Consider the following 72,089-nt stretch of genomic DNA (forward strand, 5'->3'; position numbering starts at 1 on the left):
TAGTCCCAGGTATATCCGTAGATCCGCCCACACCCAAACTAATCGGTAAGTCCTCGTCGCTTCCCAGCTTCCCAAATTACTCTTAACAAATTACAAAAGATCTGGTGCTCAGATCTGTGATATGATAGCCCAAGCTCCCCAAGTTATTACCCAGACCTACATTTCCTCTGGGTGTCGGCTACCTCCGTGCGATACCTAATGCAAAAACAAGTGGCGATGCACACAACATAGTTTCGAACGAGGGCTTTCACTCAGGCTGGGCTAACCTAACTGAGCGTCTCGAAAACAAGCGGTTGTTAGTAAATGGCCAATTAAAAATTCTTTTCAATATGCAGTCCGTTAATCAGGAAGCTGGGTCAGCTATCCGTAAACTTCAAAGCACAATCAAGGGTTACCTCACGGCGTTAAAAATTTCCGGAATTCAAACCGAAAATTGCGATTGAGTCTTGGTGTACATGTGCTCTTCTAAACTCCCTTAGCTCACGCTATCCTTATGGGGACAGTCTCTGCACAACAAGGCCGAGATTCCGACGTGGCAGGAGCTGAACTAATTGCTTATAGAGCGTCACTGGACCTTGGAAGCCGTAGATGACGTACGACCGTCAGGTTCGAGTCAGTCTCAACCGAAGGCATTCGCCTCCAGTGCAGCGTCTGAAAAAATAAATCCTTACGAGACAAGGGTAGCACCCAAGCCCAAAGGATGTGACCTTTGTAAGAAGGAAAACCATTCTGGCCGCATATGTCGGCTTATATAAAGATTGCTAAACCACTTATAGTTGCTTTACTTGCCACGGCTGCCATCACACCCTACTACCCAGAGGAAATTCCTTCCCATCGGCTTCAAATCCTTCTCCGAGACCCAGATAAAGACCAAATACACCCGTTGCCACCGCTATCACGGGCTCCACAGTCCAAAACTACTTTCCTGCGGGGTATAGATCCATCTTGCTGGGCACCGCCATAATTGACACCTGTCACCTGGGGCTTGAATATTAAAACTTGTGCCCTGATAAATTTAAGGATCGGAGGCTACTTTTATTTTTGAGCGGCTGTTCAAATTAAGTAAGTTGCCTTACCAAGTAATCCGGGCCCAAGTATCATGCTGAAGGCACACAGAATCTGCTGAACCCAAAAAGCTCTGTCAGTTTACCATCCGTTCTCCAAACAGGCCTAGCTTGCAAATAAACACGGCCGCATATGTAACGCAATTAGCTGGAAACCTCCCATCTTGTCCGATTCCGCATCGGTTACTACGGGATCTTCCCGAACTGCCAATAGCGGATACAATATTTTTCGAGGAGCACAGATAGATATTCTGGTTGGGGCCAATGTACTGCCATCCATTCTCCTAAGCGGCACCCGGCTGAACATTTGTAGCTCCTCGGTCAGGAAACCATTTTCGGACACGACTCGTGCCTGCTCCAAGGCCAACTCATGAGAGAGGTCCCTTCTACCCATGATTCGCCAGTTACTACCTTCGGCATCATACCTCATGCTCAAGCTGGAAAGTACGACCACCAAGCGGTAATCAGTGCCTGCAGCCCTTCAGAGAATGAGGTCAGCTAAAATGATGTCCTCCATGCTGGCCCAGTCTTACAGTTCGATCTGACCACCCAGATCCTGAAGTGGCAATATTTCCGATACGTCTACAGTGCCGATATCAAGAGAATGTATCTATGGGTAGATCCGAAGCATATCCCGTTCCAATGCATCTTATTCCGCAACAGCGAGGGGCTCATTCGTGATTTTGAATTTAAGACGGTAACTTTTGGAGTCAATGCGCTCCATCCCTGGCAATTCGAGTCCTGCAACAGCTGGCAACTGACGTGCAGCTCAGCAATCCAAAAGCGAGCAAAGTCATTCGCAATCTTATGTATGTACACGATGTCCTTTCGGGAGCTGACACCGCAGAGAACGGCAAGCTCATTGTTCGCGAGCTACAAAGTGCTTTTTATTCCGCGGGCTTTTCATTGAGAAAATAAAATCCTTGCTCATATCCAAAGCGATTATCTACCAACCACAGACTTCCTCGATATCGACACAATGGATTTTCTTCCGTCCAGAGTTCCGCGTAGAGCATCACGGATTCTGTTACGCCTCGCAAGAAGCATACGGAGCTGCGCTCTATGTGCGCGTAGAGAAGGGCCATACAACCATGATACACTTGCTCACGGCCAAGACGCGTGTGGCGCCAGTCAAAAGGGTGTCACTTCCTAGGCTGGAGCTGTGTGGAGCTCTACCGTTGTCTGAGATGACCTAAGCCGTCATTCCTAATATGCCGAGGCTCGATTGTGCTAGGCATGGCTAGCCAAGCCAGTGACAACGTTCGTTGCCAACAGGGTGACGAAGATCACCGAATCCACAGAGGCAGCCAATTGGTCGCACGTTCAATCCGAACACAATTCAGCTGATTTGGCTAGTCGAGGAGTTCCCCACTCTCGCAGCTTGTGGTAAAATTTACGCATTTCATTAAATTAGATGGTGTTAACCAGTAAGTGGAACGTTTAACTCGGTCCAGATACTGTGTTCCGAGAAGAAAGAACTTGGTGAAGCCAGTGGTTTACTCCTACAGGGTCTGCGTTATCCACAAAAAGAGATTGCAAGTCCAGATTATGGGAAGTTCTTCGAAAGAGCTAATGCCTATCACAAAGGGGTAAGTGTTTGTATTCGTCTGCTTTTTTACAAAGGCCACCCATCCAGAGTCTACATCCGACTTAAAGATTGAGAAATTTCCTGCCGCTTTCGCTCGTTTCGTATCCAGAAGAGGGTGTCCTCGCCAAGTTCAGTCCGACAATGGAAAGAACATCGTCGGCGCTTTATCCTTGCTTTCCCGAGACTTTCTGCAAGCCGTTCAGGAGTCTGTAACTGATGCGTATAATTATCAGCAACTGGCAGTTTATCTCGATCGTTGCACCCCGAATGGGAGGCCTCTGGGAAGGTGGTGTTAAGAGCTTCAAGACTTTGTTCTTCAAGTCCACAGCTACGAGAATGTATCCTTTTCAAGAGTTTTCGGCCTTCCTAGCAAAAATCGAGGCTTGTCTAAACTCCAGACCGCTACCTCCCATGTCATAGGATCCTGCTAGCGTCGACACCAGGTCACTTTCTTGTCGGTGGACCTCTTCTGTTCATAGTGGAACCCGAAGTAAAGGGAGAATCCAAATCTATTATAAACCGGTAGCAACATTCAAAGGCCCTCCTCACCAATTTTGTGCTCGATGGAAGGACGAGTACCTTAAAGAGCTCCACAAGCGCAACAAAAGGCAAGTTCCCACAGAAAACCGGCGACTTAGTCGGCATTAAGGACGACAATAGAATAGCCTTCTTTTTTCGGGGATCCGATGACAATGTCGGCGTAGTCGACATTCGTATGGCACGCTCGGAAGTGTCAGAGGTTCCTAAAGCTCAGCAACAAGTACTGCGCAAACTGCTTGCACATGAGGCGGCCGGAACCATCATACAAGTCAGGCTCCCAGCAACTGGCCGCTTCTCCGCAGTGTTCGAGACGGCAAGACCAGCCAACTCGCGAAAAGCTTGGCCTTCCACCGAGCTCAGCATCCACAGCGTCAACGTCCTCTCTCCGGCGCTTGTACGCAAACGTAAGGCGTAGACGACTGGCCGGGTCTCCGTCCCTTTTTGTAACGCTAGGGATTGCAAGGGGGCGGAATGTTCAATCCCATTGTAAAGCGAATCTGGACCACGGGATCGCTATCCCATTGCACCGCTCTCCCAGTGCACCGCTTTGCCGCTCTGTTCCGATCTCCCCGTCGTGAAGTCTCCACTGCGACGTCAGCAGAGAAGTCGGCGAAGTGTAGAAGACTGCCGAAGAATTCGGTCGTACAACAAAGAGAGACATATATCCGTAGGTTCCCCCTCTCTCTTTGTCTTATAATGTGACTGCACTCTGCCAAACTTCGCCAGGTCCATTATGGTCTGTCCGCCAGTTTGGCCACCGACGAAAATTTTAGCGAGGAATATTTTATGAGTATTATTGTATTTCGAAAAAAAAAAATATTGTTTTGTAAAATTTAATTATTTGATCACCGTAAAATTAAGTAAATTAAGTAAACTGAATTAACTTATAATGTTATGTTTATGTATTATACATTACTCTTACAATGTAAATTTATAGTTTGGTTATGAAAAGTTGTCTGTTAATATTTATTTAAATATTTAAAATATTTTAATATTAACATTTTTAACAAACTAATGATGTGCCTTGACTTAAGGATTAAAAATGTTATAGTCGGAAATGTTTCGCTTTAGAAGGGTGTGAGGAGTTGAATAACTTCCCACAAATCTAAGCAGCAGCAGCAGCAGCAGATGGCCGGCCGCTTACCAGATATGCGGCGAATTCGCGTAGTAACGGCGCGGCGAGGAGAGGATGGAGAACAAGAGAGTTTGAAGACCAAGGATGGAGAATTAGAGAGTTTGGAAACCAAGGATGGAGAACAAGAGAGTTTGGAGACCAAGGAGCGGATAATGAGAGAGGTGAGACTTGACGGGCAGAGCAAGACCGGCACACAGGCGTGCCACAAGCATCACGGGAACCAGCGGGACGGCAGCAGTGGGCAGAACATCGGTTGGAAGCTGTGCGGAAAGGACTTGTGGGTCGAACAGGAGTCCCGGAGCTTGGACCCGGAGTGGAGAAATTCAGCTGGCCATGCGCAAAATGGAAATAGCGGTTCCCGGAGGCCCTATATAAGACCGCAGAGCGCTGGCGCTGGCGTCGTCCTCGATCACGAGGAGTCTAACCATCAAGATCAGTTAAAATACCAAAGTGAACAGTCAGTCAACCAAGTAATCTACGAGGAAGCCACAACAAGGCGAGTCGTCGGCAGCAGCGCCGTGGGAAGCATACAAGGAACAAGATCGCCACGTCGAGACGTTCGGGACTGAGACATCAGGAATCTCCGAATAGAGACACAAGTGGCTTAGGTCCGGAAGGCATCACACGGCTAAGTCAAGGCGTTTGTTTTCCAACTTTCTTACGACCACACCCTGGCGAATCGCCGGCGGGTCTGTCAGAGTCAAGCGAAATAGGCCTACGACGAAGAACCGTTAGCTCGGGGAGGAAAGTTGTCTAAGACCCAGCTTACCTTGCCCGACCAAGCAGGATTCAAGAGGCGTTGTCCTGGAGAGCAAGGCTTGTTCACCCTAGTCTGATAACGGTGAGCCTTCCCTAAGCCCACAAGGCCGAACTCTCTGCGAGCCCAAGGCGCGACAAGCGACCCGGAGGCAGCGCGTCGGCAAGCGAGCATAAACGGCCTCTCCGAGCGTCCCGAGGCACAGGAGCCAGCGGTCGTCGAGTCAACGTGTCGACAAGCCAGGACGAGGAGCACCAGCAGCCGGCGGATCCAAAGCAAGGAGATACCGAGACCAGCCCAGCCACACACCCGCTGTACTAATACCACGAGAATAAATCGCACTGTTACCATTCGAATCCTGTGTTTTCTTACTTATCTACGGGGCAGTCACGTCATATAAATTTGGTGGGACGAACACACAATTTTCTGAGCTAGCCGCACGAATCTCGTATGGAGCAAGCAACAAAATCAGTTCGTTACAAGGGGTATAGGGGCAGGGGCACGCGCCAACAGCGAAAATAAAACAAATTAAATCAAGTTTAGTTTTGAGCTATTGAAGGGGAAGCTGACAATTTAAATTGTGCGCACCGAAACCTACTAGTTTTGTGATAAGAACTGATATTTATTGATGAAAACGTAGTCAGGTAAGTGATACCTTAAGTTTACCATGTTTTGCATTGATCTAACTTTGAGGAACGTAAATTTTAAAAGTGTTTTTTGATTTTCAAAAGATAACCCACACCTAATCAGAATTCTTTAATCAGAAGTTTAAGTAAAGGCAAAATAATACTATTAATCCATGGGGGTCTATAACATTTATAATACATACTTGGTATTTTTTCCCCCTCAAATTATTTCAAAAGCAAAAATAATACCAGCTTTCAAAAATACCAAACTCGGTCCCAATTATACCGCACTACAATATTCGTACACCAAAAAGGATAAGTACCATAGTTTTTTCGACGGGTGATGTACAAGCTCCTTTATCACCGTTCCTTATCTGTATTAAAATTAAATAAAAGTAACCAGATTGGTCGGTGCTCTAACTTTTATTTATTCCAATACACGACTTTTTTTCTTGCCGACATCACATTCCACCGTTCCAGAAGTGGGTCAGGATTCCTATTTTCGACATAAACAAAAGCGCGCATATTCTGACCCTAAAAAGGTCCACTTTATTGCACGTCCTTTGGAAGTGATAACAAAAAGCTGTCTATTCCACCTGCAGTAGTCCCAGGCATATCTGTAGATCCGCCCACACCCGAACTAATAGCTAAGTCTTCGTTGCCCCGAAAAAGGGTCCAATCAAATTACAAAAGATCTGGAGCTCATATCGCGGATATGATAGCCCAAGCTCCCGAAGTTACTACCCAGACCTACATTTCCTCTGGCTGTCGGCTTCTTCCGTGCGAATACCGAATGTAAAAACAAGTGGCGATGCACACAACATAGTTTCGAACTCCCCCAGAGCTTTCGCTCAGCCTGGGCTAACCTAACTGAGCGTTTCGAAAACAAGCGGTTGTTAATAAATGGCCAATTAAAAATTCTTTTCAATATGCAGTCCGGGTCAGCTATCCGTGAACTTCAAAGCACCATCCAGGGTTACCTTAAATATCCGGAATTCAAACTGAAAATTGCGATTGCCTCTTGGTGTACCTGTGCTCTTCCAAACTCCCTAAGCTCACGCTATCCTTGTGGGAACAGGGCCGAGATTCCGACGCGGCAGGAGGTGAACGCATTCCTTACAGAGCGTCACCGGACCATAGAAGCCATAGAAGACGTACGACCGTCAGGTTCGAGTCAGTCTCAACCGAAAGCATTCGCCTCTAGTGCAGCGTCTCAAAGAATAAATTCCTACAAGGGTAGCACCCAAGCCCAAAGGATGCGAATTTTGTAAAAAGGAAAAACAACCTGTCCGCACATGTGCACGATTTCTCCACATGACGGTCGACGAGCGATCGGCATATATAAAGAGAAGAGAGAGCACTCTTATTTGCTTTACGTGCCACGGCCGCCATCACACCTTACTACACAGAGGAAACTCCTCCCATCGCCTTCAAATCCTTCTCCAAGACCCAGATCAAAACCAAATACACCCGTTCCCACCGCTACCGGGTCCACGGACTCCACAGTCCAAAATTAATTTTCGACGGGGCATAGATCCGTCTTGGTGGGCACCGCCATAATTGACATCTGTCACCTAGGGTCGAATTTTAAAGCTCGTGCCCTGAAAGTTTCAGGATCGGAGGCAACTTTTATTTCTGAGCGGCAGTTCAAATTCATTAAGTTGCCTCACCATGTAATCCGTGCCCAAGTATCATGCTGAAACCACACAGTATCCGCTGAATCCATAAAGCTCTGTCAGTTTACCACCCGTTCTCCGAACAGGCCTAGCTTGCAAATAAACACGACCGCCTATGTAACGCAATTAGCTGGAAACCTCCCATCTTGTCCTATTTCGCAACAGTTACTACGGAATCTTCCCGAACTTCCACTAGCGGATACAAAGTTTTTCGTCAGCGCACAGATAGATATTCTCGTTGGGGCCAATGTACTGCCATCCATTCTCCTAAGCGGAACATTTGTGGCTCCTCGGTCATGAAACCATTTTCGGGTGTATCCTAACAGGTCCCGTGCCTGCTCCAAGGCCAAATCATGAGAGAGGTCCCTTCTTCCCATGATTCGCCAGTTACTACCTTCCGCATCATGCCGTGCTCAAGCCGGAAAGTACGACCACCAAGCTGAGGTATTCAAGGCCTCTAGCTCTTCAGAGGATGGGGTCAGTTTAAATGATAACTTTCATGCTGGGCCAGTCTTACAGTCCGATCTTACCATCCAGATCCTGAAGTGACGATATTTCCGATACGTCTAAAGTGCCGATATCGAAAGAATGTATCGACAGATATCGGTAGATCCGAGGCATACCCCATTCCAACGCATCTTATTCCGCAACAGCGATGGGCACATTAATGATTTTGAATTAAGGACGGTAACTTTTGGATTCAATTGCGCACCATCCCTGGCAATGCCTGTTGCAGGCAGCTGGCAACTGACGAGCAACGTCATTCGCCATCTCATGTATGTAGACAAAGTCCTTTCGGAAGCTGACTCCGCAGAGGACGGCAAAGTGCTCTTTATTCCGCGGGCTTTTCATTGAGAAAATGAAATCTTAGCTCATATCCAAAGCGATCATCTTCTCAGCACAGACTTCCTCAAGATCGACACGATGGATTTTCTTCCGTACGGAGTTCCGCGTAGAGCATCACGGACTCTGTGACGCCTCGCAAGAAGTATACGGTGCTGCGATGTATGTGCGCATAGAGAAGATACATACGACTATGGTGCACTTGCCCACGGCCAGTACGCGTGTGGCGCTAATCGAAACGGTGTCACTTCCTAGGAGCAGTGTGGAGCTCTAACGTTGTTTGAGATGGCCGTAGCCGTCCTTCCTAATATGCCGAGGCTGACCTCAAAACTCCATTGTTGGACCGATTCCTCAATTGTGCTAGCATGGTGACGAAGATCACCGAGTCCACAGATGCAGCCAATTGGTCGCACGTTCAATCCGAACACAATCCAGCTAATTTGGCTAGTCGAGGAGTTCCCCTTCAGGAGCTGGTGAATAGCCCGCTTTGATGGCATGGACCCACTTGGCTGCAATTGACTTGCCGGTGACCGAGGTAGTAAAAGATTTCCTGGATCGCTATTCCAAGTTAGATAGAGCACCGCGGATCCCGTGTATTTTTATCGATTTGTCCAGCGATGTCGAAAACAATCACCGCTTTCAGGGGTCCGTCTAGAGACCCAGGACGTTGCCGCCGCTGAACGGCTCATGACCATTTTTACTCAGCGCAGGTATTTTTCTGAGTAATACCGCTGCTTGAGTCAGAAGCGTCCTGTGCCCGCGGCAAGTTGGATTCTCTCCCTGAACGCCTTTCGAGACCAGAAAGGGCTAGTCAAGGCATGATGCCGCTTAGCTGCCTCCGAAAGTTTGCATTATTATAACCGACAACCTATAATCCTGCCGTACGTACGTTCACTCTCGCAGCTTCTGGTAAAATTTACGCATTTCATTAAATTAGATGGTGGTAACCAGTAGGTGGTACGTTTCACTCGGTCCAGATACTGGGTTCCGAGAATAAAGAACTTGGTGAAGCCAGTGATTAACTCCTGCAGGGTCTGCGTTATCCACAAAAAGATATTACAATTCCAGATGATGGCAAGTTTTTCGCAAGAACTAGTGCCTTTTTCCCGTCCGTTCACGTACACAGGGAAGGACTACGCCGGTCCTTTTGATATAATAAATTACACCGAGAGAGCTTGTCCTATCACAAAGGGGTATGTGTTGGTATTCGTCTGTTTTTCTACTAAGGCCATCCATCTAGAGTCTACATCCGACTTAACGACTGAGAAATTTATTTCCGCCTTCGCTGGTGGCAAATGGTGCCTGAACATCGGACGCCTCTCCCAAGTCCTTGTCAGGCTAGGTCCTCGAAGGCTAGGATATGCAAGGAAACGCCGGAGACTAGGAACGAGCTTTTAATATTTCCGGAAGTAAGGGGGGAATGTGAGGAGTTGAATAACTCCCCACAAATCTCAGCAGTAGCAGTATCAGATGGCCGGCCGCTTACCAGATACGCGGCGAATTCGCGTAGTAACGGCGTGGCGAGGAGCGGTTGCAGAGGAAGACACCAAGGTGGGAGAAGAAGAGAGTTTGGAGACCAAGGATGGAGAATGAGAGAGTGGAGACTTTGCGGGCAAAGCAAGAGTGCCATGTGCAAAAGGGGACTGCGGAACTCCACCGGAAGAAGTGCCACATCTCAACAGTGGAGCGTCACACAGGCGTTCCACAAGCATCACGGGAACCAGCGGGACGGCAGCAGTGGACTAAAGGACTAGTGGGTCGAACAGGAGTCACGGACCTTAGACCCGGAGTGGAGAGATTCAGCGGGCCGTGCGAAAAAGGGAAATAACGGTTCCCGGAGGCCCTATATAAGACCGCAGTCAATCACGAGGAGTCAAACCATCAAGATCAGTTAAAATACCAAAGTGAACAGTCAGTCAACCAAGTAATCTACGAGGGAGCCACAACTAGGCGAGTCGTCGGAAGCACCGTGGGAAGGATACAAGGAGCAAGATCGCCACGACGAGACGTTCGGGATTGGGACATCAGGAATCTCCGAGTTTAGACACAAGTGGCTCAGGTCCGGAAGGCATCTCACGGCTAAGTCAAGGCGTTTGTTTTCCAACTTTGTCACGACCACACCCTGGCGAATCGCCCGGCGGGTCTGTCAGATTCAAAAGAAAGAGGCCTACGACGAAGGACCGTTAGCTCGGGGAGGAATGTTGTCTAAGCAGGACCTGGCGTTAAGGACGAGCGGTGGATCGATTTGCGGTTTCAAGAGGCGTTGGCCTGGAGAGCAAGGCTTGTTCACCCTAGTCTGAGAACGGTGACGCTTCCCAAAGCCCACAAGGCCGAATTCTCTGCGAGTCCAAGGCGCGACAAGCGACCCCGAGGCAGCGCGTCGGCAAGCGAGCAGAGGCGGCCTCTACGAGCGTCCCGAGACACAGGAGCCAGCGGACGTCGAATCAACGCGTCGACAAGCCACGACGAGGAACCCCAGCAGCCTTCGGAACCAGAGCAAGGAGATACCGAGACCAGCACAGCCACACACCCGCTGTACTAATACCATGAGAATAAATCCCTCTGTTACCATTCAAACCCTGTGTTTTTTCACCGATCTACGGGACAGTCACGTCATATAAATTTGGTGGGACGAACACACAATTTGAGCTAGCCGCTTGAATCTCGTAGCGAGCAGACAACAAAATCAGTTCGTTACAAGGGGTATAGGGGCAGGGGCACGCGCCAACAGCGAAAATAAAACAAATTAAATCAAGTTTAGTTTTGAGCTATTGAAGGGGAAGCAGACAATTTAAATTGTGCGCACCGAAACCTATTAGTTTTGTAATAAGAACTGATATTTATGGATGAAAACATAGTCAGGTAAGTGATACCTTAAGTTTACCATGTTTTGCATTGATCTAACTTTAAGGAACGTAAATTTTAAAAGTGTTTTTTGATTTTCAAAAAATAGCCCACACCTAATCAGATTTCTTTAATCAGAAGTTTAAGTAAAGGCAAAATAATACTATTAATCAATTGGGGTCTATAACATTTATAATACATGCTTGGTATTTTTTCCCCCTCAAATTATTTCAAAAGCAAAAATAATACCAGCTTTCAAAAATACCAAACTAGGCCCAATGATACCACACTACAATATTCGTAGACCAAAAAGGATAAGTACCATAGTTTTTTCGACGGGTGATGTACGAGCTCCTTTATCACCGTTCCTTATCTGTATTAAAATTAAATAAAAGTAACCAGATTGGTCGGTGCTCTAACTTCTATTTATTCCAATCCACGACTTTTTTTCTTGCCGACATCACATTCCACCGTTCCAGAAGTGGGTCAGGATTCCTATTTTCGACATAAACAAAAGCGCGCATATTCTGACCCAAAAAAGGTCCACTTTATTGCATGTCCGTTGGAAGTGATAACAAAAAGTTGTCTATTCCACCTGCAGTAGTCCCAGGCATATCTGTAGATCCGCCCACACCCGAACTAATCGCTAAGTCTTCGTTGCCCCGAAAAAGGGTCCAATCAAATTACAAAAGATCTGGTGCTCAGATCGCGGATATGATAGCCCAAGCTCCCCAAGTTACTACCCAGACCTACATTTCCTCTGGCTGTCGGCTACTTCAGTGCGATACCGAATGCAAAAACAAGTGGCGATGCACACAACATAGTTTCGAACTCCCCCAGAGCTTTCGCTCAGCCTGGGCTAATCTAACTGAGCGTTTCGAAAACAAGCGGTTGTTAATAAATGGCCAAATAAACATTCTTTTCAATATGCAGTCCGTTAATCAGGAATCGGGTCAGCTATCCGTGAACTTCAAAGCACCATCCAGGGTTACCTTAAATATCCGGAATTCAAACTGAAAATTGCGATTGCCTCTTGGTGTACCTGTGCTCTTCCAAACTCCCTAAGCTCACGCTATCCTTGTGGGAACAGTTTTTGCACAACAAGGCCGAGATTCCGACGCGGCAGGAGGTGAACGCATTCCTTACAGAGCGTCACCGGACCATAGAAGCCATAGAAGACGTACGACCGTCAGGTTCGAGTCAGTCTCAACCGAAAGCATTCGCCTCTAGTGCAGCGTCTCGAAGAATAAATTCCTACAAGGGTAGCACCCAAGCCCAAAGGATGTGAATTTTGTAAAAAGGAAAAACAACCTGTCCGCACATGTGCACGATTTCTCCACATGACGGTCGACGAGCGATCGGCATATATAAAGAGAAGAGAGAGCACTCTTATTTGCTTTACGTGCCACGGCCGCCATCACACCTTACTACACAGAGGAAACTCCTCCCATCGCCTTCAAATCCTTCTCCAAGACCCAGATCAAAACCAAATACACCCGTTCCCACCGCTACCGGGTCCACGGACTCCACAGTCCAAAACTAATTTTCGACGGGGCATAGATCCGTCTTGGTGGGCACCGCCATAATTGACATCTGTCACCTAGGGTCGAATTTTAAAGCTCGTGCCCTGAAAGTTTCAGGATCGGAGGCAACTTTTATTTCTGAGCGGCAGTTCAAATTCATTAAGTTGCCTCACCATGTAATCCGTGCCCAAGTATCATGCTGAAACCACACAGTATCCGCTGAATCCAAAAAGCTCTGTCAGTTTACCACCCGTTATCCGAACAGGCCTATCTTGCAAATAAAAACGACCGCCTATGTAACGCAATTAACTGGAAACCTCCCATCTTGTCCTATTTCGCAACAGTTACTACGGAATCTTCCCGAACTTCCACTAGCGGATACAAAGTTTTTCGTGAGCGCACAGATAGATATTCTCGTTGGGGCCAATATACTGCCATCCATTCTCCTAAGCGGAACATTTGTGGCTCCTCGGTCATGAAACCATTTTCGGGTGTATCCTAACAGGTCCCGTGCCTGCTCCAAGGCCAAATCATGAGAGAGGTCCCTTCTTCCCATGATTCGCCAGTTACTACCTTCCGCATCATGCCGTGCTCAAGCCGGAAAGTACGACCACCAAGCTGAGGTATTCAAGGCCTCTAGCTCTTCAGAGGATGGGGTCAGTTTAAATGATAACTTTCATGCTGGGCCAGTCTTACAGTCCGATCTTACCATCCAGATCCTGAAGTGACGATATTTCCGATACGTCTAAAGTGCCGATATCGAAAGAATGTATCGACAGATATCGGTAGATCCGAGGCATACCCCATTCCAACGCATCTTATTCCGCAACAGCGATGGGCACATTAATGATTTTGAATTAAGGACGGTAACTTTTGGATTCAATTGCGCACCATCCCTGGCAATGCCTGTTGCAGGCAGCTGGCAACTGACGAGCAACGTCATTCGCCATCTCATGTATGTAGACAAAGTCCTTTCAATTGAGCACCATCCCTGGCAATGCCTGTTGCAGGCAGCTGGCAACTGACGAGCAACGTCATTCGCCATCTCATGTATGTAGACAAAGTCCTTTCGGAAGCTGACTCCGCAGAGGACGGCAAAGTGCTCTTTATTCCGCGGGCTTTTCATTGAGAAAATGAAATCTTAGCTCATATCCAAAGCGATCATCTTCTCAGCACAGACTTCCTCAAGATCGACACGATGGATTTTCTTCCGTACGGAGTTCCGCGTAGAGCATCACGGACTCTGTGACGCCTCGCAAGAAGTATACGGTGCTGCGATGTATGTGCGCATAGAGAAGATACATACGACCATGGTGCACTTGCCCACGGCCAGTACGCGTGTGGTGCTAATCGAAACGGTGTAACTTCCTAGGCTGGAGCAGTGTGGAGCTCTAACGTTGTTTGAGATGGCCGTAGCCGTCCTTCCTAATATGCCGAGGCTGACCTCAAAACTCCATTGTTGGACCGATTCCTCAATTGTGCTAGCATGGTGACGAAGATCACCGAGTCCACAGATGCAGCCAATTGGTCGCACGTTCAATCCGAACACAATCCAGCTAATTTGGCTAGTCGAGGAGTTCCCTTTCAGGAGCTGGTGAATAGCCCGCTTTGATGGCATGGACCCACTTGGCTGCAACTGACTTGCCGGTGACCGAGGTAGAAAAAGATTTCCTGGATCGTTATTCCAAGTTAGATAGAGCACCGCGGGTCCCGCGTATTTTTATCGATTTGTCCAGCGATGTCGAAAACAATCAGCGCTTTCAGGGGTCCGTCTAGAGGCCCAGGACGTTGCCGCCGCTGAACGGCTCATGACCATTTTTACTCAGCGCAGGTATTTTTCTGAGTAGTACCGCTGCTTGAGTCAGAAGCGTCCTGTGCCCGCGGCAAGTTGGATTCTCTCCCTGAACGCCTTTCGAGACCAGAAAGGGCTAGTCAAGGCATGATGCCGCTTAGCTGCCTCCGAAAGTTTGCATTATTATAACCGACAACCTATAATCCTACCGTACGTACGTTCACTCTCGCAGCTTCTGGTAAAATTTACGCATTTCATTTAATTAGATGGTGGTAACCAGTAAGTGGTACGTTTCACTCGGTCCAGATACTAGAGTCTACATCCGACTTAACGACTGAGAAATTTATTTCCGCCTTCGCTGGTTATATTACTATTATCTTATATTATAGTTATCAGCAGCTCAACTGGCCTTTTATTCCGTTTGGGGCACCCCATATGGGAGGCCTGTGGGAAGTTGGTGTCAAGAGCTTCAAGGGAAAGCTACGAGAATGTTTACTCTTCAAAAGCTTTCAACCCTCCTAGCAAAAATCGAGGCTTGTCTAAACTCCAGACCGCTATCTCCCATGTCAGAGGATCCTGCTAGCGTTGACACCAGGTCACATTCTTGTCGGCGGACCTCTTGTGTCCATAGTGGAACCCGAAGTAAAGGGAGAATCCAAATCTATTATAAGCCGGTAACAATACTTAAAGGCCCTCCATTACAAATTCCGTGCTCAATGGAAGGACGAGTACCTTAAAGAGCTCCACAAGCGCAACAAGACGCAAGTTCCCATAGCAAATCTGCGCGTCGGCGACATGGTCGTCATTAAGGACGACAATTGAATAGACTCCTTTTTTCGGAAAGTGTCAGAGGTTCCTTAAGCTGAGGACAGAGGAGCGGCTGTGGGCAGTCCCTTTCAACAAGTACTGTGCAAACTGCCTCGCACACGAGCAATCCACTGAGAGCTGCTGTAGCGGTGACCGGTGCAAAACGAGCGAACGGAACCATCATACGCTGCTTCACATGCACGAACACGCTTCCCGGTAAAAGTCAGGCTCCCACAGCTTCAACGTCCTCCCAACTGCCATGGTAATCGTCGAGACCGGGGAGAAGACTTTCGTCACCGCCGCACTCATAGACCCGTGCTCCCAGACAAGCTCCATCATCATCATTCATCCTTGGCCTCCGCGTTTCGTTTGCCGACAACCAACGTGGGAGATGGGAGCTTATGCACGGCGACAATTCGGTCGAAGGTAGACGAGGCGATCAAGCTGGAAGTGGTCCTCAAAATAGAGCCAAACGGACGGATCCGCACTCCTATCCGTGCGCTCAGTGGGAGCATGGTCAAGAAGTTTCGGGAGCTACCGCTCGCAGCGGTTCCATCAACCAGAAACCATCTCCCTGATCCTTGGCGCGGACGTCTACCCTAAGGTTATCCAGCCGGGCTTCCACATGGTCGACGAGCTACTGCCAGCGGCCCAGAAGACGGTGTTCCGGTGTTCTTCGGCGCCTGTACGCAAGCTTAAGGCGAAGACGACTGACCGGGTCTCCGTCCGCTAGCGATTGCAAGGGGGCGGAATGTTCAATCCCATTGTCCAGCGAATCTGGACCACGGCACCGCTATTCCATTGCACTGCTCTCTCACTGCTCTCTCACTGCTCGCTCTGTTCCCATCTCCCTGTCTCCACTGCGACGTCAGCAGAGAAGTCGGCGCAGTGTATAAGTCTACCGACGAAAACGGTCGTGTAATGTGCCTGCACTCTGCGCTCTCAGAGACAAACATCGGCAGGTTTTTTTTGCGTCTCTCCGCTATGTTTGGCTAGCGGCCAAAATTTTAGCGAAAAACGTTTTGTGGCGCAGCCACATGTAAATGCCCTAATATTTTATGAGCATTATTGTATTTCGACAAAAAAAAACAATTATTGTTTTATATAATGTAATTATTTGATCACAGTAAAATTAAGTAAATTGAATTTACTTATTATTTTATGTTTATGTATTATACATTACTCTTACAATGAACATTTGTAGTTTGGCTATATAAATGAGGCCCGGTAATACTTACTTAATTATTTAAAACATTTTCATATTAACATTTTTAAAAAATTAATGTAGTGTTTTTACTTAAGGATTAAAAATGTTATAGTCGGATTTGTTTCGCTTTAGAAAGGGTATAGGGGCAGGGGCACGCACCAACAGCGAAATTAAAACAAATTAAATCAGTTTAGTTTTGAGTTATTGAAGGGGAAGCAGACAACTTAAATTGTGCGCACCAAAACCTATTAGTTTTGTGATATGAACTGAAATTTATTGATGAAAACCAAGCCAGGTAAGGACTACCTTAAGTTTAACATCTTTTGCATTGATCTAACTTTAAAGTACGTCAATTTTAAAAGGGTTTTTTTGCGTTTCACAAAATAACCTATACCTAACCTAACCTTGGTATGTTTTGGTATTTTGTCCTTAATCAGAAGTTTAAGCTATGGCAAAATAATACTATTAATCCATCGGTGTCTATAACATTAATAATATATTCTTCGTATTTTTCCCCATCAAATTATTTCAAAAGCAAAAATAATACCAGCATTCACAAATACCAAAATCGGTCCCAATTATGCCACACTACAATATACATATACCAAAAAGGATAAGTACCAAAGTTTTTGCCACGGGTGATATACAAACTCCTTTATCGCCTTTTCTAGTCCGTATTAAAATTAAATAAAAGTAACCAGATCGGTCCGTGCTCTAACTTCTATTTGTTCCAATCCACGAATTTTTTTCTTGCCGGCACCTCATTCCACCGTTCTAGAAGTGGGCCAGGATTCCTATTTTCGACATAAAAAAGCGAGCATATTGTGACCCAAAAAAGGTCAAAAAAGGAAGTGATAACATAAAGTTGTCTATTCCACCTGCAGTAGTCCCAGGCATATCCGCAGATCCTCCCACACCCGAACTAAACGCTAAGTCTTTGTCGCCCCGAAAAAAGGCTAACAGCTTCCCAAATTGCTCTAAAGAATACCCCAAGCTCGCCAAATTTCTACCCAGACCTACATTTTCTCCGGCTGTCGGCTGCCTCCGTGCGATACCGAGGTTTTCACCGGAGATTATATGCGTTGGTCAACCTTTAAGGATCTGTTTACGGCCTATAATATAAATAATCCAGGGCTGACGCCCGTCGAAAAATTGTTTCACCTGAATGCAACATAGTTTCGAACTCCCCCCTTACCAACGATGGCTTTCGCTCAGCCTGGGCTAACCTAACTAAGAAACTAAAACAAGCGATTGTTAGTAACTGGCCAATTAAAAATTCTTTTCAATATGCAGCTATTCGTGAACTTCAAAGCACCATCCAGGGTTACCTGACGGCGTTAAAAATGTCCGGAATTCAACCGAAAGTTTCGATTGCCTCTTGGTGTATATGTGCTCTTTCCAACTCCCTAAGCTCACGCTATCCTTGTGGGAACAGTTTTTGCACAACAAGGCCGAGATTCCGACGTGGCAGGAGGTGAACGCATTCCTTACAGAGCGTCACCGGACCATAGAAGCCATAGAAGACGTACCACCGTCACTCACCCAAAAGCATTCGCCTCCAGTGCAGCGTCTGGAAGAATAAATTCTTACAAGACAAGGGTAGCACCCAAGCCCATAGGATGTGAACTTTGTAAGAAGGAAAACCATCCTGTCCGCACATGTGCACGATTTCTCCAGATGGCGGTCGACGAGCGGTCGGCAAATATAAAGAGAAAGCAGTTGTGTCTGATCTGGTTCGCACCAGGGCATCAGCTGCGTGACTTCCAAATTAATTCATAGTTGCTTTACGTGCCACGGCCGCCATCACACCGTACTACACAGAGGCAACTCCTCCCCATCGCCTTCAAATCCTTCTCCGAGACCCAGATCAAGACCAAATACACCCGTTCCCACCGCTACCGGGTCCGCCGATTCCACAGTCCAAAACTAATTTGCGACGGGGTATTGATCCGTCTTGCTGGGCACCGCCATAATTGACATGTGTCACATAGGGTCGAATTTTAAAGCTCGTGCACTGACAGTTTTAGGATCGGGGGTGTTCATACCCAAAGGTGCTCAACATGACCACACCCAACAAATCAAGTTGGGAACAGTACCAGGCGCTCAGTACCACCCACTGCAAATGAGAATTACTGACCAGCATATTCTATGTCTCCCTAACTCACCGTCTCACCGACTCAACGGCACACTGACCCGCCAGAGCAGTCAGCACATTTTGCAGTGTCATTATCATAATTCCCTGACCTACTGTAGAATATAGCTTATTTCACTAATCATTACACTAAACTTCCGTGTTCCAAGTAGTATATAAGCATGTATCAAATGAAGAATAAATCAGTTATCAACGCATCTCAAAACTCCGCGGTTCTACTTCCTTCCTCTGAGAACAGCTAGCAGCTAACCTTCTTTAGCTCAAACTCAGCGCAGTTCCGCATCGCCTGTGGTCCGGCATCGCAGTAACCATCGTTACCATTGCCGCGACGCGATCATCCTGCCATCAAAGCGTACCCGTGCCAGCGACAAGTGCTCATTACCCCCTTGTCCCGCGGTGTGACCCAGAAGTGTCTACTTCGGTTAGGCACAAACAGAAGGGAACTTTATTTCTGAGCAGCTGCTCAAATTTATTAAGTTGTGCTACACAGAGGCAACTCCTCCGCAACGGCTTCAAATCCTTCTCCGAGACCCACATCAAATACACCCGTTGCCACCGCTACCGGGTCCACGGACTCCACAGTCGAAAATTCCTTTGCGACGGGGTATAGATTAATCTTGCTGGGCACTGCCATAGTTGACACCTGTCACCTGGGTTTAATTAAGTTAAATAAGTTGCCTTATCAAGTAATCCGAGCCCAAGTATCATGCTGAAACCACACAGTATCCGCTGAATCTAAAAAACTCTGTCATTCTACCATCCGCTCTCCGAACAGGCCTAACTTGCAAATATGCACGCCCGCCTATGTAACGCAATTAGCTGGAAACCTCCCATCTTGTCCGAATCCGCAACGGTTACTACGGGATCTTCCCAAACTGCCACCAGCGGATACAAAGTTTTTCTAGAGCACACAGATAGATATTCTGGTTGGGGCCAATGTACTGCCATCCATTCTCCTAAGCGGCACCCGGCCGAACATTTCTGGGTCTTCGGTCAATAACCCATTTTCGGGTGCATCCCAACAGGACCCGTGCCTGCTCCAAGGCCAAATCCCTTCTACCCATGACTCGCCAGTTACTACCTTCCGCATCATGCCGTGCTCAAGCCGGAAAGAACGACCACCAAGCTACGGTATTCAATGCCTCTAGCCCTTCATGCTGGCCCAGTCTTACAGTCCGATCTTACCATCCAGATCCTGAAGTGGCGATATTTCCGATACGTTTACAGGGCCGATATCGAGGGAATGTGTCGACAGATATCGTAGATTCAAAGCATACCCCGTTCCAACGCATCTTATTCCGCAACAGCGAGGGGCACATTCGTGATTTTGAATCAAAGACGGTAACTTTTGCAGTCAATTGCGCACCATTCCTGGCATTTCGAGTCCTGCAACAGCTGGCAACTGACGTGCAGCTCAGCAATACAAGAGCGAGCAACGTCATTCGCAATCTCATGTATGTATACGATGTCCTTTCGGGAGCTGACTCCGCAGAGGACGGCAAGCTCATTGTTCGCGAGCTACAAAGTGATCTTTATTCCGCGGGCTTTTCATTGAGAAAATGAAATCATAGCTCATATCCAAAGCGATAATCTTCTGACCACAGACTTCCTCGAGATCGACACAATGGATTTTTTTCCGTCCAGAGTTCCACGTAGAGCATTACGGATTCTGTGACACCTCGGAAGAAGCTGCGATCTATGTGCGCGTAGAGATGGGCCGTACGACCATGGTGCACTTGCTCACGGTTAAGACGCGTGTGGTGCCAGTCAAAACGGTGTCACTTCCTAGGCTGAATCTGTGTGGAGTTCTATAATTGTCTAAGACGGCCGAAGCCGTCCTTTCTAATATTCCGAGGCTGACCTCAAAACTCCATTGTTGGACCGATTCCCCGCTAGCATGGCTAGCCAAACCAGCGACAACGTTCGTTGCCAACAGGGTGACGTAGATCACCGAGTCCACAGAGGCAGCCAATTGGTCGCACGTTCAATCCGAACACAATCCAGCTGATTTTGCTAGTCGAGGAGTTCCCCTTCAGGAGCTGGTGAATAACACGCTTTGATGACGTGGACCCACTTGGCTGGAACGGCCACGCAATCAATGGCTTAGCCAAGGAACCGACTTGCCGGTGACCGAAGTAGATAAGCGTGCCTTCAAACAACATGTGGCGTCTATGCCGACAGAAGATTTCCTGGATTTCCAAGTTAGATAGAGCATTGCGGGTCTTCGCGTATGTCCATCGATTTGTCGAGCGATGTCGAAACAATCACCGCATTCACGGGTCCGTCTAGAGGCCCAGGACGTTGCCGCCGCTGGACCGCTCCTGAGCATTTGTACTCATCGCAGGTATTTTTCTGAAGAATTGAGTCAGAAGCGTCCTGTCCCCACAGCAAGTTCGATTCTCTCCCTGAACCCCTTTATAGACCAGAAAGGGCTAATCAGGGCATGCTGCCGCGTAACGGTCTCCGAAAGTTTGCGTTATGATGAACGACAACTTATAATCCTACGGTACGAACGTTCACTCTCGCAGCTTCTGGTAAAATGTACGCATTTCATTAAATAACATGGTGGTAACCAGTAAGTGGTAAGTTTCACTCGGTCCAGATACTGGGTTCCAAGAATAAAGAACTTGGTGAAGCCAGTGATTAACTCCTACAGGGTCTGCGTTATCCACAAAAAGAGATGGCAAGTCCAGATGATGGGAAGTTTTTCGAAAGAGCTAGTGCCTATCACAAAGGGGTATGTGTTGGTATTCATCTGTTTTTCTACAAAGGCCATCCATCCGACTTAACGACTGAGAAATTTCTTGCTGTATTCGCTCATTTCCTATCCAGAAGAGGGTGTCCTCGCCAAGTTCAGTCCGACAATGGAAAAACCTTCGTCGGCGCTTTAGCCTTGCTTACCCGAGACTTTCTGCAAGCTGTTAAGTAATCTGTAACTGATGCGTATAATTATCAGCAGCTCATCTGGCAGTTTTTGCCGCTTGGGGCACCACACATGGTAGGCCTGTGGGAAGTTGGTGTCAAGAGCTTCAAGACTTTGTTCTACAAGTCCCCAGCTACGAGAATGTATACTCTTCAAGAGCTTTCGACCCTCCTAGCAAAAATCGAGGCTTCTCTAAGCTCCAGACCACTATCTCCCATGTCAGGGGATCCTGCTAGCGTTGACACCATATCACATTCTTGTCGGCGGACCTCTTGTGTCCATAGTGGAACCCGAAATAAAGGGAGAATCGAGACCAGGGAGAAGACGTTCGTCACAGCCGCACTCGTCGACCCGAGCTCACCGACAAGCTCCATCATCATCATTCATCCTTGGCCTCCGCGTTTCGTTTGCCGACAACCAACGTGGAAGATGGGAGCTTCTGCACGCCGAAAATTTGGTCGAAGGTCGACGAGGCGATCAACCTGGAGGTGGTCCTCAAGATCGAGCCAAACGGACGCGTTCGGTCTCCTATCCGTGCGCTCAGTAAGAGCGTGGTCAAGAAGTTTCGGGAGCAACCGCTCGCAGATGAGCGGTTCCATCGGCCAGCAACCATCTCCCTGATCCTTGGCGCGGACATCTACCTAAGGTCATCCATCCGGGCTTCCACATGGTCGACGAGCTACTGCCAGTGGCCCAGAAGACGGTGTTCGGGTGGATCCTCTCCAGCGCCTGTACGCAAGCTTAAGGCGTAGACGACTGGCCGGGTATCCGTCCCTTTTTGAAACGCTGGCAATTGCAATGTTCAATCCCATTGTCCAGCGATCTGGACCACGGCACCGCTATTCCATTGCACCGCCCTCTCAGTGCACCGCTCTCCCGCTCTGTTCCCATCTCCTCGTCTCCACTGCGACGTCAGCAGAGAAGTCGGCGCAGTGTAGAAAACTGCCGACTAAAACGGTCGTACAACAAGGAGAGACATATATCCGTAGGTTCCCTCTCTCTCTTTGTCTTATAATGTGCCTGCACTCTGCGCTCTCAGAGAAAAACATCGGCAGGTTTTTTTTGCGTCTCTCCGCTATGTTTGGCTGGCGACCAAAATTTTAGCGGAAAACGTTTTATGGCGCAGCCACATGTAAATTCCCTAATATTTTTTGAGCATTATTGTATTTCGACAAAAAAAAACAAATATTGTTTTATAAAATGTAATTATTTGATCACAGTAAAATTAAGTAAATTGAATTTACTTATAATGTTATGTTTGTGTATTATACATTACTCTTACAATAAATTGAATTTACTTATAATGTTATGTTTGTGTATTATACATTACTCTTACAATTAGGGTATTCAATTGCGTTGCAAAAATGTAAACTTTGTAAGTTTGCCAGACGAGAATTGTGAACGCCCTCTATTTTAAAATATCGTTGCAGGAAATTGACGTACAAAATAACGCCAACTTTTAAATTTTTGTGAAAAGAAGGCTATGATATTTTCTGTCATTAAAACCCAACTTTTCAGTATATTTTTAGTATTTTAGATAAAATTCCTACCCATTATTAACCCCCTATTTCTACACAAGTACAACAGATTTGTATACATAGGCTGGGGTGTTGTAGACCTTGAAAACTATTTTGTATGGAAATTGTTGTTGAAACTGCTTACAATTTTACACTTTTCAAACGATTGCAACGCAATTGAATACCCTAAATGTAAATTTTTAGTTTGGTTATAGAAATGTGGTCCATTAATATTTATTTAAATATTTAAAAATTTTAATATTAACATTTTTAAAAAATTAATGTTGTGTTTTGACTTAAGGATTGAAAATGTTATAGTCGGATATGTTTCGCTTTACAAAGAGTATAGGGGCAGGGGAACGCGCCAACAGCGGAAATAGAACAAATTAAATTAAGTTTAGTTTTGAGCTATTGAAGGGGAAGCAGAAAATTTAAATTGTGCGCACCGAGTCCCATTAGTTTTGTGATAAGAACAGATATTTAATGACGATAACAAAGTCAGGTAAGGGCTACCTTAAGTTTAACATGTTATTCTTTGATCTAACTTCCAAAAATCCCACCTGCAGTAGTCCCAGGAATATCCGTAGATCCTCCCACACCCAAACTTAACGCTATGTTTTCGCCGCCCCAAACAAATGGCACTAACAGCTTCCCAAATTGCTCTAAAGAATACCCCAAGCTCCCCAAGTTTCTACCCAGACCTACATTTTCTCCGGCTGTCGGCTGCCTCCGTGCGATACCGAGGTTTTCACCGGAGATTATATGCGTTGGTCAACCTTTAGGGACTGTTTACGGCCTATAATATAAATAATCCAGGGCTGACGCCGGTCGAAAAATTGTTTCACCTGAATGCAAAAACAAGTGGCGATGCACACAACATAGTTTCGAACTCCCCCCTTACCAACGATGGCTTTCGCTCAGCCTGGGCTAACCTAACTAACAAACTTAAACAACCGATTGTTAGTAAATGGCCAATTAAAAATTCTTTTCAATATGCAGTCCGTTAATCAGGAATCTGGGTCAGCTATTCGTGAACTTCAAAGCACCATCCAGGGTTACCTGACGGCGTTAAAAATGTCCGGAATTCAACCGAAAGTTTCGATTGCCTCTTGGTGTATATGTGCTCTTTCCAACTCCCTAAGCTCACGCTATCCTTGTGGGAACAGTTTTTGCACAACAAGGCCGTGATTCCGACGTGGCAGGAGGTGAACGCATTCCTTACAGAGCGTCACCGGACCATAGAAGCCATAGAAGACGTACCACCGTCAGGCTCGAGTCAGTCTCACCCAAAAGCATTCGCCTCCAGTGCAGCGTCTGGAAGAATAAATTCTTACAAGACAAGGGTAGCACCCAAGCCCATAGGATGTGAACTTTGTAAGAAGGAAAACCATTCTGTCCGCACATATGCAGGATTTCTCCAGATGACGGTCGACGAGCGGTCGGCATATATAAAGAGAAAGCAACTGTGACTGATCTGGTTCGGACGAGGGCATCAGCTGCGTAATTGCTAAATCACTCATAGTTGCTTTACGTGCCACGGCCGCCACCCACCGTACAACACAGAGGCAACTCCAAGCCACACAGTATCCGCTGAATCCAAAAAGCTCTGTCAGTTTACCATCCGTTGTCCGAATAGGCCTAGCTTGCAAATAAACATGCCCGCCTATGTAACGCATTTAGCTGGAAACCTCCCATCTTTTCCAATTCCGCAACAGTCACTACGGGATCTTTCCGAACTGCCACTAGCGGATACAAAGTTTTTCGAGAGCGCTCAGATAGATATTCTGGTTGGTGCCAATGTACTTTGGTTGCTCCCTCCTCGGTCCAGAAACCATTTTCGGGTGGATCCTAACAGGACCCGTGCCTGCTCCAAGGCCAAATCAGATTTTCGCTTTTTCCGCGCGAATTTCCAACACGTTTGACACATCCCTGGATACACTGCTCACCAAATTTTGGGAGGTGGAGGAACTTCCAGTAAGTGACAAAATCATCCGATGTGACTTGTGAGGAAAAGTTTCTCCGGACTATCACGAGAGACCACAGCGGCATGTATATAGTATGCCTTCCATTTCGTGATCCTGAAAACTAAAAATCAGCCCTAGGTCACTCCAGATCCTCCGCGTTGTCGCAGTTCCTAAGAACCGAGCAACGTCTAAAAAAGGACAGTCGTCTGAAAACCAAATATGACTCCGTGATTCAAGAGTATCTCGATCTCAACCACATGAGAGAGGTCCCTTCTACCCATGATTCGCCCACTACTACCTTCCGCATCATGCCGTGCTCGAGCCAGAAAGTACGACCATTAAGCTGCGGTATTCAATGCCTCTAGCCCTTCAGAGAATGGGGTCAGTTTAAATGATATCCTCGACACTGAAAGCACAGCCAAAACTCTCGGCGTACGCTGGAAAGCGACGTCCGATAAGTGGCTGAGGCAGCCAATTGGTCGCACGTTCAATCCGAACACAATCCAGCTGATTTGGCTAGACGAAGAGTTCCCCTTTAGGAGCTGGTGGATAAACCGCTTCGATGGCATGGACCAAGTTAGATAGAGCACTGCGGGTCCCCGCGTATGTCCATCGATTTGTCCAGCGATGTCGAAAACAATCATCGCTTTCAGGGGTCCGTACAGAGGCCAAGGACGTTGCCGAAGCTGAACGACTCCTGACCATTTGTACTCAGCGCAAGTATTTTTCTGAAGAATACCGCTGCTTGAGTCAAAAGCGTCCTGTGCCCGCGGCAAGTTGGATTCTCTCCCTGATCCCCTTTCTAGACCAGAAAGGGCTAGTCAGGACATACTGCCGCGTAACTGCCTCCGAAAGTTTGCGTTATTATGAACGACAACTTATAATCCTACCGTACGGACGTTCACTCTCGCAGCTTCTGGTAAAATGTACGCATTTCATTAAATTACATGGTGGAAACCAGTAAGTGGTACGTTTCACTCGGTCCAGATACTGGGTTCCGAGAATAAAGAACTTGGTGAAGCCAGTGATTAACTCCTGCAGGGTCCACAAAAAGAGATTGCAAGTCCAGATGATGGGAAGTTTTTCGCAAGAGCTAGTGCGTTTTTCCCGTCTGTTCACGTACACAGGGATGGATTACGCCGTTCCTTTTGATATAATAAATTACACCGAGAGAGCTTGTCCTATCAAAAAAGGGTATGTGTTGGTATTCGTATGTTTTTCTACAAAGGCTATCCATCTGGAGCCTACATCCGACTTAACGACTTAGAAATTTCTTTCCGCCTTCACTCGTTTCGTATCCAGAAGAGGGTGTCCTCGCCAAGTCCAGTCCGACAATGGAAAGATTTTCATTGGCGCTTTAGCATTGCTTTCCCAAGACTTTCTGAAAGCCGTTTAAGGGAGTCTGTAACTGATGCGTATATTTATCAGCAGCTCAACTGGCAGTTTATTCCGCTTGGGGCACCCCACATGGGAGGCCTGTGGGAAGTTGGTGTCAAGAGCTTCAAGACTTTATTGTACAAGTCCCCAGCTACGAGAATGTATACTCTTCAAGAGCTTTCGACCCTCCTAGCAAAAATCGAGGCTTGTCTGAACTCCAGACCGCTACCTCCCATGTCAGAGGATCCTGCTAGCGTTGAACCCAGGTCACTTTCTTGTCGGTGGACCTCTTCTGTTCATGTTGGAACCCGAAGCAAAGGGAGAATCCAAATCTATTATAAACCGGTAACAACACTTAAAGGCTCTCCATCACCAATTCTGTGCTCGATAGAAGGACGAGTACCTTAAAGACTCCTTTTTTTGGAAAGTGTCAGAGGTTCCTAAAGCTGAGCGCAGAGGAGCGGCTGCGGGCAGTCCTTATCAACAAGTACTGTGCAAAGTGTCTCGCACACGAGCACTCCACTGAGAGTTGCCGTAGCGGTGACCGTTGCAAAACGAGCGACCGGAACCTTCATACTCTGTTTCACATGCACGAACACGCTTCCCGGAAATCGTCAGGCTCACAGCAACAGGCAGCGTTCGCGCCGCCAAGATCCGCCAACTCGCCAAACGCTTGGCCTTCACTTCGCTCAGCATCCTCGACACCAGCTCCGTCGCTCGCGGAACTTCTTCAGCACCACAGCTTCAACGTCCTCCCAACTGCCATGGTGATCGTCGAGACCGGGGAGAAGTCTTTCCTCACCGCCGCACTCATCGACCCGTGCACCCCGACAAGCTTCATCTTCATCATTCATCCTTGGCCTCCGCGTTTCGTTTGCCGACAGCCAACGTGGAAGGTGAGAGCTTCTGCACGGCGACAATTCGGTCGAAGGTCGACGAGGCGATCAAGTTGAAGGTGGTCCTCAAAATAAAGCCAAACGGACGGATCCGCTCTCATTTCCGTGCGCTCAGTGAGAGCATGGTCAAAAAGTTTCGGGAGCTACCGCTCGCAGATGAGCGGTTTCATCGGCCAGCAACCATCTCCCTGATCCTCGGCGCGGACGGCTACCTTAAGGTTATCCAGCCGGGCATGGTCGTCGAGGTACTGCCAGTGGCCCAGAAGACGGTGTTCGGGTTGATCTTCTTCGGCGCCTGTACGCAAGCTTAAGGCGTAGACGACTGGCCGGGTCTCCGTCCCTTTTTGAAAAGCTAGCGATTGCAAGGGGGCGGAATGTTCAATCCCATTGTCCAGCGAATCTGCACCACGGCACCGCTATTTCATTACACCGCTCTCTTAGTGCACCTCTCTCCCGCTCTGTTTCCATCTCCCAGTCTCCACTGCGACGTCAACAGAGAAGTCGGCGCAGTGTAGAAGACTACCGACGAAAACGGTCGTACAACAAAGAGAGAAATATATTCGGAGGTTCCCTCTCTCTCTTTGTCTTATAATAAGCCTGCACTCTGCTTTCAGAGACAAACTTCGGCAGGTCCATTATTTTTTTTTTGCGTCTCTCCGTTATGTTTGGCTAGCGACCAAAATTTTAGCGAAAAACGTTTTGTGGCGCAGCCACATGTAAATTCCCTAATATTTTATGAGTATTATTGTATTTAGAAAAAAAACAAATATTGTTTTATAAAATTTAATTATTGGATCACAGTAAAATTAAGTAAATTGAATTTACTTATAATGTTATGTTTGTGTATTATACGTTACTCTTACACTGTACATTTTTAGTTTGTTTATAGAAATGTGGTCCGTTAATATTTATTTAAATATTTAAAACATTTTAATATTAACATTTTTAAAAAATTAATGTTGTGCTTTGTCTTGAGGACTAAAAATTTTGTAGTCGGATATGTTTCGCTTTAGAAAGGGTACAGGGGCAGGGGCACGCGCCAACAGCGAAAATAAAACAAATTAAATCAAGTTTAGTTTTGAGTTATTGAAGGGGAAGCAGACAATTTAAATTGTGCGCACCGAAACCTATTAGTTTTGTGATAAGAACTGATATTTAATGACGAAAACAAAGTCAGGTAAGGACTACCTTAAGTTTAACATGTTTTGCATTGATCTAACTTTAAAGTACGTCAATTTTAAAATGTTTTTTAGGTTTCACAAAATAACCTAGACCCAACCTTATTTTGGTATATTTTGGTATTTCTTATTTAATCAGAAACTTAAGTAAAGGCCAAATAATACTATTAATCCATCGGGGTCTATTACATTAATAGTACAGACCTGGTATTTTTGAACCATCAAAGTATTTTAAAGCAAAAATAATACCAGCGTTCAAAAATACCAAACTCAGTCCCAATTGTACCACACTACAATATACATATACCAAAAAAGATAAGTACCATAGTTTTTTCCACGGGTTATATACAAACTCCTTTATCGCCGTTCCTAAGCCGAATTAAAATTAAATAAAAGTAACCAGAACGTTCCGTGCTCTAACTTCTATTTGTTCCAATCCAAGAATTTTTTTGTTGCCGACACCTCGTTCCACCATTCCAGAACTGGGCCATGATCCCTATTTTCAACATAAAAAAGCGAGCATATTGTGACCCAAAAAAGGTCAAAAAAGGAAGTGATAACAAAAAGTTGTCTATTCCACCTGCAGTAGTCCCAGGCATATCCGCAGATCCTCCAGCACCCGAACTAAACGCTAAGTCCTTGTCGCCCCGAAAAAAGGCTAACAGCTTCCCAAATAGCTCTAAAGAATACCCCAAGCTCCCCAAGTTTCTACCCAGACTTACATTTCCTCCGGATGTAAGCTGCCTCCGTGCGATACCGAGGTTTTCACAGGAGATTATATGCGTTGGTCAACCTTTAGGGATCTGTTTACGGCCATTTATATAAATAATCCAAGGCTGACGCCGGTCGAAAAATTGTTTCACCTGAATGCAAAAACAAGTGGCGATGCACACAACATAGTTTCGAGCTCCCCCCTAACCAACGATGGCTTTCGCTTAGCCTGGGCTTACCTAACTAACAAACTTATACAAGCGATTGTTAGTAAATGGCCAATTAAAAATACTTTTAAATATGCAGTTCGTTAATCAGGAATCTGGGTCAGCTATAAAGCTCACGCTATCCTTATCCATAGATGACGTACGACCGTCAGGTTCGAGTCAGTCTCAACCGAAAGCATTCGCCTTCAGGTCAGTGTCTGGAAGAATAAATTCTTACGAGACAAGGGAAGCACCCAATCCCAAAGGATGTGACCATTGTAAGAAGAAAACCCATCCACATATGCACGATTTCTCCAGATGACGGTCGACGAGCGGTCGGCATATATAAAAAGAAAGCAGTTGTGTCTGATCTGGTTCGCACGAGGGTATCAGCTGCGTGATTGCTAAATCACTCATAGTTGCTTTACGTGCCACGGCCGCCATCACACCCTACTACACAGAGAAAGCTCCTCCCCAACGCCTCAAAATCCTTCTCCGAGACCCAGATCAAGACTAAATACACCCATTCCCACCGCTACCGGGTCCACGGACTCCACAGTCCAAACTACTTGGCGACGGGGTATATTTCCGTCTTGCTGGGCACCGCCATAATTAACATCTGTCACCTGGGGTCGAATTTCGAAGCTCGTGACCTGATAAATACAAGATCGGAGGCAACTTTAATTTCTGAGATGCTGTTCAAATTAATTAGGTTGCCTCACCAAGTAATCCGAGTCCAGGTATCAGGCTGAAACCACATAGTATCCGCTGAATCCAAAAAGCTCTGTTAGTTTACCATCCGTTCTCCGAACAGGCCTAGCTTGCAGATAAACACGCCCGCCTATGTAACGCAGTTACCTGGAAACCTCCCATCTTGTCCGATTCCGCAACAGTCACTGCAGGATCTTCCCGAACTGCCACTAGCGGATACAATGTTTTTCGAGAGCGCACAGATAGATATTCTAGTTAGGGCCAATGTACTTCCATCCATTCTCCTAAGCGGCACCCGGCTGAGCATTGGTTGTTCCCTACTCGGTCCAGAAACCATTTTCGGGTGGATCCAAACAGACCCCGTGCCTGCTCCAAGGCCAAATCAGATTTCCGCCTTTTCCACGCGAATTTGCCATAGCAAAAACCGCTCTGTTCCCATCTTCCCGTCTCCACTGCGACGTAACCAGAGAAGTCGGCGCAGTGTAGAAGACTGCCGACGAAAACGGTCGTACAACAAAGAGAGACAAAAATTCGGATGTTCCCTCTCTATTTGTCTTATAATGTGCCTGCACTCTGCGCTCTCAGAGACAAACATCGGCAGGTTTTTTTTGCGTCTCTCCGCTATGTTTGGCTAGCGACCAAAATTTTAGCGAAAAACGTTTTGTGGCGCAGCCACATGTAAATGCCCTAATATTTTATGAGCATTATTGTATTTCGAAAAAAAACAAATATTGTTTAAGAAAATTGTATTATTTGATCACAGTAAAATTAAGTAAATAGAATTTACTTATAATGTTATGTTTGTGTATTATACATTACTCTTACAATGTACATTTTTAGTTTGGTTATAGAAATGTGTGAAATATTTAAAACATTTTAATATTAACATTTTTAAACAATTAATGTTGTGTTTTGACTTAAGGATTAAAAATGTTATAATCGGATATGTTTCGCTTTAGAAAGGGTATAGGGGCAGGGGCACGCGCCAACAGCGAAAATAAAACAAATTAAATCAAGTTTAGTTTTGATCTATTGAAGGGGAAGCAGACAATTTAAATTGGGCGCACCGAAACCTATCAGTTTTGTGATAAGAACTGATATTCAATGACGAAAACAAAGTCAGGTAAGGGCTACCTTAAGTTTAACATGTTTTGCATTGATCTAACTTTAAAGTACGTCAATTTTAAAAGTGTTTTTTGGATTTCATAAAATAACATAGACCTAAATTAACCTTTGTATATTTTGGTATTTTGTCTTTAATCAGAAGTTTAGGTAAAGGCAAAATAATACTATTAATCCATCGGGGTCTATAACATTAATAATACAGACTTGGTATTTTGAACCACATAAGTAGTTCCGTGCGATACCGAGGTTTTCACCGGAGATTATATGCGTTGGTCAACCTTTAGGGATCTGTTTACGGCCATTTATATAAATAATCCAAGTCTGACGCCGGTCGAAAAATTGTTTCACCTGAATGCAAAAACAAGTGGCGATGCACACAACATAGTTTCGAGCTCCCCCCTAACCAACGATGGCTTTCGCTTAGCCTGGGCTTACCTAACTAACAAACTTATACAAGCGATTCTTAGTAAATGGCCAATTAAAAATACTTTTTAAAATGCAGTTCGTTAATCAGGAATCTGGTTCAGCTATCCGTGAACTTCAAAGCACCATCCAGGGTTACCTCACGGCATTAAAAATGTACGCATTTCAAACCGAAAATTGCGATTGCCTCTTGGTGTACATGGACTCTTCCAAACTCCCTAAGCTCACGCTATCCTTGTGGGAACAGTCTCTGCAGAACAAGGCCGCGATTCCGACGTGACAGGAGGTGAAAGCATTCCTTACAGAGCGTCACCGGACCTTAGAAGCTGTTGAAATATACCGCTCAACTGTTCATTCCTTTATCAGTTTAAATAAGAACACCAATATTAGATGGATATGTTTTATGATCGTTGTTTTAATTATTAATTTATGTTTCTTGTTTTCTGCACACAACCAGCCACTTGTACACGAGGATCAGAAAGAGAAGGATAAACAGAAAGTGTGCCCGAATATTCAAAGTAGGGATTTCTATAATGTTGATTTTTGTAATGTACATAACAGTAGGGATGGCGTATACACTGTTATGTTCAAAACGCCCCCTCAAAAATTACATTATTTTAAAATATACGTTCAAAATATATTCGTTTTTCATTAAAAATGGCTGAATTGTATTCTGGGGAGGTATTACAATATGACCCAGCATTTGCTGCGAGGATTGGGAAAACCCAGATAAAACCCAATCAGATCATTATATATAGATATATGTAGGTACTTAACAATATTTTCAAATATCAATAAAAAAATGTAGAAGGAACTTCAGTTACATAACTTCAAACTTGACTTTAGTCTTATCAATTCATTTGGTACGTTAAATATAGTTTTTAAAGTATTAAAATTATAAATAAAACAAATTAGAATTGTAAAATAGTTTTCATTGTCTCTCCATTGTTGTGGTTAAGTTTAGTCACCTTTATGTAGTCCCATTTTTCTTCTTAATTCCATAAATCTTCCGGAAGGTAATGGTTTCGTGAAAAAGTCCGCCAGCTGATTTTCTGTAGAAATATACTCGATGGAAATAACATTATTCTCTATTTGTTCTCTGGAAAAATTATACTTAATATCTATATGACAAGAAGGATTACTGGCTATGCTTATACAATCCTGATTATCTTCGAATATTTTTATTGGACCATCAAATTCAATATAAATGCTTTCCAAAAGGGACTTAGGATATAATGCTTCCTTCACAGCTTCAAACAAGCCCATATACTCTGCTTCTGTGGATGAAGCTGCTACTGAATTCTGTCTCTTTGTATTCCAACAAATTAAATTAGAGTTTTAAAAAGAAAACCAGTTGTACTCTTTCTGTCATTCTGATTTCCACCCCAATCTGAGTCTACATAACCAACAAATATATTTTCATAATTTAAATTTTTTTAAAAATGGGCTTCATATTGCAAGGATGCTTTCTCGGCCAGGGGTTCAGATCTCAGTCGGATCCAAGAGTCCTTTACAAGAAAATTTGTAAATCACCGAAACACCGAACTAGAGGGTTCCACTCCACAGGGGAACGGGTAGCTTTGAGGGGAGTCTTAACCGGAGGTCCTTATTTACGTCGAGGAAAAGGCAGATGACGTTGGTTATGCAGAGTCCAATTCCAGGGCTACGACCTAACGGGCTAGCCGGAGTCTTGTACTTCGTGTCAGAGGCGAAAAATGGACCTTCGGGCGAGGCCAAGCCGGGAGGGTACTTTGTGGGTATAAGTGTTGTGTTTCGCGTCGGAGGCGAAAAATCCATCGGGCTGGACCTTCGGGCGATGCCAAGCCGGGAGTTAGGTAGCACGAGGGCGGGGCCGCGCTCGAGCCCCAGAACGACGAATGAGCTAGAATTGCGGATAAGGCGGAAAGGTTGTCCACGCGCAAAGGGAACGGTGTCCACGCGCAAATCCCAAAACTACGGAAGAGGCAGAAAAACTAGGATTCTGGATAAGGCGGAAAGGGTGTCCACGCGCAGATCCCAAGACTACAGAGGTAGGAAACTACCGGACTGAACGGGAAGAGGGTCCACATTCAGGTCCGAAGTAGCAATGTGAACGGAGTAAGGTTAGGTTAGACTTGGTGCGAGAAGGAAACACACGATCGAGAGGTGCAATTATATATTCTTTTCCGTTTATTCAATTTATCCTCACTCGGGTCCGCTTTCGGGTCCGTTTTGAGCACATGAGAATCTGGTCGTACTAACCTCAGCTGACTTGTTTAGATATAAATGTGTGTCTTGAAATCGTCCGCGTAACTACCGCATAAAACTTGGTCGCCTTCGGTTGTCAGTGCACGCGCAATCAGAAGGCGGGGAGTGGTCGCGTCAGGCGTCCAGGCTGGCCTGTGATACGATTCCCCACCAGCGGAAAAGTTCGAGGGGCACACGTGACTTTCGAAGCCTCGCTAGGCCGTGTCCAGATCACACGTCTTACCCGTTCCGCGATCCCGAGAGGAGAGACGCCACGATCGCTCCGTTACCGTTTTCCATTTTCCGCCCTTTTCCTGCATTCGGAATTTCTAGTATTTTCCTACTACTGGTATTTTAGCTCCTTTGCTTTTCTAGTATTTAGCATGTCTTGATGAACTATCGGTTGGCGTTGCCCCCCCGGGTTCTGAACTTAGCTATAATATAATATATATAATTAGGATATTGATGGCAGTAGTTGTATCCGGTCGTGTACAAAGCATTATATACATTAAACTACCAATTAAATTTCGACAAGGAGCATCATAAATTTCGTCTAAATTTAACATTTCATAATCTAGCTTACTTGAAAGTGGAGTATGTACAGATTTGCAATCTTCCACATTAAACTTACTTAAAACTTTTTTTATGTAAGCAGACTGACTTAAAGATATCTGATCTTGGCCCACTTCTATTGTATTTTCATTCCAATAAAGTATCTTGATATCGCCTTTGTCTTTAAGGGGTTATATACCTTCTTTGTCGAAGAAAAAGAGGAAAGTTTGGATTTTTTTTAGGTATGTAGCAATTATTTCATTACGCGAATGTTTTAATTTTTTGATAGTACACTTTATTAACAATGTTTGTGCAAAATTTCGTGGAAAAATAATAAATAGTTTTTAAGGGGTGGCTGTTTCCCTTAGAGGCCTTTTTTTTGAAGAGCCTTGCGGTGATACTTTCCCAGGTCGAACAGGTCACGTTTTATGCTCAAAATGAACTTTTTGGTCGCTAGAAATTTCTCTAAAAGATTCATTTCGGCGAAAAAAAAGTTTGTGCGTGAAAAGTCAATCGTTCAAGCACAGAAAAATTTCATTACGAACATTTAAAAAAAAAATTTGATGTATCCATATCACCGCGAAGTCATTTTTCAAGAAGCACCATTTCGAGATATTCGCGTTTAAAGTTGCAAGTTTCAAAGTCGGGCCGCAACGAGGCGCGCGGTTAGGAGCGCTGTACCTTTTTTTCTACTGCTTGAATCTCTATGAAAATTTGGGAAAATGTTCTTAAGGAGTTGTTCCTTAAGATAAAGCAATAAAAAAATTTTAGATATTTTGAAAATAAAAAAGATAAAGTTATATACAACGATCAACAGATGAATTTTTAAGTCTACATTCCTTTAATGCATGCTCAAATACTTCAAACCAGCATCTAGCTGCTTGTTTGAGCCCATAAATTGATTTGTTTAATTTACATACATTTTCAAAACTGCAAACAATTCCTTGAGGAACTTTCATGTATATTTCCTCCTTCAACGTACTATGAAGAAAAGCAGTTTTAACATCCATGTGATGTATTTTAAAATTATAATGGTTTGCGATGGATAAAATAAAACGGAAACTGGAAATTCTAGCAACCGGAGCGAACGTTTCATCGTAATCTATTTGATATTTTTGTGTAAACCCGCGTGCAACTAATCTGGCTAATACCTAACTGAATACTTTAAAGTAAATACCCACTTTCAATCTACAATATTCTTATTTTTAGGCATTTTAACAATAGTCCAGGTGTTATTTAGTTTATGAGCAGAATCGACCTTAATAGCTTCTTCCCATAGAGCCCTATCTTCTCTACTTTGTACCTCATCAAATGAACAAGGGCCTTCATTAAAAACAGTGTGAGCATTCATTATAAAATTATTTAAATTTATTTCATCTTCATTATAGGATATGCTTGGTTTATTTTTTAATCTATCGCTTCTGCTAGTTACTTCATTAGTTACTTTAGCGATTTCATGTGATGACATTTTTTTAGGTCGCTTAGCTCCCTTACTCTCATTCAGGAAACTATCTTTATCACCATCCTTACTTTCGTTCAGGATTTCTTGTTCAAAACATTCCATACTCTCATTCTGGCTTTTTTCATTTTCAGAATCCTTACTTTCATTCAGGATCTCTTGTTCATAACATTCCGTACTCTCATTCTGGAAATTCTCATTTTTAGAATCCTTACTCTCATTCAGGATCTCTTGTTCACAACATTCCATACTCTCATTCTGGACATTATATTCAACACATTCATTCATTTCGTTCAGGGGTTTACTTTCCTTACTCTCTTTCGGGAGATATTATTTTTGTCGTCCTTACTATCATTCAGGGTTTTGTTTTTAGCAACTCTAAAGTTAACCATATTTGTCGCATCTACTACAACGTCTCAGGCAATTATGAATTTCTCTTTTTCAGTATCCCATAATTTAAAGCCATTTGGTTCTTACCCAACAAATATGGTTTTAAACAATATTTCATCAAATTTACGTTTTCTTATTTTATTGTGTACAAACACAGTCTAACCAAATATTTTTAAATATTTTAAAATCGGCTTTCTATTATGCCACATCTGGAGTTGTTGGATGTTATACACATCCGACTTATGTTTTATTAGGTAAGTGACACAATAATGGGTAAATTGATCCACAAAAATTACATAGTAATTTTTATCATCAATAGTTGTTGGTGTTATCGGACCACAGACATCAGAATAAATAACAAAAAGATGTCAATTTATGTGCTCTTTATTTTTAAATTTTTCAAAGCGTAATCTGGCTTGTTTTCCATTCAAACAAGCTTCGCAAATATTGTCAGTAGGACTAACACTTCTTTTTATTTCTAACATTTTTCCTTTACTTATATATAAATTATAAACAGCTTACGTTCTTAGTTTTTTAGAAGCCACTAGGATGTTCTTCGTTTTATTTTATTAAGTTTTTTGCTCTCCAAAAACTAGTTCTTCTCACCAAAAGCCGGTCTAAAGTGACCGTCCCCTCGTTCTCTTAAATCCTATCTTAAATTTATGTGTCCGTCTATCGGTTCACACCACTTATCGATTATTATATATGTACAATTCACACCTAAAGCTACTAGTTCGTCATGATATTGACTAGATGTTTACATTCGGGCAACCTGACATTTGATCGGCCTCGTTCATCACACGCACAATCCTACAGTCTTATTACACACTTGCATCCACGGCTTTAACCTTGCAGCTTCCAGTATTTCTCTATAAGGCAGTTGTGTGAGCTGACAATCTTTTATATCGGTTACCTCGTAGCGATCGTTGGGAAGTACTCGACTAATTTTGTATGGCCCACGGTATTTAGGTGCGAATTTCTTACAATGTCCAGGCCTAACATCAACATTGCGAATAGCAACAAAGTCATTATTATTATACTTCATGAGTGCTTTGTGTCTTAGGGCATATATGGATTCATTACGAGCTTGTGACCGTTTAATATTCTCATTAGCTTTTATCCTTTCGGATGTAATATCACACGGGTTAGAAAGGCTAAACTTCTCCTCAAGATATTCGGATAATTCGTCTAGAACGGGTCTTCGCTGGTTGCTACCAAAAAGCAAAATACTAGGAGTTTTTCCAGTATTCTTCTGAACGGAATTATTAATTGCAAATTCAACTCGGTTGACCAACTTGTACCAATCGGATTGGTTCAACGGCTCGGATAGTTTACCTAACATCGGGGTTAACACTATGTTTTTGCGTTCCACCTGACCGTTCGCCTGAGGGGCTGCGGTAGCAACTTTAACGAGCCCTATATTTCTCTCACTTAATAAACTAGAAAACTCAAATGATGTAAAACAGGTACCACGATCCGAAATAATTCGTCGCGGTCGGCTATAATACTCAAAGTACTTTGAAAGACTGGCATTAACTTCTTTGGTACTGGTAGAATGAACTGGGTACAATTTCACGAATTTGGTAAAAGCGTCGATAGTAACTAACAGGTGTTTTCTTTTTGAATTGATACAAGGCAACGGACCCAAATGGTCAATGTAAATGGTATCAAACGGAATTGAGACCTTCGGAATACTATGGAGGGTACGGTCATGGACACTTTTAGGTACTTAATGAAGGATGCATGGCAAACAATTGCGAATAAAGGATTCAACTTTGCTTCTCAACAACGGAAACCAATACTTATTTTTCAGGTCATCAACACATTTATCAACTCCAAGGTGACCGAACTTTTCATGACTTAATCTGATCAACTGTTCTTGCATTTGAGTTGGGGCATACAAACATAACCTTCCGTTATCATTCTTTCTATAAATTATTCCATCAATTAAAACAAACCGTTCTATCTCTCCTTTCTCCAATTTCTGTCGCAAGGTACGCACTTCGTCATCCCTCATCTGCTCCGTTTGCAAAAGCAAGTCAATGTCGCATGGGTCTGCTCCAACACTTCCAACAAGTTTACTAACTTCGGGGAATACTTTCACGGATTCAATCGAATTTTCAGGTTTACAAGGTTATTTAGGTTCAACCGGGTTTTCAGGTTCACAAGGTATTTTAGGTTCCACCGGGTTTTCAGGTTTACAAGGTATTTTAGGTTCAACCGGGTTTTCAGGTTCACAAGCTATTTTAGGTACACACGGATTTTTAATCATAGACGGTGTCACACACGGATCGTAAACTCCTTCAACAACGTCATCAGCTAACAACTCCGTTTGCCTACTTAGTGCATCGACATGAGCCATACATGAACCCGGCCTATGTGCTATCGAATAATTAAAACTTTCTAACTCAAGGGGCCAACGGGCAATACGAGGATTGATGGATTTTTTACTCAAGGCTTGAACCAAGGAACTGCAATCTGTTACAATTAGGAAAGGCTTGTGTTCCAAGTATACACAGAAACGACGTAAAGCGTATATAATTACCAAGGTTTCAATTTCGAAACTGTGGTAACGAGACTCGCTTGCGGTAGCTTTTCTTGAGTAAAAGAAAACGGGATGAAGCTTCTTATCTAACTGTTTTTGCAATAGTACTGCACCAAAGCCATGAGAGCTCGCACCAGTATGCAATTCCGTTTCGTAATGGGGGTTGAAAATTGACAGGTCTGGCGGGTTCGACAATGCTGTTCTTAACTCCACAAAGGCATTTCTTTTGGAATCTGACATTGGAAAGGGCCCTCCTTTTTTTAATATGTCGGCTAAGGGCTTTGCCACGCGTCGCGTTGCCACGGGACAAACTTTCGGAAATATGAGAATAAACCGAGACAAGAATGCAACGCTTTACTGCTGAGTGGCTCCGGATATCGTTTGATCGCTCCCAAGTGAGTATCGTTAGGCAAAATTCCCTGAGCACTAACATCGTAACCTAAGTAATCAATACGTTTTTGTATGAAGCTACTTTTTTTGAAATTTATTTCGAGACTAAACTTAACAAGAATATTCAGCAACGTAACTAATACCTTTTGAAGCTCATCTACAGTATTAGATGCCAGAATTATATCATCCATATACACAACAATTTGACGATTTCTAACAAGCTCGCTTAATACGTGAGATATAAGCCTTTGGAATACAGCCGGTCCATTTTTAAGCCCGAAAGGCATCCTTGAATACTCAAACTGCCCGTACGGAGTCACAACGGAAGTACATTTCACGGATTCTTCTTCAATGTGATGTGATGGAAACCACTCTTAAGATCTATAACAGAAAAAACGGATTTAACTTCAAGGTATTCTAAGCAATCTTCTATAAGCGGTAAAGGAAAATTGTCACGAACTGTCTTCTTATTCAACCCACGGTAATCAACACACATTCTTATATTTCCATATTTCTTTTTAACTAGTACCACAGCCGAAGCATATGGGGAGTTACTTGGGCGAATGATTTTATCGGCCAATAGATTATTAACTGTATCAGAAACAGTCTCCCTTTTATAATACGAGGTGTGTTCAAAAAGTAAAGTGACTTTTCAAATTTCGCGGGCAACATATTTTCGATTATCGATTTTTTTGTTTTGTTATGTTGGTACACTCTTTCCTAACATCTGTACCAAGTTTCAATTGAATCCCCTTTTTTGTTCAGTTGTGAGAGGCGTAAAGATAACAAGTTGTTTTGCGTGCTCAGCGATTTTTTGCTATCGAAAAATATGGATCAAAGGATTTGCATCAAATTTTGTGTAAAAAAAGTGCTCCGAAACACTTGAAATGTTGACAGTGGCATACGGTGAAACTGTTCTGAGTAAAAAAAATGTTTACAAGTGGTACAAACTCTTCCAAGATGACCGGGAAGATGCCAATGACGAGCCTCGCTCTGGACGCCCAAGCACGTCAACAACTGATGAAAACGTTCAAGCAGTGAAGAAAATTGTTTTGGAAAATCGTCGAATCACTATCAGAGAAGTTGCTGAAGATGTCGGTATATCGCTAGGCTCGTGCCATGAAATTTTTTCAAACGTTTTGGGCATGAGTCGTGTGTCAGCGAAGTTTGTTCCAAAATTGCTGAATTTTGACCAAAAGAACCGTCGCATGAGCATCGCTTTTTTGGCCAAAAACAACACCACAATAATGCCTCAGCCACCATATTCACCGGATTTGGCCCCATGTGACTTTTTCTTGTTCCCAAAACTAAAGAGACCTATGAAAGGACGGAGATTTGCAACGATTGAAGAGATAAAGACTGCATCGCTGGAAGAGCTCAAGGCTATACCGAAAAGTGCTTATGGGAAGTGCTTTGAGGATTGGAAAAACCGTTGGCATAAGTGCATTGTATCTGAGGGGGATTACTTTGAAGGGGACAACATTAATATTGATAAATAAATTAATAGTTTTTCTTGAAAATAAAAAGTCACCTTACTTTTTGAACACACCTCGTATGACAATCTTCTAGGGGCGCAGTGAAATAGGGTTGTTTCAGTAAGACGAATGCACATTTTGAATCTTGGCGAGCTACAACCTTTTGAAAACTTATTAGTGTAATAGCTTGCAATAATATCCCGGCACTCCTGCATTCGAACACAACCAAACTCCTCGCCTACGATCGCAACGCTATCAGTCGACACCACCAAGTTCGCAAACTCATTCATCCATTCATGAAACATCTCAAGCTTCACCGGGGATGCAATTGTGTTTACAAATAAACATAGATCTTTTTGCTTATTTAAGCTATGGCAAGGTATGTTTTTTAAGTTTGACATCTTAGTAAATAGGGATGCACAGTATAAATTGGAAGCCACCGCAATAGAATTGTTTAGTGAGTAATTATTTTCATAATTTGGTACAGTTTTACGTATTACTAACTTAAGTGACAATAGTTTCAATACATCTCAGCCTAATAATAATGCCGTGTCCTCGAACGTTCCTTGTCTAACAATATTACGCATAGCTAAAAAATATTGTAGCAGCGATTTGCCTTTAAGGAGTGAGCGACTCTGCAACTGCCTTGCAACCTCATGGTTCGATTATACCTTTATCCAACCATTGCACGATCTGTTCGTCGATAACGTTCGTTTCAACAAAAGCGTATCTGCGCGGACGCGAGAAAATCGGCGATTCGTCGTTTAGAAGGATATTCATTTCAATTTTTTTCGACTTCGACTTAAGCGGCTTGTAATTCATTATTATTTCACTCACTTCTTGCTTCGCGCATTCACCATTCATCGTTGTTAATAACCGTGTAAATTTTAAGCAAGTAAACCACTTGGACCAAATGATATTTCTGCTTGCAAACACAATTCCTCGCCGATGATCATACGAGTGTCCATACAATCGAGCGGAACGATGAAGAAATTCAAATCGTAGGCAGTGCTGTCGATCCGCACTGCTTGCTTGCACTGTCCAATTGGCTTGATCTTATTGGCATTGCGATTTTTTCCAAATCTAATTAGGTGTACACTGCACTCCTTCAGCTTCGGCAAAGCTAGCTAATCGTTAATATCTTCGCGCAAAATATTATATTTACTGCCTTTGTCGAACAGAGCAATACAATTTTGCTCGTCATGTTGCTGTGCTCACTTAAAACACGCGCGCTTGGCTTACACTCTTCGACTAATTTGTCGCCTTGGGGGCAGTTTTTGGAGATGTGACCGAATTTGTTGCATTTAAAACACTTTCTGCTGTCTTCTTCAACATTTCCCCGCGAGGCAATATATTCATACTGTAAACAAATGTAAATGTAAGCACATTCTTAGTTTTTTAGAAGCCACTAGGATGGGTTTTGTTTTATTTTATTTAGTTTTTTGTTGTTTTAACCAAAAGCCGGTCTAAAAGTGACCGTACCCTGGTTCTCTTAAATCTTAACTTACACTTATGTGTGACCATCTATCAGTTCACATCATTTATCGATTATTATATATGTACAATTCACACTTAAAGCTAATAGTTCGTCATGATATTGACTAGATGTTTACATTCGGGCAACCTGACATTTGATCGGCCTCGATCATCACACGCACAATCCTACAGTCTCATTACACACTTGCATCCACGGCTTTAACCTTGCAGCTTCAAGTATTCCTCTTTAAGGCAGTTGTGTGAGCTGACAATCTTCTATATCGGTTACCTCGTATCGATCGTTGGGAAGTACTCGACTAATTTTATGTGGCCCACGGTATTTAGGTGCGAATTTCTTACAATGTCCAGGCCTAACATCAACATTGCGAATAGCAACAAAGTCATTGTTATTATACATCATGGGTGCTTTGTGTCTTAGGGCATATATGGATTCATTACGAACGTATGACCAATTAATATTGTCACTAGCTTTTATCCTTTCGGAGGTAATATCACACGGGTTCTCCTCAAGATATTCGGATAATTCGTCTACAACGGGTCCCCGCTGGTTGCTACCAAAAAGCAAAACACTAGGAGTTTTTCCAGTACTCTTCTGAACGGAATTATTAATTGCAAATTCAACTCGGTTGACCAACTTGTACCAATCGGCTCGGATAGTTTACTTAACATCGGGGTTAACACTCGGCTTATGCGTTCCACCTGACCGTTCGCCTGAGGGGCTGCGGTAGCAACTTTAACGTGCCCTATATTTCGCTCACTTAGGAAACTAGAAAACTCAAATGAAAAACTCAAAATAAAACAGGTACCACGATCCGAAATAATTCGTCGCGGTCGGCTATAATACTCAAAGTATTTTGAAAGACTGGCATTAACTTCTTTGGTACTGGTAGAATTAACTGGGTACAATTTCACGAATTTGGTAAAAGCGTCGATAGTAACTAACAGGTGTTTTCTTTTTGAATTGATACTAGGCAACGGACCCAAATGGGCAATGTGAATGGTATCAAACGGAATTGGGACCTTCGGAATATTATGGAGGGTACGGTCGTGGACACTTTTAGGTACTGAATGAAGGATGCATGGCAAACAATTGCGGATAAAGGATTCAACTTTGCTTCTCAACAACGGAAACCAATACTTATTTTTCAGGTCATCAACACATTTATCAACTCCAAGGTGACCGAACTTTTCATGACTTAATCTGATCAACTGTTCTTGCATTTGAGTTGGGGCATACAAACATAACCTTCCGTTATCATTCTTTCTATAAATTATTCCATCAATTAAAACAAACCGTTCTATCTCTCCTTTCTCCAATTTCTGTCGCAAGGTACGCACTTCGTCATCCCTCATCTGCTCCGTTTGCAAAAGCAAGTCAATGTCGCATGGGTCTGCTCCAACAATTCCAACAAGTTTACTAACTTCGAGGAATACTTTCACGGACTCAATCGAATTTTTAGGTTAACAAGGTATTTAAGGTTCAACCGGGTTTTTAGGTTTACAAGGTATTTTGGGTTCAACCGGGTTTTCAGGTTCACAAGGTACATCAGGAACACACGGATTTTTAATCATATACGGTGTCACACACGTATCGGAAACTCCTTCAATCACGTCATCAACTAACAACTCCGTTTGCCTACTTAGTGCATCGACATGAGCCATACTTGAACCCGGCCTATGGGCTATCGAATAATTAAAACTTTCTAACTCAAGGGACCAACGGGCAACACGAGGATTGATGGATTTTTTACTCAAGGTTTGAACCAAGGAACTGCAATCTGTTACAATTAGGAAAGGCTTGTGCTCCAAATATATACGGAAACGACGTAAAGCGTATATAATTGCCAAGGTTTCAAGTTCGAAACTGTGGTAACGAGACTCGGCTGCGGTAGCTTTTCTTGAGTAAAAGAAAACGGGATGAAGCTTCTTATCTAACTGTTGTTGCAATAGTACTGCACCAAAGCCATGAGAGCTCGCACCAGTATGCAATTCCGTTTCGTAATGGGGGTTGAAAATTGACAGGTCTGGCGGGTTCGACAATGCTGTTCTTAACTTCACAAAGGCATTTCTTTCGGAATCTGGCATTGGAAAGGGCCCTCCTTTTCTTAATAGGTCGGTTAAAGGATTTGCCACGCGTGAAAAATTAGGGACAAACGTTCGAAAATATGAGAATAAACCGAGACAAGAATGCAACGCTTTACTGTTGAGTGGTTCCGGATATCGTTTGATCGCTCCCAAGTGAGTATCGTTAGGCAAAATTCCCTGAGCACTAACATCGTAACCTAAGTAATCAATACGTTTTTGCAAGAAGTTACTTTATTTGAAATTTATTTCGAGACTAAACTTAACAAGAATATTCAGCAACGTAGCTAATACCTTTTGATGCTCATCTACAGTATTAGATGCCAGAATTATATCATCCATATACACAACAATTTGACGATTTCTAACAAGCTCGCTTAATACGTGAGATATAAACCTTTGGAATACAGCCGGTCCATTATTAAGCCCGAAAGGCATCCTTAAGTACTCAAACTGCCCGTCCGGAGTCACAAAAGAAGTATATTTCACGGATTCTTCTTCAACACCTATGTGATGGAAACCACTCTTAAGATCTATAACAGAAAAAACGGATTTACCTTCAAGGTATTCTAAGCAATCTTCTATAAGCGGTAAAGGAAAATCGTCACGAACTGTCTTCTTATTCAACCCACGGTAATCAACACACATTCTTATATTTCCATCTTTCTTTTTAACTAGTACCACAGCCGAAGCATATGGGGAGTTACTTGGGCGAATGATTTTATCGGCCAAATAGATTATTAACAGTGTGAGAAAAAATCTCCTTTTCATAATATGACAATCTTCTAGGGGCGCAGTGAAATAGGGTTGTTTTAGTAAGACGAATGCACATTTTGAATCTTGGCGAGCTACAACATTTTGAAAACTTATTAATGTAATAGCTTGCAATAATATCCCGGCACTCCTGCATTCGAACACAACCAAACTCCTCGCCTACGATCGCAACGCTATCAGTCGACACCACCAAGTTCGCAAACTCATTCATCCATTTATGAAACATCTCAAGCTTCACCGGTGATGCAATTGTGTTTACAAATAAACATTGATCTTTTTGCTTATTTAAGCTACGGCAAGGTATGTTTTTTAAGTTTGACAGCTTAGTAAATAGGGATGCACAGTATAAATCGGAAGCCACCGCAATAGTATTGTTTAGTGAGTAATTATTTTCATAATTTGGTACAGTTTTACGTATTACTAACTTAAGTGACAATAGTTTCCATTCATCTCTGCCTAATAATAATGCCGTTGGTAATATAAGACTAGGAATAACAAAAGCTTCCATTCTATAGTCCTTTTCTTTAAACACAAGTATCAGTTTAACTTTTCCAATTGTCAAAATGTTTTGTCCACTGAGGCCACGGAAATGACGATCTTCTAGGTTTTCATAATTAACAGCTTGCGGAATGATTTCTTTACTTATAAAACTTACGGGTCTTCCGGTATCTAATAACGCATAAATGTTAGCAATATCAATGCATCCCTGTTTACTAGGTAATTTTATGCTTTCTAGTTGAATAAACGAGTTTCCGCCAACGGAATCGTCTTCCTCTTTCTTCTTGTCACTGGTACACAACGCTGCTGTCCGTATACGCTTCGGGCACTCCCGGTACTGGTGCCCAGTCTTAAAGCAATGGAAGCATCCTCCCTATGGGCGCCTCGGTTTCATGCATTGATTGCTGTAATGTCCCATTGAGCGGCAATTAAAGCACCTTATGTTGGCGTCTGCATTACGAGCATCCGAAATGTTTGCGGAAGATGACTGTCGCAAAGGTACAGCCGTGCGTGGAGCTTGTGGCTTTCGTTTAATCTCGGCCTGTACGGTCTGATAACGCATCATTTTCTCACGCAGCTCATCGAGAGAAACACAGTAATACAAGGGTGCTGCGCAGCCGGTGTGATCCTGCAAGCCATCCACAATGTATTTTATATCGTCCGTGTCCTCGAACGTCCCTTGTCTAGCAATATTACGCATAACTATAAAATATTGTAGCTGCGATTCGCCTTTAAGGAGTGAGCGACTCTGCAACTGCTTTGCAACCTCATGAACCAAAAGACTTTGAGTACACACTCGCTCAGTTCCTTCCAGGTGGTGGTTTTTTCGTACATCGTGTATGAACGGGCTGACCCCTGTAGCTTGCGATTACCCAGTAGCCAACGCCGGGGATCGCTCAAACCGTGTATATCAGCAGCCAAGTCCACCTCACGGATCCATGCATGAACACCAACGTGATCGTTTCCAGAGAAATTTCGCAAAGTTGATTCTATGTCCTTAATGTCAATGATTTACCTGATTTATAAACAGCTTACGTTCTTAGTTTTTTAGAAGCCACTAGGATGGGCTTCGTTTTGTTTTATTTAGTTTTTTGCTCTCCAAAAACGTGTTCTTCTCACCAAAAGCCGGTCTAAAGTGACCGTCCCCTGGTTCTCTTAAATCCTATCTTACATTTATGTGTCCGTCTATCGGTTCACACAATTTATCGATTAATATATATATGTACAATTCAAACTTAAAGCTAATAGTTCGTCATGATATTGACTAGATGTTTACAATATGTACAATTCACACTTAAAGCTAATAGTTCGTCATGATATTGACTAGATGTTAACAAAATCTTTATTTTCTGTATCTACTTTATATGCTTTAAATTCAATAACTGGAACATTGTACGCACCTGAGTTTTCAGCAATTGTTTTTCCACTTTTCGTCAATTTCACGCCCTTTTCGTCAAACATGACAGTAACTCCAGCCTCTTGTAGCCTTTTTACGGAAATCAGATTTTCTACAACTTCTCCGCAGTATAGTACGTCTTCCAGCGTTATCTGATATTCATTTTCCAAGCGGACGACCTCACGCTTTGTTGCAAAAATATACTCCCCACGCTTGGCTACAGCAATCTTTATGGGGGTTTCCAGGTCAGCATAGTCTACAAATAATGACTCATTGTTTATGAGGTGGTCGGTAGCACCCGAGTCAAGAATAAAATTCAAGTTCCCGTTTAAATTATTATTATATTGATTCACACTCTTAAGCATGAACGCGAAGCCTGGCTTGGTTGTTGCAGTGTGCACTTGTTTATTATTTTCATTATTTATTTGTTTTTTACGACCGTAACAATCCTTTTTCATGTGTCCTTGTTATACACAGTGGTGGCATTTTATGTTGTTAAGTTTTTGTTTTAGAATATATGGTTTTTGCGTATTATTATTTCTGTTATAACTTTTAACATTAAATTTATATTTGTTATTGTTTTTATAATTATTTTTATAGCTATTGTTAAAATTATTTTTAGCCTCAGCCTGCTTAACTATTTTCCTAGTATCGTTATTAGTATTTTTTATTTTTACTTCATGGTCAGTAAGCGATTCTTCACAAAAGCTAGCGTTATATTTTCCTCCTAAAGTGTCTCTATAGCTGTGATCACCCCGTCATAAGATGCTGGTAATGTAAGCAGCAAGTGCGAAATTCTGTCCATTTCGTCTAATTTGCAACCCGACGCCAACAGTTCGCCAACCAATTCATCAAAAACAACAAAATGAGTAACTAATCCTGTTTGTGCCTAACCGAAGTAGACACTTCCGGGACACACCGCGGGACAAGGGGGTAATGAGCACATGTCGCGGCAATGGTAACGATGGTTACTGCGTTGCCGGACCACAGGCGATGCGGAACTGCGCTGAGTTTGAGCTAACGTAGGTTAGCTGCTAGTGGAGATAGTGTATTGCGAGCCCTATTCCCAGAGGTAGGAAGTATAACCGCGGAGTTATGAGATGCGTTGATAACTGATTTATTCTTCATTTGGTACATGTTTATATACTACTTGGAAGACGAAAGTTTAGTGTAATGATTAGTGAAGTGCGCTATATTCTAAAGTAGGTAGGTAGGTCAGGGAGTTTTGATTATGGCAGCAGTTTGTGTAATTGGCTTGGCAGACACCGCAAAATGTGCTGACGGCATTGGCCGGTCAGTGTGCCGTTGAGTCGGTGAGACGGTGAGTTAGTGAGACATATAATATGCAGATCAGCAATTCTCATATGCAGTGGGTGCTAGTGAGCGCCTGCTACTGTTCCCAACTTGGCTACTGCTTGATTTGTTGGGTGTGGTCATGTTGAGTACTTTTGGGTACGCACAAATGCCATTTCACTCTTAAGCTTTAGCGACGGAATCTAGACTTCTGAGAATTTCGCGAACTGTGTTGTTGCTAGTTGCGTAACTCAAGAAGGAGTCACTCAAATGTTCCATCAGTGTACTTTTAGCACTCCTCTCTGCCTTAATCCAATTTTCATCCAAGTCGTCAGGAATTTCACTATCGATCACTTTCAATATATCTTGTTCAGCAAGAAGTGCTCTAATTCTAAATTTCCACACAGAATATTTCTAGCCGTCAAACGGTTTAATGTTTCGCTTTGACTTGTCCTTTTTGTACATATGTATATTAGCACGTGTTATGCTAATTCTTAGAAATCAAATAAAAATTTTTATGCACTTTTAATTTCTTAAACGAACGTGGTCAGTGTTCAGTCCTTTATCAGTTTAAATAAGAACACCAATATTAGATGGATATGTTTTATGATCGTTGTCGGGTCACGCAGCCGCAGCAGCCAACTAACGTCTTAATTCGATCTCTTATATTAATTGCATCGCCATGGCAAACTATGCGCCGGGCAATCAGGTGGAAAGTAACAGAATACCCAATGCGCGTAGAACAGCATTTGTTGCCTCGAATGCTAACCCTTGGCTTTGTATATTCTGTAATGATACGGAATTATCAGAATTTTAAAATCCTGTCTCTTGCGAATAGGCTTCAAGAAGCGAAACGGCTCGGTCTTTGCATAAATTGTCTTAAGGTTGGTCATCAAGTTCGGCAATGCATCTCTAGTAGTTGTCGTGCATGCGGATCTAAGCACCACACCCTGCTTCACCTGGGAAACTCACCTTCCTTTCCTTCACAAGAAGGAGCACAGCTTCAAGAAGCACTTCCCTCTGCTTCACCCTCTGCACTGCCTTCCACTTCGACTGCTCTTATCGCACAGGAGTTTAGTAATGATATTGTGCTCTTAGCAACGGCTAGCGTTTTAGTAAAGAACCGTTCCGGGGTTTTCGTTCCCTGTCGAGCTCTACTCGATTCGGGCTCCCAACTGCATCTTATAACGTCCCGCTTCGCCAATCAGCTTCAAGTAAAGAAAATAAAATCTTCAGCATCTGTAACTGAAATAGGAGATTCCAGTTTTGTGACGGACGATCACTCGGTCAATATTACGATTCAGTCCCGAACGTCCGAATACTCAGCCAACATTACCGCGGTGATTGCTCCGAACATAACAGAGCGACAGCCTAGCTTCAACGTCGACATTGGCAGCTGGAACATACCCAAAAATATACAGTTAGCTGACCCAAGGTTTTATGCTCCCCAGCGGGTGGATCTTTTAATCGGAGCCAGCCTCTTTTTCGAGTTGTTGTGCGTTGGCCAAATCAAGCTCCCACCGCGATTACCCCAATTCACAAGACGCGTCTGGGTTGGGTTGTATCTGGAGGCTATGGCCTTTCCAATGGCTCGGCTTTAATGTCATCTCAAAATGTACTTCTCGCTAGTAGATGATCTTCTTCGACGATTTTGGGAAGTGGTACACTTGCTCACGGCCAAGACGCGTGTGGCGCCAGTCAAAACGGTGTCACTTCCTAGGCTGGAGCTGTGTGGAGCTCTATTGTTGTCTGAGATGGCCGAAGCCGTCCTTCCTAATATGCCGAGGCTGACCTCAAAACTCCATTGTTGGACCGATTCCTCGATTGTGCTAGCATGGTTAGCCAAACCAGCGACAACGTTCGTTGCCAACAGGGTGACGAAGATCACCGAGTCCACAGAGGCAGCCAATTGGTCGCACGTTCAATCCGAACACAGTCCAGCTGATTTGGCTAGTCGAGGAGTTTCCCTTCAGGAGCTAGTGGATAACCCGCTATAATGGCAAGGACCCACTCGGCTGGAACGTCCACGCAATCAATGGCTTAGGCAAGGAACCGACTTGCCGGTGACCGAGGTAGATAAGCGTGCCTTCATGTGGCGTCTATGCCGACAGAAGTTTTTCCTGGATCTCTTTTCCAAGTTAGATAGAGCATTGCGGGTCCTCGGGTATGTCCATCGATTTGTCGAGCGATGTCGAAAACAATCACCGCATTCACGGGTCCGTCTAGAGGCCCAGGGCGTTGCCGCCGTTGGACGGCTCATGAGCATTTGTACTCAGCGCAGGTTTTATTTGAAGAACACCGCTGCTTGAGTCAGAAGCGTCCTGTGCCCGTGGCAAGTTGGATTCTCTCCCGAACCCCTTTCTAAACCAGGAAGGGCTAATCAGGGCATGCTGCCGCGTAACGGCCTCCGAAAGTTTGCGTTATGATGAACGACAACCTAAAATCCTACCGTACAACGTGTTGGTACTCGTCTGTTTTTCTACAAAGGCCATCCATCTAGAGCCTACATCCGACTTAACGACTGAAAAATTTCTTGCCGCCTTCGCTCGTTTCGTATCCAGAAGAGGGTGTGCTCGCCAAGTCCAGTCAGACAATGGAAAGACCTTCGTCGGCGCTTCCATCTTACTTTCCCGAGACTTTCTGCAAGCCTGATGCGTATAGTCATCAGCAGCTCAACTGGCCATTTATTCCGCCTGGGGCACCCTACATTGGAGCCCTGTAAGAAGCTGGTGTCAAGAGCTTCAAGAATTTGTTCTACAAATCCCCAGCTACGAGAATGTATACTTTTAAAGAGGTTTCGACCCTCATAGCAAAAACCGAGGCTTCTCTGGCTGCTAGCATTGACACCAGGCCACTTTCTTGTCGGCGGACCTATTGTGTCCATAGTGGAACCCGAAGTAAAGGGAGAATCTAAATCTATTATAAACCGGTAGCAACACTTAAAGTCCCTCCATCACCAATTCCGTGCCCGATGGAAGGACGAGTACCTTAAAGAGCTCCACAAGAGCAACAAAAGGCAAGTTGCCACAGAAAATCTGCGCGTCGGCGACATGGTCATCATTAAGGACGACAACAGAATAGACTCCTTTTTCCGAAAGTGTCCGAGGTCCCTAAAGCTGAGCGCAAACAAGTACTGCGCAAACTACCTCGCACACGAGCACTCCACTGAGAGCTGAATTAGCGGTGCCTGGTGCCAAACGAGCGAACGGAACCATCATACGCTGCTTCACATGCACGAACACGCTTCCCGGAATACGTCAGGCTCACAGCAACAGGCAGCGTTCGCGCCGGCAAGATCCGCCAACTCGCCAAACGCTTGGCCTTCACCGCGCTCAGCATCCTCGCTCGCGGCCCTTCTCCAGCGCCACAGCTTCAACGTCCTCCCAACTGCCTTGGTGATCGTCGAGACCGGGGAGAAGACTTTCGTCCAACCAACGTGGGAGATGAGAGCTTCTGCACGGCGACAATTCGGTCGAAGGTCAACGAGGCGATCAAGCTGGAAGTGGTCCTCAAAATAAAGCCACACGGACGGATGCGCAATCCTATTCGTAAACAAACAGGGCAATATATTTAAAGCGCAAGGCAACGGCTTTGTTTAATAGAGTGGAGCGTTTAGTGGATTCCCTATCAAGTTCATGTGAGGTTGGAGTTGATCGATGAGCCTCAAGAGTCATTTAAAAAGGTGCTCGGTGAGCTCGAAGAATTGGATTTCGAGGAAATTAAAAGTGATCTAAGTGAGAAATTTGATGACATTCTCGTAATTCTAAAGTCATCGGTTCGATCCGAAATTTCAAACCGCGCCTCACAGCTTCTTTCGCACTCAACTTTTGTTGACGGCATCACTCCGGGAGTTTTCGGCCCCCAGCAGCGTCAGCCTCGACATAGGGCAGCATTGCTGCCCCCGCTGGAGCTTCCAAAATTCGCTGGAGGTTATGCAAATTGGTCTGACTTTTATTCTATGTTTACCACGATCATAGATAGTCATCCGGATCTCACCAACGTAGAAAAGCTGCAGCATCTACGATCGTGCCTGAGGGACGCAGCGTCGGAAACTATTCGCTCATTGGAAATTTCGGATGGCAACTACGCAATTGCTTTAGATTTGCTGCAAAATAGATTTGATAATCGACGTTTGGTTTTTTTGTCACACATTACTGAGATCCTGGGACTTAAGGCGGTGCAGAGTGGTTCCGTCTCGACACTTCGGGAGCTGTCCGATAAATTCAACGCTTATATTCGTGCTCTCAAAGGACTGGGCACGACGGAACAAATCGCAGGATGCATCGTCGTCCAAGTCCTGTTCCAAAAGTTGGATCCGGCAAGTCAGGCAAAGTGGGACGAGCGTTAAGAGGACCCTGCCTTCGTCAATTTAATTCCTACGTGAGAGTCAATGGCATCATTTCTGGAGCAGCGATGCAGGACTTTGGAGACTATGGATTTCGCCGGGCAATCAGGTGGAAAGTAACAGAATACCCAATGCGCGTAGAACAGCATTTGTTGCCTCGAATGCTAACCCTTGGCTTTGTATATTCTGTAATGATACGGAATTGTCAGAATTTTAAAATCCTGTCTCCTGCGAATAGGCTTCAAGAAGCGAAACGGCTCGGTCTTTGCATAAATTGTCTTAAGGTTGGTCATCAAGTTCGGCAATGCATCTCTAGTAGTTGTCGTGCATGCGGATCTAAGCACCACACCCTGCTTCACCTGGGAAACTCACCTTCCTTTCCTTCACAAGAAGGAGCACAGCTTCAAGAAGCACTTCCCTCTGCTTCACCCTCTGCACTGCCTTCCACTTCGACTACTCTTATTGCACAGGAGTTTAGTAATGATATTGCGCTCTTAGCAACGGCTACCGTTTTAGTAAAAAACCGTTCCGAGGTTTTCGTTCCCTGTCGAGCTCTACTCGATTCGGGCTCCCAACTGCATCTTATAACGTCCCGCTTCGCCAATCAGCTTCAAGTAAAGAAAATAAAATCTTCAGCATCTGTAACTTAAATAGGAGATTCCAGTTTTGTGACGGACGATCACTCGGTCAATATTACGATTCAGTCCCGAACGTCCGAATACTCAGCCAACATTACCGCGGTGATTGCTCCGAACATAACAGAGCGTCAGCCTAGCTTCAACGTCGACATTGGCAGCTGGAACATACCCAAAAATATACAGTTAGCTGACCCAAGGTTTTATGCTCCCCAGCGGGTGGATCTTTTAATCGGAGCCAGCCTCTTTTTCGAGTTGTTGTGCGTTGGCCAAATCAAGCTCCCTCCGCGATTACCCCTAAATCACAAGACGCGTCTGGGTTGGGTTGTATCTGGAGGCTATGGCCTTTCCAATGGCTCGGCTTTAATGTCATCTCAAAATGTACCTCTCGCTAGTAGATGATCTTATTCGACGATTTTGGGAAGTAGAAAGCTGCGCCGAGCCAATTATACGCGCTACTAAGGAAGAATTTGACTGTGAAGCACATTTCGTAAGACACGTCGTTCGTTTGCCGGCTGGTGATTATTCTGTTCGGCTGCCTGCCAAATTCAATCTAGATCTTTTCGGAGAGTCCTACCAACAAGCTTATCGAAGATTCTTGTCCCTAGAGAGAAAGTTGAATCGTCAGCCAGCTTTAAAGGCTCAATATGGAGCATTCATAAAGGAATACCTCGATCTAGGACATATGTCATCAGTTTCTGCCGCTGACATCGGGTTGTGCCGATACTTCTGGTCTCATCATTGCGTCATAAAGGAAGATAGCTCCACTACAAAGCTTCGCGTAGTTTTTTATGGATCGGCGGCCAGTTCCTCAGGCTATTCTCTCAACGATGTTCTTATGGCAGGCCCCGTTATTCAGCCTAAGCTGTTCCAGATTCTTCTTCGGTTTCGTTCACACCCCGTAGCAATCACAGGAGACATTTGCAAAATGTACCGTTGTGTTAGGGTTCAGCCTGAGGACAGCCATTTGCAATGCATTTTGTGGAGGGACTCCCCCCAGGACCAATTGCGGGTGTTTAAGATAGACACCGTTAATTATGGCACGAAGCCAGCATCATTTCTGGCTGTGCGAGCTATGCATCAGTTGGCAGCAGACGAGCATACAGCGTTTCCGCTTGGGGCTGAGGGCATTCGTCGCGATTTTTATGTGGATGATTTGATATCTGGAGCCATGTCCAAGGAAGAGGCAGTCATCATTATGGATCAGGCATCAAAACTTCTAGCCAAGGGAAAATTTAAGCTTAGAAAGTGGTGCTCAAATGTGTCGGCTGTTTTGGATGGAGTTGCAGACAAGGATAAGGAGTCCTATTTGAAGTTTGATGATGGCACTGATTTTGCAAAAACCTTAGGTCTCGCTTGGGATCCAGTTTCTGACCAACTATTGTTTTCCTTTTCGGTCTTACAGTCAACATCAAGCCCCTGCAGGCGATCTCTCCTGTGTGCAATAGCACGATTTTACGGTCCTCTCGGGTTGGTTGGACCTCTGATCACAAAATCGAAAACTTTCCTTCAACAACTGTGCAAGGAGAAGTTATCCTGGGATGAAAGCCTTCCTAAAGTCACAGAATACGGAATGGAGTGCTATATGTACGAGTTTTGGGCAGATTAGGCATGCGTCATTTCCTCGGCTGGTTCGTTCTCCAAACTCTGACAAAGAAATTCATGGATTTTGTGATGCCAGCATAGAAGCGTATGGTGCCAGTGTCTACATCGTTTGCAACAGCTCCCTTGAAAACACTCACTGTGCCCAAGCTGGAACTGTGTGGGGCGGAATTCCTCTCTAGGCTCATCGCAGAAGAAGAAAGAAAGGTTTACTGCTGGAGCAACTCTGCTGTTGCGCTTTCATGGATCCGAGACGAGCCGTCCAGATTCAATATTTTTGTAGCGTACCGTGTAGCTGCCATTCAAGAGCTAACTGAGTTAGTGGAGTGGCGGTATGTTCCAACTTCTTTAAATCCAGCTGACATTCTCTCCCGAGGTGCTTTTCCTGCTGAGCTCAACGATTCTCCTCTCTGGGCTCATGGACCAAAATTCTTCTGTGGCCCCAAAGCTGACTGGCCGACCCCAATCACTGCTGAAAAGCCAACGCTTGAGGTTCGCCGGAGGATTCTACTAACAAAATCTCCATACGAAGACATAGTGGACAGTTCCAAATTTGCCAATTCCTTTGCTGCCCTTCAAAGAATTTTCGGATACGTCTATAAGTTTAGTAATCGCATCCATCGCCCAACGCTCACGGTGTCTGATCTTGTGGGATGACATCAAATCATTACAGTCAAAGGGAATGGTGCACTCCTCCAGCTCGCTCGCATCTCTTTCGCCATTCATTGACCAATTTGGGCTTCTTAGAGTGGATGGCCGGCTGAGGAATTCTTCGCTGGATTTTAATGGGCGTCATCCAATTATATTACCACGGAGTCATTCGGTCACTATTGCCATCATTACTCACTTTCATGAACGCAATCTGCACACTGGGCCACGGGCATTACTCGGCATAATTGGATCCCAATATTGGCCTATTGGGGGGAGGAAGACGGTTATGAAGGCGGTAAACAAATGTATTAGATGCTTTTGAATGAAGCCTCGAGTAGTGGAGCATATCATGGCGGATCTTCCAAAGGAGCGACTTGATGGATCTCATGCGTTCGAAGTCACTGGCATTAACTTTTGCGGGCAATTTTTCTACAAGTCGGAGGCGCAAAGCAATCCTCCAGTAAAATGCTACGTTTGTGTCTTCATTTGTTTCGCCACGAAGGCTATTCAATTGGAGTTAATCAAGGATCTCTCTACGGTATCGTTTCTACTTGGCCTCAAACGATTTATATGCACTAGAAGAAGGCCGCGGCAGATTTGGTCTGATAATGGAACCAACTTTGTTGGCGCTCGCAATGAGCTGCTCGAGCTAAGGCGCCTATTCCTCAGCAGTGATCACCAGAGAGCTACATTGGACTTTTGCCTAGCGGAGGCTATTGATTGGTGTTTCATTCCTCCTAGGTCGCCACACTTTGGCGGTCTTTGGGAAGCGGCTGTGAAGATCGCTAAGCATCATTTCTACCGCGCTATTGGCACTGCTGTTTTAGCCTTTGAGGAGTTGCGGACCCTGGTGTGTCACATTTCGGCGGTTGTTAATTCTCGACCATTAGTCTCGATTTCAGAAAACCCAGCTGATCTGGATGTATTAACCCCAGCACATTTTTTGAATGGTGGTCCGCCTTCCTCTTTCGTCGAGCCGGATGTGACCAGTCTTAACTTCAATCGCTTGGATGGATGGCAACGCGTGGCTTACTTGCAGCAGATCTTTTGGTCCCGATGGAAGGAAGAATACCTAACATTACTGCAGCAGCGCTCCAAGTGGCGCACCCCAAAACCTGGCCTGGTTGTCGATGACTTAGTTCTGGTCAAGGACGAAAACTTGCCGCCCATGAAGTGGCTCCTCGCCAGAGTGATCAGGCTTCTGTTCGGTGGAGATGGGGTTGCTCGAGTTGCCGTTCTAAAGACAGCATCAGGAGTGACAAAGTGAGCAGTAAACAAGCTGTGTCTGCTTCCCCTTAAGGATGATGTTGAAACCCAGGCTTCCAACGGGAGGAGTATGTCGGGTCACGCAGCCGCAGCAGCCAACTAACGTCTTAATTCGATCTCTTATATTGATTGCATTGCGAAAGGTAGCTCTCTCGTTTTTTGTGTACTTGCATTCTTGCGCCCAGCATTCGGCTGGCTGTCCCTTTGTAAAAGTAGTACGAATTCTGATCTCGACATCAAATGCATTCTCGTCTCGCCTGCTGTACTCTCTCTCGCTGATAAATTGTTAACAAGCCTAAAGCAACCTGAAATTCGTATTTTAATTTAGCAATAACTAATAAAAAAGCTTATCAACAATCGTTGTTTTAATTATTAATTTATATTTCTTGTTTTCTGCACACAACCAGTCACTTGTACACGAGGATCAGAAAGAGAAGGATAAACAGAAAGTGTGCCCGAATATTCAAAAGTAGGGATTTCTATAATGTAAATTTTTGTAATGTACATAACAGTAGGGATGGCTTATAAACTGTTATGTTCAACAGAAGCCATAGACGACGTACGACTGTCAGGTTCGAGTCAGTCTCAACCGATAGCATTCGCCTTCAGTGCAGTGTCTGGAAGAATAAATTCTTACGAGACAAGGGAAGCACCCAATCCCAAAGGATGTGACCTTTGTAAGAAGGAAAACCATTCTGTCCGCAAATATGCACGATTCCTCCAGATGACGGTCGACGAGCGGTCGGCATATATAAAGAGAAAGCAGCTGTGTTCGCACGAGGACATCAGCTGCGTTATTGCTAAATCACTCATAGTTGCTTTACGTGCCACGGCCGCCATCATATAGATATTATGGTTGGGGCAATGTACTGCCATTCATTCTCCTAGGCGGCACCCGGCTGAGCATTGGTTGCTCCATCCTCGGCCAAGAAACCGTTTTCGGGTGGATCTTAACAGAACCCGTGCCTGCTCCAAGGCCAAATCAGATTTTCACCTTTTCCACGCGAATTTTCCACACGTTTGACACGTCCCTGGACACACTGCTCACCAAATTTTTGGAGGTGGAGGAACTTTCAGTAAGTGGCAAAATCATCCGATGTGACTTGTGAGGAAAAGTTTCTCCGGACTATCATGAGAGACGATAGCGGCAAGTATATAGTATGCCTTCCATTTCGTAATACTGAAAACGTGAAATCCGCCCTAGGTCACTCCAGATCCTCCGCGTTGTCGCAGTTCATAAGAACCGAGCAACGCTTAGAAAGGGACAGTCGCTAAAAACCAAATATGACTCCGTGATTCAAGAGTATCTCGATCTCAACCACATGAGAGAGGTCCCTTCTACCCATGATTCGCCAGTTACTACCTTCCGCATCATGCTGTGCCCAAGCCAGAAAGTACGACTACCAAGTTGAGGTATTCAATGCAAATTTGGCTTCATCTAGGTTAGGACGATAATCTTCCAACTGAGCTGTGCCAAAGGTGGAACAGCTTTCTTCTGAGCTATACGATCCTAGACCAGGTCAGAATTCCGAGATGGATTTTCTTCCGTCCAGAGTTCGGCGTAGAGCATCACGGATTCTGTGACGCCTCGCAAGAAGCATACGGAATTGCGATCTATATGCGCGTAGAGATTGGCCATACGACCATGGTACACTTGCTCACGGCCAAGACGCGTGTGTCGCCAGTCAAAACGGTGTCACTTCCTAGGCTGGAGCTGTGTGGAGCTCTATTGTTGTCTGAGATAGCCAAAGCCGTCCTTCCTAATATGCCGAGGCTTACCTCAAAACTTCTTTGTTGGACCGATTCCTCGATTGTGCTAGCATGGCTACCCAAACCAGGGACAACGTTCGTTGCCAACAGGGTGACGAAGATCACCGAGTCCACAGAGGCAGCCAATTGGTCGCACGTTCAATCCGAACACAATCCAGCTGACTTGGCTAGTCGAGGAGTTCTCCTTCAGGAGCTGTTGGATAACCCGCTTTGATGGCATGGCACCCACTCGGCTGCAACGGCCACGCAATCAATGGCTTAGCCAAGGAACCGTCCTGCCGGTGACCGAGGTAGATAAGCGTGCCTTCAAAGCCCATGTGGCGTCTTTGCCAACAGAAGGTTTCCTGGAGCTCTTTTCCAAGTTAGATAGAGCATTGCGGGTCCTCGCGTATGTCCATCGATTTGTCGAGCGATGTCGACGCCCAGGGCGTTGCCGCCGCTGGACGGCTCATGAGCATTTGTACTCCGCGCAGGTATGTTTCTGAAGAATTGAGTCAGAAGCGTCCTGTTCCCACAGCAAGTTCGATTCTCTCCCTGAACCCCTTTATAGGCCAAAAAGGGCTAATCTGGGCATGCTGCCGCGTAACGGCCTCCGAAAGTTTGCGTTATGATGAACGACAACCCATAATCCTACCGTACAACGTGTTGGTATTCGTCTGTTTTTCTACAAAGGCCATCCATCTAGAGCCTACATCCGACTTAACGACTGAGAAATTTCTTGTCGCCTTCTCTCGTTTCGTATCCAGAAGAGGGTGTGCTCGCCAAGTCCAGTCCGACAATAGAAAGACCTTCGTCGGCACTTCCACCATGCTTTCCCGAGACTTTCTGCAAGCCTGATGCGTATAGTCAGCAGCAGCTCAACTGGCCATTTATTCCGTTTGGGTCACCCCATAAATGTCAAGATCTTCAAGACTTTGTTCTACAAATCCACAGCAACGAGAATGTATACTTTTAAAGAGGTTTCGACACTCATAGCAAATATCGAGGCTTGTCTGGCTGCTAGCGTTGACATCAGGTCACTTTCTTGTCGGCGGACCTCTTCTGTCTATAGTGGAACCCGAACTAAAAAGAGAATCCAAATCTATTATAAACCGGTAGCAACACTTAAAGTCCCTCCATCACCAATTCCGTGCTCGATGGAAGGACGAGTAACTTATATAGGGAGAACGCATCTTTTTGTAGTTTTAATGTTCTTAATTTGTATTCAGGAGCAGCATTAATGCCGCTTCCAACGTCAAGTTGTTTCTGATTTTTGAACTTGCCTTAGGTTCTAAGTAAGCCTAAGTCTCGTAGCTGCGCTGCCTACAGTTGGAGAGAGAGCAGAGAGACGGCTATGTATATTTTATGTATATCAAGTGTATTTAATTATGCTCTTTTTAGCTGGAGAGCGAGGGTATATGTATGTACTTGAGTTTGGCTGAGTGGCCGGCGTGTGCAACAGAATGCTTACACTTGCACTTTCTGTGAGCGCGCCGATCGACTCATGTTTCCATTTCGTAATACTGAAAACGTGAAATCCGCCCTAGGTCACTCCAGATCCTCCGCGTTGTCGCAGTTCATAAGAACCGAGCAACGCTTAGAAAGGGACAGTCGCTAAAAACCAAATATGACTCCGTGATTCAAGAGTATCTCGATCTCAACCACATGAGAGAGGTCCCTTCTACCCATGATTCGCCAGTTACTACCTTCCGCATCATGCTGTGCCCAAGCCAGAAAGTACGACTACCAAGTTGAGGTATTCAATGCAAATTTGGCTTCATCTAGGTTAGGACGATAATCTTCCAACTGAGCTGTGCCAAAGGTGGAACAGCTTTCTTCTGAGCTATACGATCCTAGACCAGGTCAGAATTCCGAGATGGATTTTCTTCCGTCCAGAGTTCGGCGTAGAGCATCACGGATTCTGTGACGCCTCGCAAGAAGCATACGGAATTGCGATCTATATGCGCGTAGAGATTGGCCATACGACCATGGTACACTTGCTCACGGCCAAGACGCGTGTGTCGCCAGTCAAAACGGTGTCACTTCCTAGGCTGGAGCTGTGTGGAGCTCTATTGTTGTCTGAGATAGCCAAAGCCGTCCTTCCTAATATGCCGAGGCTTACCTCAAAACTTCTTTGTTGGACCGATTCCTCGATTGTGCTAGCATGGCTACCCAAACCAGGGACAACGTTCGTTGCCAACAGGGTGACGAAGATCACCGAGTCCACAGAGGCAGCCAATTGGTCGCACGTTCAATCCGAACACAATCCAGCTGACTTGGCTAGTCGAGGAGTTCTCCTTCAGGAGCTGTTGGATAACCCGCTTTGATGGCATGGCACCCACTCGGCTGCAACGGCCACGCAATCAATGGCTTAGCCAAGGAACCGTCCTGCCGGTGACCGAGGTAGATAAGCGTGCCTTCAAAGCCCATGTGGCGTCTTTGCCAACAGAAGGTTTCCTGGAGCTCTTTTCCAAGTTAGATAGAGCATTGCGGGTCCTCGCGTATGTCCATCGATTTGTCGAGCGATGTCGACGCCCAGGGCGTTGCCGCCGCTGGACGGCTCATGAGCATTTGTACTCCGCGCAGGTATGTTTCTGAAGAATTGAGTCAGAAGCGTCCTGTTCCCACAGCAAGTTCGATTCTCTCCCTGAACCCCTTTATAGGCCAAAAAGGGCTAATCTGGGCATGCTGCCGCGTAACGGCCTCCGAAAGTTTGCGTTATGATGAACGACAACCCATAATCCTACCGTACAACGTGTTGGTATTCGTCTGTTTTTCTACAAAGGCCATCCATCTAGAGCCTACATCCGACTTAACGACTGAGAAATTTCTTGTCGCCTTCTCTCGTTTCGTATCCAGAAGAGGGTGTGCTCGCCAAGTCCAGTCCGACAATAGAAAGACCTTCGTCGGCACTTCCACCATGCTTTCCCGAGACTTTCTGCAAGCCTGATGCGTATAGTCAGCAGCAGCTCAACTGGCCATTTATTCCGTTTGGGTCACCCCATAAATGTCAAGATCTTCAAGACTTTGTTCTACAAATCCACAGCAACGAGAATGTATACTTTTAAAGAGGTTTCGACACTCATAGCAAATATCGAGGCTTGTCTGGCTGCTAGCGTTGACATCAGGTCACTTTCTTGTCGGCGGACCTCTTCTGTCTATAGTGGAACCCGAACTAAAAAGAGAATCCAAATCTATTATAAACCGGTAGCAACACTTAAAGTCCCTCCATCACCAATTCCGTGCTCGATGGAAGGACGAGTAACTTATATAGGGAGAACGCATCTTTTTGTAGTTTTAATGTTCTTAATTTGTATTCAGGAGCAGCATTAATGCCGCTTCCAACGTCAAGTTGTTTCTGATTTTTGAACTTGCCTTAGGTTCTAAGTAAGCCTAAGTCTCGTAGCTGCGCTGCCTACAGTTGGAGAGAGAGCAGAGAGACGGCTATGTATATTTTATGTATATCAAGTGTATTTAATTATGCTCTTTTTAGCTGGAGCGCGAGGGTATATGTATGTACTTGAGTTTGGCTGAGTGGCCGGCGTGTGCAACAGAATGCTTACACTTGCACTTTCTGTGAGCGCGCCGATCGACTCATGTTTCGGCCACTTAGGTTTTTGACCGGGCCCTTGTTTATGTAAACACTGCAACAAAGTGTTACAGTGTGTTTGCTTCAAGTACTCTTGGTACAGTAGATATTCAGTATATGTGCATACTACATCTCCCTCCTTTTGAAAAATAACGTAATATTATGAAGTTATTTTAATAGTATATTTTACTTAAATAAAAAAATATTATTTTTTTTAATTAAAAAAAAAATTTTTTTTTTTAGATACAAGAGAACGGAATTAGGAATAATTTTCGTTTTTAAAGAAAAAAGTATTTCTAAGCATGGCCATGCTAAATGCAATTATGAAATAAACGTTTTTAATCTATCCTTATGAACTGTTTAATTTTTTTTCTTATTATTCGTTATTATAATGTTATTTCTTTCTCCAATCTTGATAATCTAACTTATGACCTGTTTCATTTCTTAAAAGGACTTGATCACCTACTGATATATCTATGTTTTTTATTTTCTGATCATATACTATCTTATTATTTTCCTTATTTTTTTCTATCATTATTCTAGCTCTTTTGTATGCTACTTCTAATCTATATTTACTTTCCTTAGCATAGTCATATATATTATATATGGGTTCTATATTTTCTATACTGTTAAATTGTTTTGCTAACTTATTTGTTTTACCAAATACTAGCTCGTATGGACAATAATTATGTGCCATTGAAGGGGTCGTGTTGAAATTGTTATATTTTCCATTTTTAGATATTTGCACAAGTCATTTATAATTGAATTCTTATATTCTGTACCCATGTCCGTAATGAACGTCTTCATTGGACCGGACTTCAGAATAAATGATTCAAAAATTGCTTTAGCGACAGTGTTCGCGTTTTTATTTGGAACTGGTATGGCAACTAAATATTTAGTCAGGTCACATATTAGAGTGACTGCATACTCATTGCCATTTTCTGATTTTGGTAATGGACCAATAGTGTCCACTATCACTCTGTCGAAAGCACTTATAGGCGTATCAGTTATTATCAATGGAGTCTTATTGTGCTTTGTTATTTTAGCTATTTGGCATTTCTGACATTTTCGTATGTATTCAGTAATATCTCGAGTCATACCTTTCCAAAAATAATGTCTTTTGACCTTGGCCAAGGTTTTTGTAATGCCAGTATGTCCTCCTTGTATTCGATCATCATGGAATTTTACAGTATTGCTTCTTTCTCGTCTTGTTTTTCTATAAGTGCCACCGGGTTGAGTAGCGCTACTCTTATGGTATTCAATATCTTGTTGCCCATTTGTTTGAAATTATCTATTGATACATGTTCAAAGATATTTTCCCACGGTGCCATTCTTAGTTGGCTGATTTTGTTTATACCGGCTTGCATTTCAAGCCTTTGGAAAAATTGACCTAAGTCTAGGATTCCATTGGCATATAAATCGCTAACATTATATCTTGCAGTAATTTTCCTACCATGTTTGAATAAACATAGCATATCCTTTAAAAGCTTTCTCTATAGAACGCGTAGGTAATTCTATTTGTTTGTTTTTCGCGCGGAATTTCTGTCTATTTTGATATCTAGTAGTGACTTTCTTTATATTTCCGGTAATGTTTTGTAGATCCTTAATGGTTATTCTTGATAACGCATCAGCTACATAATTGTCTTTTCCCTTTAGGTATTCAACTGTGAAATTATACTCTTCTAACTCTAGCCTCATACGTGTCAGTTTGGAACTCGGATTTATCATTGAAAATATATATATTAATGGTCTGTGATCTGTTTTAATGGTAAAGTGATTTCCATAAATATATGGTCGAAAATGTAGTATTCCCCAGTGAATTGCAGCTAATTCCTGCTCTGTTTTACACTTATTACTTTCTCCCTTAGTGAAAGCTCTTGATGCATGTGCAATGGGAAGTTGGAGTCCGTTATGGTTTTGAGTTAAAACAGCTCCACTCGCTTGTTTGTTGCATCAGTAATTATACAAAATTCTTTGCTGAAATCGGGATATTGTAGCAAAGTAGGTTCCCTTAGTTTTGTTTTTAAATAATGGAATGCGATTTAACACTCATCAGTCCATTCAAAAGGAACATTCTTTTTACATAATCTTGTTATGTGCCGTGAATATTCCGAGAAATTTTTTATGAAGCGTCTATAATAATTGCAAAATGCTATAAATCGTCTAGCGCTGTCCGCATCGTGCGGCGCAGGGTAATTCATAATGAAGTCATTTTTCTTGTCGTCTGGAAGTGTTCCTTTATCTGTGCATTTATGACCGAGAAAAGTCACTTCATGCATAAAAAATGAACATTTTTCTGGATGTAACTTTAGATTGTATTTCCTGCATTTCTCAAAAACGTCAGTCAATTTTTTGAGCATATGTTTCCCGGAACAACCTATAACTATTAAGTCATCCATATAAAGGAATGCTTGTGAAGGTTCTAATCCAGAGAATGCAATAGTCATCATTCTTTGAAATGAATTAGGCCCTATTTTTAATCCGAAAGGTAATCGCGTGAAGCGATACAAGCCATTGCTCGTTGAAAATGACGTTATATCCCTTGAACTTTTTTCGAGTTCAATTTGATGAAATCCTGACATTAAGTCAAGGCATGAAAAATATTTTGCTCGTCCCAATTGATCCAAAATATCATCAATTCTTGGGAGTGGAAATTTATCGGACAGTAATTTTTTATTAATTTGGCGATAGTCAATCACTAATCGCCATTTCTTTTGTTCCGAACCTGGAGATGGCTTTTTAGGAACAAGTAACAATGGGCTATTATATTCAGATACAGATGGTTCAACAATCCCGTCGGTGATCAATTTTCAGTTTTAATTTAATCTCAGTTTTTGTTTGTAAAAATTTTTTGTGCTTATTGGTTCGGTTTCCAATCCGAATATATCATTATATTGTGTGCATAGACTTGAAATCTGTGATTTGAATTGTGGAGGAAAGTTGTTTGAAAGTTGATATAATACAGATTTTTCTCTATTTTCTAGAGTAGTTTTGACTACATCGTAGTTCGAAAGTGATTCATAAGCTACATTATTGGTACTGACTACTTGATCTTTATTTGTGGTATTCAGTAGTCTTATGAAAGCGTTTTTAGATGTTGCTATGGTACTTGCTATATAAATACCATGCTTAATTTCTTGATTTGGAATCAATACACTGTCTTCCTTTGAATTTAGTTGAATTTTTCTAATAACTTGGGATCTTGCTGGCAGAAGTATTGAGTTGTTGCCAGAACTGTATGTTATTGGAACATAACTTGGAAATTTTAAGTTATTAGGTCTAATTATAAGCCAATCTTCAGATGACTTGAAGTCTAATTGACAGTTGTATTTTTTTATAAAATCGAGTCCTAAAATGCCATCACAAGGGATAGCGAAATGTAAATCCACTATATGAAAATCGTGTTTGATTATGTACTAAGAGGTCTGTATCTCAATAGAAGTTAACCCCTTGGATTTGGTTACCTCTTGACTTATTCCTCTTATGTCTATAATATAATTATCTTGTATGTCATGAAAGACATCAGAATTTTCTTTTACTACTTTAACCTGTGTCTACTAAAAAGACAAGTTCTTTTCCTGTAGCCACATGATTGAATGATACAAATATGTTCTGACTGAGATTAACGGTATGAACGGCATTTTCTACTGTTGAATATCTAAAGGTTTTTGTGAGTTTCCCGATGTACTATTGGTTTGGCTATTGGTTACTCGGACATTATTTTGGTTATTATTGTTGTGGCCTCGATTCGAGTTGCCACGGCCTCTACAGTATCCTCTATATTTGCCTTGTCCAGTATTCTTTTGGGTACTATTGTTGTTGTAATTATTATTACGACCACGAAAGTTACCTCTGTAATTTCCTCGTCCGCGGTTTCCGCCGCGCTGCGGGTAATTTTTGTAATGTAGGACAGTGTTTGGCTGTCCGGTTGCTTCTGTGCAACTGTTTACAAATTTTGATATGGCCTCATTCATAGTATTGAATGTACCAGCTTGCATGATAATTTTTACCTTATCGATTGTAGAATTTTTAGTCATTGCTTTGACTGCATGCCGAGTGAAATAACTTCTGGCTAACTCTAGGGATAAGCCATCTGTTATATATGCACCTTCTAAAGATGTTGTCATCTGCTCAACCTCTTGAGTGTACTGGTTGGCAGTTTTATTGCGTTGCTGTAGGTTTATCAGTTTTGCTGACAACACTTCTACAGTTTCGCCTTTCACGTTGCTTTTTAATCTGGAAATGACTTCAGTTATTGTTGTTTCATTTCCGATTAGATTTCTGGTGACACCTTTTAGCTTTGTTTTTATTATAGAAACTGCTTATTGTTCGTTTTCGCGTTTTATTGATTCTATTACTTGTAATGCACCAATAAAACTTGTTAAGTTTCCAGCTTTACCATCGAAAACTGGTATAAGGTTGGATGCTGTATTAATAAAATCAATATTAGTTTGTGCCATTGTGATATTGTTTCTTATTTTATTTTCTATTATGCTTGAACTATCATCAGAATCCGTAGAACTATCCAGATCTGACATTAAAACAGCTGGAATAGTAAATCTTGCTCTTCTATTTTAGGATTTGTTTTGGTAAGGTCTTCTGATTCTATTTGGTCAATGTCAGTTTGTTTTGTTGACTCCGGTTCATCACCAGTTTCAACTGTTAGGGAAGTGTTAAGTATAGTCGGTACTGATATGTCCAACTTAAACTTTTAATTGATTGATATTAAATTAGATCGTAGTCTGATCAAAAATTTTAATACTTTGGACCAATGATCTTGATTTAATTTTTTCCTCTGGCCATGTATTAGCATTCGTGCTCCATTAAACCATTTTACTAGAATTTCCACATGTTTTTTAATGGAATTTTTTTGAATTGGCGTGTTCTGAGTAAGTGACTTATATGATTTATCAAAGTCAACTTCTATGTTATTTATTAGCTTATATAATTCATTCCATTCCATTATATTATGGAGATGAATTATTTCTTAAGGACCATCATTGCTATTGCTCTACCTAGTATTGGGTGTTCGTCTACTACTGATCTAACTTAAACACCTAGAATGGTGAATAACAAAATTCCCTTTTGGGTGCTTGTGCAATGTATTAGTGGAGAAGTATCCAAATTAAATGTTTCAATTTATAAATTTTATAATTCATAAATGCTTACTGAAGTTGGTGAAACTAATTGCAGAATTCTTTCTTTAAAATGAATGTCCCTATCATATGTGTCTCTAATTGCTTTTAGAGTAGCCATTTTTAGTTAATTTATTTTTAATTTATTGCATTTTCTTTAATTTTAAAACTTGATTACAGCATTATTTTTCTATTAATGTTGTTTGTGGCAAAAATTTTTTTTTTTAATTTTGTCCAGATCATTTGCCTGGCTCATATACTTTTTTTAAAGATATTTATTATGCAATTTATAAAGTTTATAGAAACAATTTGCGCACATTTTAACAACAATTATTATTAACAATGTATAAATTAATTCTAAGTCAATGTTATCCGACTCGACTTTATTGATAACATTTGCAGAGGAGTCCACTGACTTTACATCTACTATAGCCATTTTTGGCGCATATTCTTTTAAATTATAATAATCTGTTTCTGTAGAAAATTTACTTATTGCATTACTTTGCATCTATTTTAACAAGTTTTCTACCTATTATTGTGTATGGTTTTCAGGCCACACTCTAATCGGGCAACTTTTATGTCGCTCAATTTTAGACATTTGCAACGCAGTGCAGAGGGAAAAAAAATTATGCGCTCTTGGTAGCGCTGTCGGTTCACTTTTCCTTGGTCTGGCCTGGTGGGCCCGACGGTACCGGTGCTGGCTGCACAGGCTGTACTTCTATGGTGGGGCACCGGTTCTGGCTGCACGGGTTGCTACTTCTTTGGTGGGGCACCGGTGCTGGCTGCACAGGTGTACTCGCAATGTGGGGAGTACATTGGTCCCTCGCAGTCATCCGGGCACGTCTTCTTCAGCTTTGGAATGGCAACATTTTCTGGAGGAGCCAATGTTTTTATAGTTTTGGCAATATTTGGGACTACATGTTTTTTTTTTTTTACATTCATTTATTCCCTACAATTATATACAAGTAAAAGTAAGTACAAGAACAGGAGTAGGGGGCCGTGGTTGCGCGGTATCACCGCAAGGTGTTGCTTCGCGCAATGGTAGCCACCTAGGCTGTAGCTTCTCTCCTCTCGTTATCGGTGCGAGGCAGCGTTCATAGTACGCTCGCTGCGTAGGCTGCCGTCGCTTACCAATTCCCCTCCTTCAGCAGCATGAGGGGCACAAAAGTTTCTGGCCGAACTCTTGCCCCGGTGGTCTCCATGAGTATTTGGCGGTCGTAGCCAAAGCGGCGACATTCAAAAGGACATGCTCCTCCGTGTCGTGCCCGAAGCGCTTTAGGAAGCTTCGGAAGCAGCCGTGTCCACTCTGCGCCTGCGTGAGGTAAAAATCCACCTGGCCGTGCTTCATGCTTGAGTTGTCCCAGGCTGCCTGCAAGTTGACGACGCTCTGCATCCTTGCCCTTCTCTTCACCTCGGTCTTGGTACTGCGGTCCGCCTTTTCGCCTGCTAGAGCCGCGCGAATCTCCTTGGCCTCCCGCACCAGTTCACAAAGGGGAACTTGGCCTGCGATGAAAAGCGCTGCTTCGTCCGAGATCGTCCTGAAGGCACTCGAAATTCTGACGGCGCACAGGCGGTACGTCGAGTTAACACCTCGCATGTAGCTGCTCACAGCAGTGGCCTCAGCCCACACTGGAGCAGTGTACAGCAACTGTGACTTGACAACAGTCGCGAGGAGCCTGCGTCTGTCCTGCTTCGGTCACCTGGTATTCAGCAGGATCCTGCAGAGCGATCCATTGGTCTCGCTTGCCTTCTTGTTTACGAACTCCAGGTGTTCGCGGTAGGAGAGGCGGGTGTCCAGCATGACTCCCAGGTACCTTATGGCACGCTGAGATGTTATCGTTGTCCCTCCGATCTGAATATGCGCCGACTCCACTGCTTTCCTGCTTGAAATCAGCACCGCATCAGTTTTGTGTGAGGCCAGCTCTAGGCCCGCCACTGCGAGCCACTCCTCCACTGCTCTAATTGCGCAGTTTGCAGCTGCCTCCACGGCAGCAACTTCCTTGGCCACCACAACGAGCGCGACATCATCCGCAAAGCCCACAATGTTGGTGCTGCTCGGCAGTGGGAGCTTCAGAACTCATACATCGAGTTCCAAAGCAGAGGGCCCAGTACCGAGCCCTGAGGAACACCGGCTGCCACCTCGTAAGTCCTGGGGCCCACAGAGGTATCTAGGACCAGCTCCCTTTTGCTGAGATAGCTGTGCACTACATTCAGCAGGTATTCCGGGATGTTGAAGGACCGTAGTGCCTCCAGTGTCCTCTCCCAATCGGCTGAGTTGAACGCGTTCCGTTTGTCCAGCGTGACCACTAGACAATACTTTTTCGTCCCACCCTTCCATCTGGTACCAGCGATGGCTTTAGCAGCAATGTTGGTGACCCTCTTTATCGCGTCCAGTGTAGATTTCCCTTTCCGGAAACCGTACTGGTTGGAAGAGAGTCCACAGCGTTAAGCCTTGTTGCAATGACCCTTTCGAAGACCTTGCCTATAGTGTCCAGCAGGCAGATGGGTCTATAGGAAGAAGCTTCGCCCGCTGGTTACCCTGGCTTTGGCAGAAGCAGAAGTTTTTGGCGCTTCCACCTGTCGGGGAAGGTCCCTTCCAGCAGGCACGTGTTGTAGAGCGATGCTACCGCGCCCGGATGGAGGGATAGCAGGGTCTTCACTGCCCTGTTCGGGACCAAATCCGGCCAAGGTGCCTTCCTGTTCTTCAGGTTCCTTGCCACAGACAATAGTTCCGTCTCCGTGACCGGACATATCGGGCTCCCAATTTGTCGCGTCCATCGGGGGATGCAATGGCGGCGACCCTCTGGAAACAGCATTTGGACAATGCCTTCCAGGACAGCCGGGTCAGTAGGCGACCGGTTGCCGGCACTCACACGCTTGACCACCGTCTTGTAGGCTCTTCCCTATGGGTCGTTTTCCAGCTCGTCACAGAGCTTGAGGTAGCGCTCCCTCTTGCTGTCCCGAATCGCCAGTTTGAGTGCCTTCTTTGCACTCTTAAAGCTCGAGTTGCAGGCAGAAAGGTTTGCGGTGCCTCTCGTCCTTTGGACTAACCTCCTGGCTCGAAGGCAGGTCCTGCGCAAGCTAGCGAAAGGTCTTACGCTGCTGCATGCTTTGGTCACAGGCTTCCTCCAGTCTGGCTGCCAATTTGTTCGCTGCTTCATCTGCCGAGTCCAGCTCAGATACAGCCAATCCCTCCAGTGCACTGGCGAAGGTCTATGGCCTAAAGGTGTCCTGGCGGTAGGCTTTTCTTAGCCCGGTCATCGGCTGGCTTTGGCACGGTCGCTGGCCGTGAACACCTCGCCTATCCTCCTGCGTGTGCTACGGGACAAGGAGCTGCTCGCGAACGATAGGTCTATGATTGAACCGGCTCCAGCTCTGTTGAAGGTGTGCTGGGAGCCCTCGTTCAACAGGACGATGTCCAGCGACGCAATAGCCTCAAGGATGGTGCGCCCCCTGGCGTTGGTATAGAGGGAGCCCCATTCCTCGGTCCAGGCGTTAAAGTCGCCTCAGATCACCACGTTGCTCCTAGCTCTCAGGTCGCTGATCAGCTCGTCCAGGATCCTGCAAAAGGACGTCAGTGGGATTACAGAGTAGGTGGATGTGTGTGTGGCTGTGGTCTGATTTTTACGTACTGTTAGCAATTTTTTTATGTGTTCAGCTTCGGCATGTATTTTTACCGAGTTCTTCCAACTTATTGCGTTGCCGCTGTTCAGCAGCTTCAGTAGTTCAGCCTTTCTGGCTTTTAATCTTTTTACCACGCCACTACGTTTGGCACACATCACACTCTAATCACTGCTTTTCTTCTTTTTGTTCTTGTTATTGTAGTGTAAGCTGTCTTTGTTGCTGTTGCCTTTGTTGCTGTTGTTGCCTTTGTTGCTGTTGTTGCTGTTGTTGCCTTTGTTGCTGTGGTTGCCGTTGTTGCTGTCTTCTTATTCTTTGAAGTCCAGATCCAGGTCCAGATCCTTTTGGACCAAAGTCACGGTCGCCATATAGTGAGAACGCATATTTTTGTAGTTTTAATATTCTTTATTTGTATTCAGGAGCAGCATTAATGCCGCTTCCAACGTCAAGTTGTTTCTGATTTTACAATTTGAATTAGGTTCCAAGTAAGCCTAAGTCTCGTAGCTGCGCTCCCTATAGTTGGTCGGCAGAGAGACGGCTCTGTATATCTTATGTATTTCAAGTGTATTTAATTATGCTCTCTTTAGCTGGAGCGCGAGGGTATATGTATGTACTTGATTTTGGCTGAGTGGCCGGCGTGTGCAACAGAATGCTGACACTTGCACTTTCTGTGAGCGCGCCAATCGACTCATGTTTCGGCCACTTAGGTTTTTGACCGGGCCTTTGTGTATGTAAGCACTGCAACAAAGTGTTACAGTGTGTTTGCTTCAAGTACTCTTGGTACAGTAGATATTCAGTATATGTGCATACTACATCTCCCTCCTTTTGAAAAATAACGTAATATTATGAAGTTATTTTATTAGTATATTTTACTTAAATAAATAAATATTATTTTTTTTAATTCAAAAAAAAAATTTTTTTTTTAGATACAAAGAGAACGGAATTAGGAATAATTTTCGTATTTAAAGAAAAAAGTATTTTTAAGCTAAATGCAATTATGAAATAAACGTTTTTAATCTATCCTTATGAACTGTTTAATATTTTTTCTTATTATTCGTTATTATAATGTTATTTCTTTCTCCAATCTTGATAATCTAACTTATGACCTGTTTCATTTCTTAAAAGGACTTTATCACCTACTGATATATCTATGTTTTTTATTTTCTGATCATATACTATCTTATTATTTTCCTTATTTTTTTCTATCATTATTCTAGCTCTTTTGTATGCTACTTCTAATCTATATTTACTTTCCTTAGCATAGTCATATATATTATATATGGGTTCTATATTTTCTATACTGTTAAATTGTTTTGCTAACTTATTTGTTTTAC

At 43.9% G+C, this 72,089-nt stretch overlaps 1 protein-coding gene and 1 long non-coding RNA gene across 3 annotated transcripts; one reads left to right on the forward strand and one right to left on the reverse strand.

The window, feature by feature from the left end:
• Positions 1-31,980: 31,980 nt before the first annotated feature.
• LOC118879486 (uncharacterized) lies at positions 31,981-46,791 on the reverse strand. 2 transcript variants are annotated; one of them, XR_011605714.1, is made up of 2 exons: positions 36,735-46,791; positions 31,981-34,245 (listed from the first exon to the last, which is right to left on the reverse strand). It is a non-coding gene; the product is annotated as an uncharacterized lncRNA (long non-coding RNA). The 2 variants fall into 2 exon arrangements; XR_011605713.1 differs by having other exon boundaries at positions 31,981-35,105.
• Positions 46,792-49,775: 2,984 nt separating this feature from the next.
• On the forward strand, positions 49,776-50,159 carry LOC139354898 (uncharacterized). Its single transcript, XM_070999153.1, has one exon. The coding sequence runs from the start codon at positions 49,776-49,778 to the stop codon at positions 50,157-50,159; it is 384 nt and encodes a 127-aa protein (XP_070855254.1).
• Positions 50,160-72,089: the final 21,930 nt, after the last annotated feature.

This window comes from Drosophila suzukii, unplaced genomic scaffold, assembly GCF_043229965.1.
Source record: "Drosophila suzukii unplaced genomic scaffold, CBGP_Dsuzu_IsoJpt1.0 scf_4, whole genome shotgun sequence".
Lineage (NCBI taxonomy): Eukaryota > Metazoa > Arthropoda > Insecta > Diptera > Drosophilidae > Drosophila > Drosophila suzukii.

Coding starts and splice junctions, on each gene's coding strand:
- LOC139354898 (XM_070999153.1), top strand. CDS start 49,776: ATGTACTTCTCGCTAGTAGATGATCTTCTTCGACGATTTTGGGAAGTG.